The 72,089-nt window shown below is 41.0% G+C and overlaps 1 long non-coding RNA gene across 1 annotated transcript; it reads left to right on the top strand.

Annotated features, from left to right (window-relative positions):
• Positions 1–18,641: 18,641 nt before the first annotated feature.
• On the top strand, positions 18,642–60,611 carry LOC126081734 (uncharacterized). Its single transcript, XR_007518431.1, has 3 exons — positions 18,642–18,780; positions 19,155–19,260; positions 59,245–60,611. It is a non-coding gene; the product is annotated as an uncharacterized LOC126081734 (long non-coding RNA).
• Positions 60,612–72,089: the final 11,478 nt, after the last annotated feature.

Below are 72,089 nucleotides of genomic sequence, written 5' to 3'. Positions count from 1 at the left end.
GAATTCTACCGCTCGGCCACTCATCAGCTGCATGACCTGGGAAGAGTCCTTTCAGTTCTCTGATCCTGTTTCCCACTGTATAAAACAAAGATAATAATATGGTTGTATACAAGGTTGGTTTACCAGAAAGCTTTGTTTTTGACGTTAGTTAGATTCTGATTCATAGCAACCCCACATTTTTTAGAGTAGAACTGCTCCATAGGGTTTTCTTGGCTATAATCTTAATGGAAGCAGATTGCCAGGTCTTTCTTCTGAGATGCCTCTGGGTGGGTTAGATCCTCCAAGCTTTCTGCTAGCCATTGAGAGCTTAACCGTTTGTGCCATCCAAAGCCAGTGAAGCTTAAACTTCAGGGCTCCTTGCTTGCACAGGACCTATGCCTCATCTAGATTTTTGTAATGCCATAGTCTTTTCCTCAAAGAGAGAAGCCCAAATTGTGTAAGCTTCAGGCCCTGTAAAACCTGGTTATAATGTTTAAAAACTAGATGGCACCTGGATAAAAGAGATTCCCCACCAAACAAGATCTCGCGAAACCAGCCCTGTCTACAGCTTTTCTATTTCTTCCAGATGTCATCCTCTCTCACCTTCTGGCACACCTGTGGGCCATGCTGGCCTGCACCTCTGGACACCACAGGAAAGGTGACACCTACTGAATCACCAGCACCTCTTGGGCACCACGGGGCATGTTCTTAAAGGCCACATAGTTGTGGAATTCGAGAGCTAAAAAGGACCTCCAGGGGACCTTTACTTGACTCACTCCGCTTCCCAACAGATGTTCCCTCCTCTTTTTCCTTAAAATTCTCCCTAAATGGAGCACCCACAATCTCCTTTAAAAACCTGGTCTGGTATTACATCATCAGCATTCTTAGGAACATCCTCCCTAACTAAATCTAACTCTAATTTGTCTTCTTCTAATTCAGACTTGGACCTCTGGTGGCATAGTAGTTAAGCGTTCAGCTGCTAACCAAAGGTCTGCAGTGCAAATCCACCAGCTACTCCTTGGAAACCCTATGAAGTAGTTTTGCTCTGTCCTACAGGGTCACTATGAGTTGGCAATTAACTTGACAGCAATGAGTCTGGGTTTTTTTTTTTTTTTGATAATTCAGATGTGATCACGTCCTTAACTTCCTTCTGAGTTGTGTGTTATGCAGATTACAGCACACCTGCATACACATGCTCATGGCTGCATTACCATCTCCCTTTTAGGGAAGACTAACTGGTCGAAGGAGGTACGAGGCTTGCCCACATAGTATATGGTGGGGCCCAGACACTGGGAGGAAAGTTCTACTCTATTATCCCCATCATTTCAGAGGCCACACAATTTGTGAGAGAGCCAAAACTTGCCAGTAGCTTGCCTGACTCCTAGGGAGTGTTGTTTCTGCTATAGGATGGTGCTCTCTGCTCTTGTCAACTGCCGCTCACTGGCTCTGTCATTAGAAACTCCTTCCTTGATCTCCTGACTCAGAATTCTTCATTTCTGTCCTTGGTGATAACCCAAACTTCCAGCAGCGTGCTAAGGCAGGTACACTCTTCGCACACACACGCACACACACACTCATATGCCTATGCATTATTAGGAATCTCTGGGTGACGCAAATGGTTAAGTGCTCACCTGTTAACCAATTGGTTGGTGGTTCGAGCCCACCCAGAGATGCCTTGGAAGGAAGGCCTAGCAATCTGCTTCTGAACAATAAGCCATTGAAAACTCCATGTGGTACAGCTCTACCCTGACACCATAGGGTCACCTGAGTGGAAAAAACGAAATCATAATCTGCTCATTCTTCATCCACTCGTTCGAAAATTATTTACTGGATGCCTGTTGTGGGCACAGCACTAGGCCTATACAAAAAAAAAAAATGCTTTTAAAGAGCCTTAAATATTTTGTTTTCTAGACAAATGCAATTTCTAGTTGTTTAGTCCGACAGGCTTCCTATCACAGGTGCACTTAGTACAAAACTCAACTTTTAATTTCTTACTATGAGACGAGCACTAAACGCTTTGTGAATATTAATGCATTCTCACCTCAACTCTGTGAGGTGGATACTATAGTTATTCTCGCTGTATTAAAAAAAAAAAACCAAACTCATTGCCATCAAGTTGATTCCAACTCATAGCGACCCTATAGGACAGAGTAGAACTGCCCGATAGAGTTTCCATGGAGGCCCTGATGGATTTGAACTGCCAACTTTTTGGTTAGCAGCCTTAGCTCTTAACCACTTCACCACCAGAGTTTCCTTCTCACTGTATAGATGAGGGAAATAGAGGCACAGAAAAGTTACAAACCTTCCCAGGGTCACACAGGTGGCCAGCAGCAAAGCCAGTAGATCAGGCAGCTTGGCTCCAGGGGCTACGCTTCAGACAGTAGTTCAAACTGGAAGTTGGTACGATCTGGGCATGTTTTTGAGCTGTTCAGTTGAACAGATGCTTGAGTTGTGCTGCTTTTAGCGATCTGCCTTTCAAAGCAAAGATGTGTTCCTCAAAGGGATAATTGAATTCACCCAGTCTTAACTCTTGACTTCATAAACAGAGGATGGAGGAAAGGAACTGGTTTAAAGTTTTGGCTCTCCATCTTTGATTTTAACTCTTGAAGAATTTTACCAGGAAAAAAAAAAAAGAAAAGAAAAAGATGAAGAAGAAAATGAGCAATTACAGAGGGCAATAGCAATGGTTGGGTGGGATCCTTACGAATAAATATTTCTCACAATGCAATCTCCTAGGTCTAGAATTTCACCATGTTCGCACATGGACTCAAGGGGCTACTTTACAACCCCAAGCACTTCCATGACAGTAATCCATACACTTAGACACACCAATAAACATTTAAGTAGATAGGCATAGATACAAACAGTTATAGCTCCCTAGATTTCTTTACAGCTCGGAAAGAAGTGGGGGTTTGTAAAATATTTAGCTAATGTTTAAAATTGGAAAAAGAGTAGAAAAATCAGGTGGTTTTTTGTGGGAAGGAGGGTCTTCAGGTTCCTGACTGGGAACACTATTGTTCATATTAATTAGAAAGATGACAAATGTCTCTCTCCTTCTGTGTCATGGAAGCAGCACTCCAGGAAATTGCATGTGCAAAGATTTAGTTTGCTTGTAGACAACATGGCTTCAACTCAGATGCGTGTTAGGGGCTGAATTTTGTCCCCCAAAATATATGTCTTCAATCCTAACCTCTATGCCTGTGGTTATGATTCCATTTGGAAATGGGTTGTCTTCGTTATGTTAATGAGGCAGGATTAGTGTAGAGTGTATCTTGAGTCAATCCCTTTTGAGAGATAAAAGAGATTAAATAAGCAAGCAGAGCAAAGGCAGGGTAAAATAGATGTCAAGACACAGTGAGATCTCCAAGGAGCCAGGATGCAGAAGCTGAAGAGACAAGGACCTTCCCCCATAGCCAACAGAGAAAGAAAGCCTTTCTTTAGAGCCTGTGCTCTGAATTTAGACTTACAGCTTCCTGAACTGTGAGAAAATAAATTTCTGTTTGTTAAAGCCATCCACGTGTGGTGTTTCTGTCATAGCAGCACTAGATAACTAAGATAATGCCAAAGACAAAGAGTTCTTCATGGATTATTATTATTTTTTTTAATGTGATACCTTTATAAAAGAAACTGCATAAAGAGCCAGATGTTTTTGCAAGATCAAATGTTTGTCAGCACCTCTAATGCAGCAATAATAATTAATTTCCCCAGGCAATAAAACTGTATAATTAGGATGGGTTGGGTGTTGGTCAAAAAATTTCAAACATGGATGAGCGAATGGAAAAGCTTTCTTTTCTTTTCTTTTTTTCCCAGGCTTTTCCTTTATTTTTGGAGTTTGTGTGAAATGCTGAGAGGAAGTGAGCCCATCTGTTTCTGATCCTTTCAGGCTTGATGTATCAGAGTGTTTTGTAGCAGTTATTTGATGTCTAGTACGCCTCTAAAGTGTTTTCCATAAGCTTTAAGTCTTTCCCTTTACTGACAGGAAGTTTGTTTTCATGGTGCTTTTTTTTTTTTTAGGGTCAGTTTGACACTCAAAATTGAACAAGAGTGATTGGTCAGTTGCTAAGTCCCGTCATGTTTCAGTCAGTTTAGTTTTCTTGACTTACCTATTAGGAGAAAATTCAAGGAGAAACAAAAATGGATGGAGTTATAGATTACTGTTATACGTTGCTTTCCACTTTCCTCTCTTCTTAATCTTCCCTTTTCATCCCACCCCCCGCCCACACCCACCCCCACTCCCCACCTCCTCTGAATTATTAGTTGTCCCACTGGGGAGGTAGATAACGCTGGATTTCACAATGGAAGGAAGGAGGTGGTAGGCTCATCCCCGTGTAAGGATCTGGAGGAAGGAGGATGAGGGGCCACCATGATGACACAAATGTGTACTATCCTCATGACACATTTGCCTCAACTTGCTTTGTGCATATGTGGATGTATATGTGTGTGTACATAGTTGGCGGGGAGGGAGAGGATCTGCTGGGAAGGCAACAAGTTTCTCAGAGGGTCATGTTATACCTGCAAGAAGCACTTCAAGGTGCAAAGCCCTTTTCCTAGGGCCCTTCGACTGCAACACATCTGCTTTGCTGAGAAGGCACCAAGCCACCTCTCCATTTGGCTGAAAGCCCCATGCTCCGGAATTGCTCCCTTTGCCATCCCTGAAACCAGGAAAAAAGACAGCCGGAAAATGAGAAATACAGTTCTGTCACTCCTGCTTCCTGAGCCCTTGGGTACTTACTGAGGAAATCCTATTCTACTTAGTTCTAAAACTTCTTATTAAAAAGAGAAAGCCTAGGCTTGCTGTTAATTTTCTACAAACCTTTTGGACATTTCCAAAGGTAATTTTTGATGAAGCTGAACAGTGTATGCAACTGCACTTGGGGACTCTGAGGGATTTGATTCCAGGAGAAAAATGATGCTGCTTGGTAGCTCAGGTGGTCATCTCATCACCACAGTCCTTGAATTAATTGTGCTCAGGAAGGGTAAGGGTCTGGGCTGGCTTCCCACTAGGTAAACGATGAATGGCCGGTTTTGTTTTTAAGTCTAATCAGCCTTCTCCAGTGTAGGGAAGGAATTAAGGAAGACATTGCCTTCTTTAGCCTGAGTCAAACCTTCATTTTGCTTGACTATCATGCCTTTAATTTCTCTCCTGTCTTAAGCTCAATTATATGATCATCACTGAGGATGAATGCAATTTGAATTACTATAGTAATATGTAGTGTACAGTAGTATGTAGTATACAGTATATGTGTAGTATAAAAGAGCACTTTGTAGTATGATGCATTTCCCACTTGTACAAGTATGTTACCTGTAAATGCGTAGAGAAAGAATTCAAAAACTACAGACCAAAGGGGAGGAGGAGGTTGGTCTGTGGGAACTTTAGCCTTTTTTCTTTATTAACTCCTTCTTTAGAGCAAGGAGAAAGTATTTATGGATCACATGGTTGAAAAACAAGCAATCAATCTGAAGACAAAGAAGAAAAAGAAAGGAAAGAAAAAAATGAATATGGAATAAAAAAAGTGAATATCTGCAATGCCTCTTGTAGGCGTTTATTCTACAAAGATACACACAGCTGCTGACAAAGTACATGTGAACTGCACTGCCCTTTGTAATACCGAAAAATTAAACATAACTTAAACGGCTCGAGATACAGATTCCAGCTATGATCATGGAAAGCAGACCTGTCATCTCACCCGAATAATGCTATAGAAGAGTACTGGACCGTGGGAAGATTTCCATCACCTACCAAGTGTTAAAAAAAAAAAAAAGTTTACAAAATAGCATGTGCAGTATATTCAATATCTTTAATTTTTTGAAATGCAAATATAGACATAGAAAATAAGATTTTAAGGATATATATCAAAATCAGCACTGATTTCCTTTGGTTGAGGATGGATTTTGCTTTCTTGTTTTCTTCTCTGTATGCTTAAAATTTTTTACATATTGGTATTGAAAAAATATACAGTATATATAATTTTGAAAATGCGCTAGCCCGTACATGGCAATTTTCGATGATTGATGGCTCTTTTTGTATCAGAACAAGCTGATCATGGATGTACTGGGTAATCTGCCAACTTCACACTGAACCACCAGGGTCATTGACATAATATTCATTTGCCTCTACTATCCCTTCAAATATTTTAATACATAATATTGAAATTTTGCTTATGTTGCAGAAGGCAAACTAAAAAGGAAGGGAATAGACTATAGTGACAAAATATATTTTACTTTTCTGGGAGTGAATTTTTCTCAAAAGCATGCACTAGAAGTTAAAGTACTATTTCAAATTCATGGCTCAATATTCTAAAAGGAAATACAGTTTTGCCGGACAGGTAATGTGCAAACAACAGTGTAATTGAAAAGCAGATGATCAGGGACTCTGGAGCTTGTGAGCTCAGGGGACAAACATTTTGTAGATTTCTTTTTCTATACAAAATTTATCAAGTTGAAATAAATGAGATTGCCTAGTTTTTTGTGGGTTGAATCTTATTTTAAAACCTCATTTGAATCCCTGCAGCTATAGGATGTGAGGGAGAAAAATTGAGGCAATTTTCAACATAATTCAAGCTTATGAGAAGGAGGAAAAAAAAAAAACCCTTCATTTTATATTTGGAGATTGACTGTATGCTTCTTCTTCTCTTCAGATGTATTTTTGCATGCATGGAAACCTAATATTCTGGCACTATCTCCTTTTTTTTCCCCCCTTTTTATTTTACATACGGCATTTTTATACTGAAAAAAAGTTAAAGAATTTTATAACTGCTTCATCACCTTTTAGAAACAGCCACAGAATATAAAAAAATGAAATTAGTTAACAATAAGAAAGCCGTTCATTTGTTCAAGAGTCTGTTTTCATTACTAATTATGGCACGGTGGGCAAAAAAACACTTCTTGTTTCCACGGAAAGAAAATACACATACATACATGTGTATGTGTGTGTGTGCGCGCATGTGCGTGTGTCTAGCCCCATCTACCCCCAACGGTGAATTCATGCCGTTCAAAACATTTTTTAAATACTCATGATGAAAGAAACGTGAAACAAACAAAACATCCTCCCCCATGTTCTTAATTTCTTTTCTTGTGAATGGTGTTTATCCACAAAGGCAAATGTAGTCTTTTAAAATGTATATGGCAACAAGCACTTTCCAGCTGTGAGCATGTAATTGGTAATTGGTCAATCAGTTCTTATTCAGAGAGATTTTAAAATGTCACTGTACATTCTTATTCAATTCTTGGATACTCACATCCATAAAAGAGTGGCCTAAACTGTTGTTCTTTAAAAACATATAAATTTCCATGTCTTTTTCTTATAAAAGCACCCTAAGCACCCTGGAAAAATTTATGAAATTATGCATTTCACATAATCCATGAGTTTAAATAAAATAACACAGAACACAGATTGAGACTCAAAGTCAGAAATTTAATTTATATATTTGAAACTTGGTACATTCCTATAGTTTGAAACCTTGTTTGAGCCCTCAAGGCTGGGTATTACCATAAGGTAAAGAGAGAGCCAAGATGTGAAAACTGATTTCTTTCCACAACCTCTGCTGCCACAATGAAATAATTTGGCTTAGGAATGTACAGGATATGTGATATGCTATAAAAGAGTGTATTGCATATGAGTTTATGATTTAATGATAAACAGGGCTCTTCGTTTTGTTACTGGAACCATAATATCAAGATGGGGAAGAAGTAAACAGCATTTGAGACTATAAAATTAAATGGTGAGATATGTACTTTTGCTTAATTTTGAGACCACAAACATAGCTAATCATGGATTTTGGTAAATACTTGCTTGATGATATTTCTTAATTACATGTCCTTTGTGGCTTGTTGGTATTTTCAGGTGCTATTAATAAAAATCAGTATTTCTAAAAGTGCAAATAGATTGAAAGCAGATGCTGTTAGTAAAACATAATTGGGCTAAAGAAAAAAAAAATTGCAATTTGAAAACAGACCAATGTCTTTAATGTGTTGGTTTGCTGTGATTGTGCATTCTTGGAGGATTTGAAACAGGAACGATCAACAAATGCATCTTAAGAGGAATAGGAAGTATAGGGAAGGTTTTTTTTTTTTTTTTTTTAATTCAGAGCAAATTTTCTATTAGCAGCATTGGAATTGCTGGCACATGTTACAGAAGATAAGCTAAATATTAAAAAAAAAAAACTCTTAAGTCAGCCTTTGCTAGATTAGAGTATTGCAATCAACTTTTAACAAATGACTTAAAAATAGGCAAAAAGGTAAATTGCTTTTGGATGTATTGTCTTGCTTTTAACCTGAAGGTCACCACTAATTGCTTTCAAATGATACCGTGTTTTTAAAAAAAATGCAAAGTAGTGATATTGTGGGAATTACATTTTATTTCTACTTTTTTGAAGTATTAAATGGTTATTTTGTGAATATGTATTTCTTTATAATAAAATAAAGTTTTAAAAAAGTATGAAAGCAATAAAACTATGAATCCTTACAAAGTCAAATTATAGTTCAAGCCGAAAATAAGGGCAATTTGAATATGAGCTTTGAAAAGTGAAGTCTGAATACAGAGTTCAATCTGAATGTTGTAACAAAGGTAAACGAAACACCCCAGCTACACATATACAGAAGAAGATAGGAAAGAAATACAGGAAACTGTTAATGGATTTAATTCTTGACTATGAGACTACATATACTTTTTTTTCCCCCTTATGCCTTTCAGTACTTCTCAGGTTTTTTATTTTTGTTTTTCCAGGAACCTGTATTAGTTCGTAACCAGAAAAGCCTTATCATAATAGAAAAATGAAAACAAGGTGAAAGTTTGGATTAAATCATTTTCATTAGATTTCTTAAATTAGTGTGTTATTGATCATCCCAAAGTTTATTATAACCGTGTAAAAGCAGTTAACACCAACTCCTAAAATTAACATAAAATATAGTTTCCTGCCATTAAATTGTAAAATTAATTATTTATAATTACAATCAGTTGTATGAAAGTGCTCATGTTTTATTAATTCACCTTACATAGAAGTCAATTTCAATGACCAATTTTGGCAAATTATTGACTGACCTAAAGCTTCTTGGCTTGAAGGTGAATTTAGATTTTTATAATTGCTTGGAATATCATAGGTATTAATGTATATTTTTTAACAATTACTTCTCAGCAATAGAAAAATATTTCTGGATATAATTTCATGAAGAAGGCATAAAATAATGCTTCAAGCCACTTAATTTTAAGACCAAAAATTAAATGTAAGAGTTGAGTTCAATGTAATTGACACACTGATACAACTCCAGGAAGGCAATAATTAAGCAGATCTTCCTACCTTTATTATATGTCAGAAAGTGTTTCAGAGAAAAAAGTTAGACCATATTGACCTAATAAGAAAGCTTTTCGTTTCCCTTTGGTCTTAAATTTTCCTCCATTATTTCCCATCGAGAGCATGCAAAGTTTTGTACTAATGCAGAAGTTACTTGGAAACCTCTTCATTTCTGCGCAGGGTTAGGAATCAGAGCATCAGAAACGCGACATTCATCTGCCAGGGAGGAGAGAAAGAAATTCTTTGGGGGGTGGAGTGGTGCGGGGGGGGGGGAGGGTGGGGAGAAGGCTGCATATTCGTTTTTGCTGTGAATTTCTATTTAAATACGGCCCCGCAAATCTGCCAGGAGAATCCAGGCCTTTCTTCCATCTTTATTTCATCAAAGCCCCTGTTGACTATTCAGATTCGAAGGTGTAATCTACGTTAAGGCTTCATACCATTAGGGAACAAACACCCCCAAATTTTAATTGGGAGTAGAGAAGCTATCGTAATTAATTTTTCTGAAAGCTGTAAAAATGTTACACAATATCAACGCACAGACGGTATGTTAAAACTCAGGTTCCTGTGGACTATGTTCGCTCTTTCATTTTCCAACCATTTGCCACCTGACATCTTATTTCACCAGTCCTGAGAAGGTAAGACTATGTTCAGTTGGATATAAAATAGAAGGGAAATTTTTCTTAAGAAAAAAAAAAACATAAATCACAAGAATAATCCTTTTATTTAAAAAATGTCAGCTGAATATTCTTGGGGTATATTACCAATGGTAACCATTTTAACACTTGCGTCATTCGCAAGCAATTCACGAACGCTTAGCCGGAAATTTTTTTCCCACTCTTCGCTTTTTACACATTTCAACTTCCCGTAGCTTTGCTCATGGAAAATTGGGGAGACAGGAAAATCAAAAGACAAAAAGAATTCTAATGAGAGAACAATTTATTCCGAAACAGCATTTTCCTCCCCAAAGGACCAGCCTTACGCAGATTAAAGGTGAATTAAATTTTTTTATGCATTGTAATCTCTACTTATTTTATGGCACAACCCTGGATGACTTGTAAAACTAAAGATAAATTAAAAATATATAATTCCTTTTAAAGAGTGAATTTAAACGAATCTTTTCTCAAAAGTGCTTCCTTCGCAAAGCTGGGCTACGTTGGTCGAGACCCACCCCCGACCCGCCCACACCCCCTGGGGAGAGAGGAGGACACCCGTTCTCAAGTTACAACGTGTACTCTGGAAGCCCGCCCACTATTTATGCAAAATATGAAACCCCGTCTCCGCCTTTGTTAACCCAGCCAATGACTAAACGGCGTCCCACTCGGCGGGAGGTGGAACCTGGAGGAGGAAGTGCAGACGTAAACCCAGCCCACGCGTCAAGGCTCTCTCCGCCTCTTCCTCGTTCACCCCGCCCCCATTCGGCCCCTCCCCCTCAGCTTGGTTCTCCACGCCCCGGGAAGGGGCGGAGAACCGGGCGGAGCGAGGAACGCTCGCGTTCTGTTATTTACATGCAATCAGGCTATTGGCTTAGGCTGGCTGTGAGCGAACGGAGGAGGGAGGGAGGAGTTTCTCAAAGCGAGCTTCTCGGATTGGCTTAGCGTAAGATGACGTAAAGGAAGGCAGTCTAAGCAAATGAGAGCGCAACGCAAACGCACCTCCTTCCACTTGCTCCACCTCTGTGCGAGCAACCCAATGAAAGACGAGTTCTGCGGCACAATCTTGAATATTTAAATACCAACTCTGTACTTAAATATTCATGAAGAGGCGGTGAGGTGTAGAGTGTCTCCCGGAAATGCTTCTGATTGGCTGGTTTTCTCAAACAAGTGTTAGCTTCAGGAAATCGGCGAGCACCCCGAGATAATTAAATAATTATTTTTCCTGCATTATTTTCGTTCCCCCAAAGCGCCACACTATATACACCTATTTTTTCTCCATAACTGATTGCATGTGTGGTCCGAGTGGCTTAGCTTTGTCACTCTTTCGCTGTCAATATATTTTCGTTTTTGTGACTCAAGTCCTATTTTCGTCAATTTATAAAATGCAAAGATCTTGGACAGATGGAAACAATTAGAACCTCCGCTCTGTTGATGTGTATAATCTTATTAGTTTAATGGGTCACAGGGCGCAGGACCTATTTCCTATGGATCAAAGTGAAAACAAACACGGTTAATATCCCATTTTGTTTTAGAACCACATCGGATCGGGTTCCCTCTGTCGGCCGTGGTAATGACAATATTAAGAGAGCTTGGGTTTCCTTGAAGTTTAGAGGAAAAACGAAGTCATTGAAATATTCTGGCTTAAAAATGCATTAATATTAACACCAGGCTGCGAGGACCCCGAGCTCTCTTGAATTTATCACAAGAGCATGGCTATTAAAAGATTTCAGTATTGCTTGTTTTGATCTATTACCTTAAAGCACGCGAAAATCGTGTCTAGCTCACTGCTAAGTATACCAGCGTCTCAGATTTCGTTCATTCGGGCTCAGTACAAAACTTCCGAGTTCTTGATGTGAAATGCAACTTACGGCTTCTTAAATTTTTTTTTTTTCCGTATCTGTGGGTGGTGATCCCAGACTTTTTTTCAGAATTTGCTTATGAAAAAAGTTAAAGACCCTTACAACCACCACCCAAATTTTAGCATCCCATTCCAGGAAGTTCTTGACACTCCCCTCCCCTTCTCCCCCCCCCCGTCCCCGCAGTGCCAGTCCGCAGACCCCCAAGTATTCATGGGCCCCAGTTAAGAACCTACTCCTTTAGGAAATGTTATTTCATATTTTTGGCTGTTTGGTTTTTTCCGAAGCAAAAATATAATCTTCTAAGCACCTACAGTGTTGGACCCAGACCTCTTTCTTCGTGGCAAAGACTCCCTTTGGAAACCTGCCGCGGTAACTTCTAACCCCAATAAATTAAATACAGCCACAGTGTGGTCCATTACCCGGGAGTGTGAAGTGACGGCGCCTGTCAAAGGTGGCCGGCCCAATACAGACCCTTAAATATTCCTACAGATAATAAATATCTGTGCAAGGAACGGATGTAAATAATAGGTTCCTATTCATTTTTTTTTATTCATTTAGAAAGCCCTGAACTACAGCAATGAATAAACGTATTGCAGACTTGATGAATGCCCCCAAGTCCTTCCACAAAAGTAGGGGGCAACACTTGAAAATATTTTTCTCCCTGTACCTGGAGCCCTGGTGCAAGGCTTGGGGCGCTGCGGCCACCAGCGCCCCTAGGCTGGCACCTCCGCGGGGCCTCTAGGAATGTAAATAACACGAGTTTAGACAGGCTGGCCCCGGAAAGGGCGAGCTGTGGTTATTAGCAAATCATTTTCATTCTGAAACTGCAGAGAATAGTTGCTTTTACTTGGCGGTACGGGCTGGGACTGATAAGAGAGAAAACTCTGCGCTTGTCACCCTCTCCTTGGGTCAATGTGTCCTCAGCTCGGCTTTCGCAGCTTCTGGGCAGAGTCCACACAGGCACCCGGAGGCGAAGCCGGCATCGCCCCACAGGACTGAGGGCACCCCCTTCTCCGCCCTCGATGATCAGCTCAGAAATCAGAGTTGAAACTCGAAGAGCAAGTTGCAGGGAGGTCCGATATCTGGGACAGATGTGGGTACTCTACCCATGACGGTGGCGGTCCCTCAAATAAACCGTCATTTCCCCTTTTCAATTTGCCCTTGAATTGCATTATTATGGTGCTTGGCCTTCAAATACGCCTCGACGCAGCACATAGTCTTCTTTTTTTCTACTTAATTTCTCTCTCATCTCCCTTGTACCCCTATTTTTATCAATAAAAAAAAATGGTGTAACTATATTTCAGGAAAAAGATTATCCCTCACCCCCAGAAATGGGGACAACTATCAAATCCCCAATCCATTATTCACTAGAAATTAACCCGTGAATCATAAAATATTTAAACCTTTAAACATTTATCCATTGCTGATACATTCTAGAGTTATTTTATGTTTTTAAAAGTGGAAATAAAACCCTGGTGTATGTTTATGTTTTTCTACGGGGGAAAAATTCACATTTGTGAAATCTAAGTAATTGTTCATATAAAGTAACGAATTATATCATGCTTGATTTTTCATTTTCAGACATACTTCTTTGTATTTAACATCTGGGGACATTTACAGCATCCCCAAAACAAAACAAAATTCTCAGGGGTAGTGGAGGGAACTGACGTCCAACTACAGATGCTCTTTTTCTTTTCTTGTTCAACGGTGTCCTTCAGTTTTTTACCTTAGCTTGGTGAGCCCAAGCTGTGACACCCAGGTAAACCAGCTCAGAGGCTGGTGTGGTTGTTTTTGCGGTAATCGCATCCCACGCGCGATCTAACACACAGCTCTGGGCTGTCGGAGGCGCAAGCTTTCATTCCTAGGGGAAAGAAATTGAGTCAATCCCGGCCTGGAAGAATCCGGAAAACCCGAGCGTTCCCTGACCGGCAAGGATCATTACCTCTTAGTTTTTTTGACAATTTTTCTGCTTTACTTAAATATTTTTACTGTTTAATCATTGTTACAACTGGGAACTTAGGTCCTCATGCTAAGGATACACCGAGCCTCAGCGTTTGAATCCCCTCCCTGGCCTCCTCCGCGATGGCTTTCACTTAGGGAGGCCCAGCCTCTGGATTCAGGTGACATTTTCTGCATCAGTCAACTGCAAGACACTTGGTCCACACCAGAGGCTTTCCGTGTGGAAAAACCAGTGGAATGGCCTCGCCTTGCTTCACCACTACATCGGGACAGCCCGCAGACAAACCCCCTCGGGGCTGGGATTAGATCCTTCGTGGTCTCCTGCTGCCCCCTCCTCCCTCCTGGCGCGCCTGTCTCAGCCGCGCCACCTCCGCGGCGATCCAGCGCGGAAAGGTAGCCAAGGGCCTAGCCGAGATCAGAGGCCACGGGGCCCGCCCGGGTTTCAGGGGGGGCTCTGCTACCGGAAGTCATTTGACAAATCTCAGGCAAGCTCCGCAGAGTTTTGCGTATCTCTAAACACCCGGTAACTTTCCTCAAACAGCGCGCCAGACCACACTTGGGGGGTGGGGTTTCTTTTAGGGCCAGCGAGATGGAAGCCGATCCGCGCGGGCCCCCTCCCAGGTCGTGTCTGCCCCCTCCCAGCATCTTTCCCAGACCCTCCCTTCCCCTGTCTGCCGACTCCCACGCATCCATTCGCTCTCCCGCCCAGGAACCTTCCTGCCCCGGAGGCCACAGACTTGGCGGCCCACGGCGACCTCGGGCTGGAGACTAACCCTGAGCCCCGGAGGCGGGCGGCGGGGAGAGAACTCCCGGGAACCAGGGAGGGCCGGTGAGGGCTAGGCGGGTGATTTATGAGGCTGATCAACTATTTAGGAAGTAGAAATTAACCTGAGGGGGTTTAGGCCCGAGCTTTGAAGTTCACGGTTTTGTTTTCCTTCAGCTCAGTCTTGGATCAAATAGTTCTTGGTTCCTTCTGCCTACCTCCTCCTCCTCCTACTTCGGTCTCTCATCACCCCACCCCTATCCCCGCGAGCCCTCTCTGCATTGATTTTCTTAATTTCACAACAAACTATCTCCAGACGAGCTACTGAGGTTCCTGACTCTGACCTAGCGAACAGAGACGTCATGCCCTCCACATTCCTGTCTTTTGGAACCGCATTCTATGTTTGATAGTGCTACTTAGGTTTGTTGCACTTTTGTACCCGTTTTTTCCTTTGGCTCTTTTCCAGTCCCTGGCCAATGCGCCCACTTATTCCGCCCCTGGGCATTTGCCTCTTGCCTCCCTTCCCCCCTCTGGCGGAGCAGAAGCGCAAATGGGGTCAGCGTGGTCAGCTCAGCTGCAGGTGAGCGCGAACTTTTCGAAGTCTCCAGGTACTGAGGGTTTGTGGATTTTCGTCTGGGTTGGCCCCAAAATTCAGTTCTAAACCTGAAAGTCCTCCCTCGTCGCCCCGCACTCTGATTTGCCCTCTTTATTTCATGCCCCTAGACGCCCCTCTCCCCCATTAACTAGAAGTGTCCAAGGGGAATCTGTCTCCTGTGGTTCTTTCCCGCAGGCGCCTACTGAAAAGGCAATTTCCTTGGGGGTGTGGTTGCGAAAGAGAAAAACAGAAACCAGGATTGTCTGGGGACTGAAACCATCCAAGTTTTATTGCATCCGTTACAAAGTCAACTAACTCTTAATGAGCATCCAAGCAGAAAAAGGCGGAGGTTTATTCGGTGTTAAGGTGGACAGAATAGGGTGGGGGGAGCTTGCTTATTTCTTTTTCTTGCACCCAAAGGTGCATACACTCCCCCTCCCAGGCTCTTCCCAACGCCAAGAGTACAGACACTGAAGTCAGAAGGCATCAGGTTTCAGCTCCCTGAGTGATGGAAGATCACTCGGCCACGAGGACCTTCGAAGTTGGCCCTGTCTACAGCTTGCAATGAAAAGGATAATCTGTCTTGTAATAAAAAACAGGACCCACACAAACAAACCCAGCATCCAGCCGCCTTCCCCGCGCCTCGCTCTCCCTAATAAGTGCCAATGACAAATATTGCCATCCAGTTCCACCGAAAAAAGAGGAAGCAGTAGATCTTCCCTTTAATAACTTCCCAAAGTGTTACAAATAATAAAAGAGACGCATAAATCATCGCGGGGGCGGCTGAAGCCGGACCAAGGAAGGATTTACTCCTTTCAAGTGCTGGCTCCCAACCGCGCTCTTATTGGCTACTTCCTTGAGGCCCGGCCCCCGAATCCGCCCTCTTATTGGTCCGTCAGACGGAGTGACGAAAGGAAAGGGCGTGGGGTTGGTGGGGGCGGAGGCCACTAGAGCGCATGCACACTATGGCGCGAGTGTGTGATTGACAGCAAGGAGATGTGTACGCGCGTGCGTCAGAATGCGCGCGCGTGCGTGCGTGAGTGTGTGTGTGTGTGAGTGTGAGTGAAGGGGGGGCGGTGACGGTGGTGGTGGCTTCGGCGGTGAGTGCTCGAATTTAGGCTGCTCATATCCGCTCCGTGGGATGTTAGCTCTCTTTGCAGACATTTTTCGCTGAACTCGGAAGGGCTGGGTAGTTACAGACAGCTCTCAAATCCGCAGAAGCTAAACGGCAAGGGATTTATTGAGCAAGGTCTCCAGCAACAGGCTAACTAAAAAAAAAAAGGCTAACTAGGGAGGGAGTAAAGAGAAGCAGAAGTTCTGCAACCATGCCTGCTTTACTGTTTCCGAAGAAGATACTTAAGACACTCAGGAATAGTTTTAATTTTACAGCTGTGTTGATTTGTGTATTCCTGGTAAAGCGCACACTAAAATAAACCACGATTTGTGTCACAGCCATAACTTCATATGCACCACACATCTTCCCCCACCCCCACGCCTCCTCTCGGCACCAACTTAGCCCCATTCGGTTCCCATGTAATCACAGGTACACTCCATCTCTTAGCCTCGTACAAAGCAGGTATGAACTTTCAACGGTACCCCGAAACACTGGAATAATACCCAAGTGGAAGAAGGGGGGGATAAGGAAGAAGTTAAAAAAAAAAAAGAGTAAAGAAAAAAAAAAGGAAGCGCGAATCAAAGAAAAGAGAATGAAAGAAAAGAGAGAAAAAGAAAACTAGAACGATGCGGCAGCCAGTAAAATAGTAAATAAAATGCCGAAGGAGAAACTCATTCGCTATTGAATTTAAAGTTTGAAAATAATTTCCCCACCCGCTTAATGCCGTAAAGGCAACTCCAGTTTATTACAATGCTTGTTGTCATCGCTTAGAACAAAATTCTTCAGAGGCGAGGGCTGGCTTAGTGGAGAGGAGAAAAGTCGTTCGGTTGCCCTGGTGCATCCAAATCCTCGTTTCGGACAAGTTTCTAAGGCGCGTTGAAGCCTAGCAGGAGAAACTGGAGAGTATTTTCCTGTTATTAGGCGTTTATGTCTTTGATTGGTATTTGCACATATTTTAGGAAAATAATATACGTTACATTTAAAATTACAATAGCCCTAGAAGAATTTTGTAGCTACAAATCAAAGCTTCGATTTTACGAATTCTGAAATTTAAAACTGGCAAATACCTCTTCGCAGGCCCTGAGATTTTCTTCTTTTTTTTCCTGGATGGGGATGCACAAACTCTATTACAGACTGCTCCTTACAATACTTTCCAGACTGAGTGCGAGATAAGTAAATAAAGAAGGGCAGAGTGATGGAAACACAGGCTGTGAAATGCAAAAGAATGTTCTTTTTAATTTCCTCATTGGTGTATTTTTTCTTTTGAAGCGACGCTTTTAACGTGCCTTACCCCAGTATTAACATGCAGTGTTTTTACACTCTCACAGTTAATTTTATGTAGAAGCCTCGGTGTTCACCTTTAGTTTTAAAATTATAATTTATGACATAAAATTATTAACATTCATCTTTGTTTTATTATGCCTTTAACCACTTATCAATATTTTGAACAAACATTAAATAAAATTAATAAGCAAAACATTGATATTTGCTTACTTTTGTTTAATTGAATGTCTATTTTATTAGGTAAATGTGCACTTTAATATATTTTAAAATAATGATCAAAATCATAGTTCTATTTCGCTTTGCTAGAGCAAAGTGATTTTTCATTCTTCTCCGTCCGATTCTTTCACTTCCAGCCGCCACAGCCAACTGACAGGCTCCCGGCGATGGGCAGACCAGTATGCAAATTTTGGATGATTGACACCTACGGTAGAAACCAATCACGCTAGGGTAGATTGCTGATTGGTTGACAACAATTTGACGTAAAATTGACGTTTTTAAAACCTAACATCCAATCAAATCAATTCATGCAAATAAAGGAAGGAGTCACTTTGCCAGGGGCTGGAAAGACTTGAGCACGCCCCCACCTGTTCAGTGCTGGCTATTGCACGGACGCCGGCACAGCCCGTTTCCGAATAAACGCTGCAAAAGTCTACTGCTCGCTGTGGCCTTTCTCAAACTTGCTTGTCACTGATCTGTAAATTATCCTAAAAAAAAAAAAAAAAAAGGGGTTGTGCTGTGCACTTATATGATGGTTAGTCTCGGGATGAAATTTTATATAGAAAAATCTCTTGTAACCGTGGACTTCGAACTCAAGAACTTCCCTCTCCATTTCTTGCCAACACAAGGAATAGTCTTTAAATTAATCCTTGGTGAAGAAGGCTGTTTCCTCACTTGGTTTCAAAAGGACGAGATTTACAGAGACTTTCCCTGGAGAAACCCACTCTACACAGAGGTCAGTTTGGTTTCTTCAGCAGTTCCACATGGCACCGCCAGATGGCATAAGGCTCCCTTTCCCTTTCCCCGGACCCCGCAAGTAATATAGGAAAAATTGAAAACCAAACACTTATATTTTATGACTAAATTAAGTGAGAACATAGTGCACTGCCATGAAGCTGCATATTACGAAAATAAGCTTTGTTGGTTGTTGCTTTAAAGTGAAACTTCCTCTTGAGATTTTGGCCAGGAAAGTTTGAGAGTAAAATACTCATCCGTCGAAAGTGTTTGCAAAACAGTTCCTTAAAGCAAAGTGTGCATCTAAAGCCCTGCACCAAACGAAAGTCGAAGGTAAGGGTAAGAGGCAGCTGCATTTCCGTGCATACTGGTCGCGGGGACCCCGGGCTTCTTTAGAATCAAAATGAGATCTAGGGTGAAGCTAAAACTTGCCAGTAAGCTTTCTTTTCCCAGGCCGAGCCTGGCGGGGAGGACTGGAGCATCGCTTCTTTCGGCAGCGTGTCTTTTTTTTAAAGGGTTCACTTGGGGTCTCAATTACAGATAGGCAAAACTTTCTTCCCATTCACAAGTCACTGTAGTCGGAGGCAGAGGCTTTGTTTTGCCAGCCACGGCGGGGTCTGGGGTGGGACCCTGGATGGTATTGATCTCCACTACTCATCTGCTTTCCTTTTTATGACTATGTCTATTTTTCTTTTTGGGCTTATCAGAAAAAGATGCGCTCATGTTGCCCACCTCGAAGTCCAGGCTAAGAGCTAATGGTATTCGCAGAGGACAGAAGGGAAGAAAGAGGAAAATATCCAAATGAAATGACAAGTAAGTCATTTACAGACTGACCCCCTTCTTTCTAGGAGAAATTTCACGATTTTTCCCCACTCATTTATAGAAGCAGAATAATTGCACACTGTCGATCATGCTACCCTGTAATTATGCATTTTAAAGTTGCGTCCAGCAGTTAAAAATACACCTTAAGTAGGCATATTTGTGACTTTTAAAAATCTTTCAGAAAATTGCCATTAAGCCCTCATCTTACAAAAAGGTGGATTCACTGGGTTTGTTGCTTTGTCTATTGACTTTGGTTAGCCAGAAACAAATGATTAGGGTGCCGAGGAAGACTCATCTCTCCCTGTGACATCCTAGCTGTGGGTTAATTTTCTCACGCACCCCACTTATCCCCATTGTTTTCTGAGCAAGAATCTGAACATCTCACCAAGCCCCATTTCTAGCGATCAACTTTACTAGCTGTAGGAAAACCTATCATCAACTTTACTAGCTGTAGGAGAACCCAGTTACATAAAATAAGAAAATAGGACAAATTTGTTTTTTAGCTTAGAACAGCCACATCGAATTTGTTAGCTCAAGTCGAAACCATAGGTTTCCTATTTTATTTCACGATCTGCCCTTATTTTCCCTCCCAAAGCGAAATTTGCTCAGAGAACACCGCACAGAAGCTGAAAGTAAAGCAAGATTTTAGGGAACGCCTATGCCTCTTAGGTGGTAAGAAGGGTGATGAGGAGAGGCAGGGAAACCAGAACGTAAACTCTGTTCTTTTTTTAAAAAAAACCTTGAGTTTCTAAGCACAGCCTCCCTCTCTTAGTGTTCGTTCTGCGCTGTGCAAAGAGGGAGCAAAACGTGTTTAAACGGACTGGGGCCCAGGGGCTCTGCAGGTTTCGCTAGCAGCTCTGCTTCCTAATCTCTGCGTGTCAATTTCTTTTGCTTCCTCCCCACAAAGGCAGGCCCTAAGGTGCAAACTTGGCCTCCAGCCCAGTGGAATGGCTGCGCCGGGGCCCGGTGGACAAGGCTTGGGCACTGGGCAGAGGGCGCGCGGGACAGGCCCAGGAGCCCCAGGGTCAGGGAGGGCGGTCCCTGAATCTCCTGGAAGCTTAATGCCCGGCGAAAATATGGGTCGAAGGTGGCAAACGCCCTGGCCGCCGCTCGGGGCCCGCAAGGGAGTTGAGGCCTGACCCCTCGCCCCGCATCCGCCGTTTCCCGCCCTCACCCCTTCCTCCTCCCCCCTTTCAGGGCCTCTTCCGGGCTGAGCTTGGGGAGTCGGTTTCCCCCGCTAAAGTGATTTCGCAAGAGTCCGGCTGGCGAGGCTGTAAATCAGCCCCCACCCCCGCCCGCGCCCGGGCCGCCCTCCGCAGCCGGGGCGGGGGCGGGAGCGCGGGGGCCGCAGGGGGCGCGGGGCCCGGGCCGCGGCCGCCCGAGGCTCCCGGCCGCAGCTGGATCGGCCGCCTCCGGCGAGGCGGCGGAGGTTAAGCGCCGTGAATCAATCAATCAAGCCCGCCGCCGCCCTCCCCCGAAACCCGGAGCGCCGCCCGCGGGGCCTGCTTTGTGTTTCGCCCGCCCGCCTGCTCAGGGCCTGGGAAGCCCGGCCCGGCCACTCCGAGGGCCCGGGGCGCGCGGCGCTTTCCCACGAGGGCCGAGGTGGCCTGCAGGCCGTCCCACCGGGTAAAGGGGTCGTTGAGGCCCACCGCACCAATCTTCTGTGCCGCCTGGCCCCTCATTTGGTCACCTCTTTGCGTCCTCCAACACAGAAAGCCAACTCCTCAAATTTCCCCTGTGGCTTGGAACCCCGAACCCTCCGCCTAATCCAGGCCCACCCCCAAACCCAAACCAGCTGCTGTTGAGTAGATTCCGACTCATAGCGACTACCCTGTAGGACAGAAAAGAACTGCCCCATAGGGTTTCCAGGGAGAGGTTGGTGGATTCGAACTGCCGACCTCTTGGTTAGCAGCCGAGCTCTTAACCACAAATTTTCCTATGGTTCTCATCCCAGAAAGAGCACTGTGAGCGTGAGTGGGGAGATTATTCAAAACCAGCAGGACCACGGGCAAGTCACGTCATCTCTCTGTGTCTCAGTTTCTCATCTGTAAAACGAGTGGGCTGTTTTAGGATCTCTGCATTGTTATCTAGATCTGATGTTCTATTGTTTGGGTTGCAGAAGCCTGGACCGTTTTTGTCAGGAGCATTTGTGGACCTTCCCTTTTCCTCCACGTTTATTCTCGTTCCCCCAGTTCTCTCCCTTCCCCACGCCTTAGTCTGCACCCGTGCGACTCGGAGACCAACTCCATCCAGCCCCAAAAGACGACGCCTGAATCTTTGAGGAGCTGATCCGCGGATATGTTTGTTTTGTATGCACCACCAGGGGGCGATAGAGCACAAGGATAGAGCAGCAAGGCGCCACAAGGCCTTTTCAAAACTTTGTCAAACTTGGACGTTGATTCCTTTTTCTGGTTTGTGTGACTTGTAAAAAGACGCAGAGTTATTTCTTTTAAGAGGCCCACTTGATCATCTCCGCTAAGTCTGATGGATGCAGCCCGACGTTCATGGGGGAATAAATTACCAAAGCACTAAGAACAGGTTAGCACACCCCCAAGACACAGTAGTAGGGCAAAATGGAGTGACCGTGGAGCCATTCTTGTTCTAATTGTATTGGGGAATTTAAATGCTAACTTTAAACTTTGGTTCTGAGCTCATGCACACTTAGTGGGCTCACAGGCTGAGGGAGAAAGCAGTGGAGACAAGGACCAACAGTGAGGATACACACTAGTGTGATATCCTTTCCTAGTCTTCACAAATATCCGTGTCGTTTTAGGATCCTGAAAGGGAGGTGGCTGGTGGGGTAGGCAAACGTAGAGGAAAGCAGACAAGAGAGATATTTTCATGACAGAGGAAGGAAGTGGAAAACGTTGAGGTTAGGAAACCTCCCTTCTCAACAGGGCAGCGACCGTGAGTCTTGAATCCTGGGAAGTTTGTCTGCATATTAGAGAGAAGAGCCATATCCCAGCCCATCTCTGACTGCAAGGTCGGGTTGCTCGGTCATTTGTTTCCTGCGAATGTTTTACAGTATGGATTAGCGGGGGCTCCAGAGGAAACTGGGGCTTGTTCACCGCAAACAGCCAGAGGGTCTTCAAGAGAAAACGTGTTAGGCTGAAATACCATCTTTCCCCACATGTGCAAGCCTCTCGGATTGTGTTTGCTTTCAAAATCCATAAATGTTTTTATTAAAGTATATCTTTCTTGTGGCCCCTACACACATCAAGTACCGGCGGCGTATGTAAACGCTTCCATTTTGGTCCTCCTTTAGGAAAACTTTGTAACTCTGCAGTAAATATTTGCTCTGGGGCGAACCTTGGCAAGCAATAGCTAAACTCAGAAATCTGGGTTCACTGTATGCGTTTGTGTGCACACGTGTATGTTTCAGCAGTATATGGAGATTGGAAAAGTTGAGCGAGGGCTTGATATTTTTCTTTCTTTGCCGCACACGGGAGGTAAAATGACTGCAGTTATTTGGATGACATTTTAAAATCAACAAATTCGCTTTCAAATTTGATTCTTCCTTGTGTGTTGCCAACTCCCCCAAATAAAAACAAACAAAAAAACCCCAAGCCCACTGCCGTCGAGCCGATCTTAAATATTCTTACAATGTCATCCTTTATAACACGTTTTAGCGTAGTGATTTTTGTGGGCATATTTTAAAGTAATTGTTAAACACAGTTTTTGGTTCCTAACTTCTGCTTTAATAATAAAAAAACCAAACTGTTGCTGGCGAGTTGATTCTGACTCATAGCGGCCCTGTAGGACAAACTAGAACTGCCCCATAGGGTTTCCTAGGCTGTAATCTTTATGGCAGCGGACTGCCACATCTTTCTCGCGGAGGGCTGGTGGGTTTGCACTGCAGACTTTTGGGCTAGCAGCCGAGCGCTTAGCCACTGCGCCACCGGGGCTTTAATAATAAGAATATAGAAATAAAACGAATTATGACCTTTACTATTCTTTAAAAAAAAAAATTTTTTTTTTTTACGTTTATAATTTCATTTCCTTTGGTGCTTTCATTTGTAATCCTGTCAAAATTTCAGAGAGAAAAATGAAGACAACTCAGTAATATGGCACACACAGTTAGGATTTTGGCTTCTCATCCCTGGAGAGAAACTTGAATGAAAGCTACTCCTCGGTGATGAAAGAAAGACTTTATTTTTACGAAGCGGTTGAATCTGCTGAGGTTGATTAAGGAAAACTCTGCCGAAGATTATTTTAAAATATGAAAACTGCTAGCATAGTGCTGTGCGTTCTTTCAGAAACACTTGGGAGTTGAAAACCCAATTCTGCCTCATATGCTTTGGCGGAACCGGCCACTTTCCTTGTCCCACTGCCCCCTGCGCGCCGTGGAAGCAGCCCAGTTGCTGCAGCATCGGAGGTCTTTCCTGATTTGGGAGACATCGTCTCCATTATTCTTTTCCTTTCTTTCACACAACAATAGAAACTAAAGGCTATCAGCGTGGAAAAGGCAAAGTTAAACTTTTTCCTTGTTCTGTCCTACATGGGACCAGGATCATGGAGTCACCGTCTCCCAGTGAGCCCTTTACGACAATTTAAAGTAACTCCTTCGTTCTGTGTGGCTGGGGGGCTGTGCACTGGCTGGCTGTGCCGATTGTTTTTATTGTTTAATTTTTATTTTCATCACCCCCCTGCACTGCAAAAATAGTATGCCCTCAGCCCTTCATGTTGATTATCAGGGTTTTATTTATTCTAATGGACTGCCGTAGAGAGAGAATGTAGCTCTGAGCAGGGGAACACGGAAAGCTTAGGTACAATGTGCTGTAGGGCGGGCCGGGCTGGCTGTTAAAGTTGGAGTAACCTTTCGACATAGGCACACATCTCCACTTCCCCATGAAAACATCGTCCTAGAAAAACATCGTGTGGCCCTGAGTCACTCTCTGGAGGCTCTGCTTCTCAGAGTTTGGTTTGGCAGTTCAGGCAGATATAATCCTTCCTTTCATATTTTTCCTGCCCTTTGGAAGAGCAATACTTTTCAGTCTCCTCACACCAGGCACACTTGAAGAGATGGCCTAGAACTACATCTAGGGAAACATGTTGGCATGACCTTTTGGGAACTGAGAATATTTGAGGCTGTTCCAAATGGGGACTGCAACCCTTTGACTGAAGTGCTACACCTATGTGTGAGCCAGCCCATGGGAGCAGAAGCTGTCCATTGCAGACGTTGGGAAGTTAGAGAATTATTAGCCAGGTCAGTCTGAGAAAGGCAAGAATATGTTTAGGGGCAGCTTGTAAGGGCTATTCCCTCAGATCGCCTTCTAGCCTCAGTTCATCCCTGCTTGGAAATAACTGAAATTATCTGACCACTGCAAGTGTAATACCAATTGAAGCAGGAGCAGAATATATTTTATGGGGGTCCATACATCTGGTGATCTCCTTCCGCAGATTACAGCCAAGAAAATCCTATGGAGCAGTTCTATTCTGACACACGTGGGGTCTCCATGAGTTGGAATCAACTTGAAGGCTATGGATTTTTTTTTTTTAAATGGAGTCCCTGGGAGGTGCAAACGATTAATGCGCTGGGCTACTAATCAAATGGTTGGAGGTTCGAGTCCACCCAGAGGTGTCTTGGAAGAAAGGCCTGGCGATTTACTTGTGAAAACTCAGCCCTTGAAAACCCTATGGAGCACAACTCTACTCTGACGTGCATAGGGTTGCTGTGAGCTGGAATCCACTAGACAGCAACTGGTTCATAGAGTAAGCAGCCTATGCATATTTGGGCCCTGTATCTTTCTGAATAATAGATGAATTATTAAATCACAATTGATGAATAATTGAATGACAATTTTGCAGAATTTTTTCTGGATCACAGCAGTCCAATAGACTATAATGTGAAGAGCTATATATGCAATTTAAAATTCCATAGAGGCCATTTTTTTTAAAAAAAGAAACAGGTGAAATTAATTTTAAATTTATTTTTAAATTTAATCCAGTATCTCCAAAATATATATTATCATTTCAATATGTAATCAATATAAAAAGTTATTGATGGGATATTTTACATCTTTTTTTTTTTTTTTCTTACATCGGCAGTATCTAGTGTGTATGTCCCACTACAGCACATCTCACTTTGGTCCAGGTGCATTTCAAGTGCTCAGTAGCCACGTGTGGCCAGTGGTTACTGCATTGGACCTCACGGTTCTGGGTAACACCTCACGCATATATAAAGTCAACACAGACCCTCCTCCCCCCATTCCTATTAAGGTCAATAGAGATTCTCTCTCTCTCTCTTTTTTTTTTTTTTAATGATAATTGTGTTTTAGGTGAAAGTTTACACAACAGTTTAGGTCCCCATTCAACAATGTCTACACAAGTTATTCAGTGACGTTGGTTACATTCTCCACAATGAGTTAACATTCCCATTATTTCTGCGTTGTTCTATTTCCATTAATTTAGTTTCCCTGCCCGCTTATGTTCTTATCTTTGCTTTAAAGTCATTGTTGACCATTTGGTCTCATAAGAGGTGATTTTTTTTTTCCTTTTTCATAATAGGTGATTTTTTTTAAAGAAGCACAGTACTTATGGGTGATATCCATCATTTTTTGAGCAAGTTTGTTATTTTGCTACAAGGTGACCTCAGGGATTAGTTAGGTCAATAGAACTTGTAAGTACCAGAGGAAAGACTGAGGAAAATAGGTTCTAAAGTGGATGTATATTTAACAGTGCCATTCTAGTTCTGCAAAGGAGGGCCCTAGGCCCTCAGCGATTAGTTAAGAGAAATCTGGTGTTTGGAAGAAGCAGGTGATACCTTTTAATGATCTTATTCTGTTTAAAAATATTTGTTTTTAATTATAAAAGGAATCCCTACTTATTGTAGAACACTTAGATAATGTAAAATATGAAAAGTAATAAAAATTACCTATAATCCCAGCATCAATGGAAAACCATCGTTATTTTGGGGACATTTCTCTCCTTACATGTGTATTGTTTTCATAGTTGAGATTATATTTCAAATGCATTGCTATATCTTGCATTTATTCATTTGACATTATACCATAAGCATCTCTACATGTTGTTAAAGACTGTTCATAAGAATATTATTTAGTGCTAGGATGATATTCCATCACACGGATGAGCCAGGGTTAGGGATAGGGCAGGAGTAGCTCACTCACTGGTGAACAGGACAAGTTGCCCTACAGTGTGGCCATTGTCACCCCTCATACAGAGGGTTTTTCTTAAATGACTATAGTCACCCTAGGCAACTAGACAGAGCCCCCCTTCTCTACCTATGCTTACTTGTTAGAGACTAGATAGAAATATCTTAGAAAGAAAGGCGTTTCCCCCGCACAATGTCCAACCAATCAACTCAGATGTTTGGTTACCACTTTGGCCCATTTGGATTGTGACTTAAGGGTAAACTTTTCCAAAGAGATTGTATGTTGAGAACAAGAACATTTTTAAAGATACTCATGTTACATTTTATTTCTCTCTTATTAAATGCTTGCCCCCAAAGATATCACTCAATGCCCCTCAGTGTTGAAAACGTTTAACATGCTCGGCTGCTAAGCAAAAGGTTGGTAGTTTGAGTTCACCCAGAGGTACCTGGGAAGAAAATCAGCCATTGAAAACCCTCTGGTACACAATTCTACTCTGCACACATGGGGCCACCATGGGTTGAAATCAGCTCCAACTGGTTTAGTTTTTATTTCTGGTTAAGAGATCACAGGACCCATTAGGTACAGGTACTGGGCTACTCTTGGTTAATTCATAGTTGGATTTATTTTTGCTTCCCTTTTTGGCCCTCTTTCCCACCATCTGTCATTTCCACAGGCTTTAGTGACATAAATCTTGTGGAATGTTGGCTATGCGCATAGCATGAAGGATTCAAACTCTCTCATTTCAGGCTGGTTGGCCAATGTAAGCAACAGAGGGTGGTGGAGATTGGGGACAGATACGACAGGGAGAGCCAGGGATAGAGGGACTCTGGAAAGAACAAATGATGTATGAAATGACAGCTTTAAGGTTGCTGCAATTAGGGAAGTTTAGCCAAGAGTGATTGCAATTGGCTGATGGTAACAATAAAAAACAGGTAACAATAAAGTCCATTGGATGTTGTCCTCCAAGTTTTTTTTTTTTTCTTTTCCTGTCTATATGGAAAGGCCTAAGGGCTGTCTCCAACCTTAGTTTGCTTCTCTTTAAGCAACCCTGAGTCAATATGGTGCCTGGATGTTGTAGATTTCTTATTATCTGGGAACTGGGAGATGTAGCTGTGAAGAAAAACCTGAGGACCGAGTATTTCTGGAGCTGGCCCTCTTCATACTAAGCTTGGCTTCCCAAACTTCCAAGCACAGTTGGGCCTGAGGGAGGGCTGAGGGGAGGGGGTTTTCTGACAGCTTTCTTTTTGGCCTTGTACTGTGTGTCACAAAAAGGCCACTTTTTTTCCTGACTTGTTGAAGAATTTGAAGGCACCTAAATGCCAGGGGGATTTTATGAAGCTGGCAAATATTAATACAAATTTACTTAAAACCAGGGGCTCTTCTCTCTCTCAATCCGGCAGCGTTTACACTTTTTTTCTCTTGAGTTCACTCTGGCCCAAGCAATTTAGGGCAGGGAGTTTGAAGGGTATTTTTTTTCTGAAGTGGGCAGTCTGTAAAATAGTAGACCTTTTAACATCTCCCTGACAGACACTCTCAGGGCTAATATAATTGATGTATTCATAGGAGCTTAAGCAAAATAGCTTTCCAAAAGGGAGAAAAACTTGTCTTTTCACCTAAGGACCCACCGATTTGTGGTTTGGATGCTTACACGAGATATTAAACAGACTCGGTGGAAAAGGTTTGTTCGCCTCAAGTTTGACTTTCCCTCATCTTGTAATTTTTGGCCTTGAGTCAAATTTTTGTCCCTTCCCCTGCACTCTTTGGGTGCAGGCCAGCACCATGGGCTTGCTCTCTCCATGGTGTTGACAGAGTGTTTTTCAGCTGTACCAAAGGCCACAGATTTTCTGTCAGACTTCAAGATACACAGCTTGATAAACATGTCTGCCTCTGGCGATTGGCAGCATTCTTTCTGGAAAAGAAAAACAAAAATCGCGTTACATAAATAAGGAAAGTGGTATGAATAGCATAGAATAACAGGACCTTGAAAGTGTGCCTGAGCCCCGAGCTTTTCTGCAGTACGTAGTGCTCTCTAGCTCCATTTATTTGTGAATTCTCTCTTCACCTCCGCCACTATCTGATTGCTTTCAGCAGCCATCTGCGTCTCGTTCTGTAACAAATAAACAAATCAACAACTGCTTTGTTTGGAAACTTGGAAGGTGGTAGATAACTCAGGGATGGGGTTTTTAAAAAGTATCTTGGTTTCATGTAGTTATTTTGTTTTTCAGGCGGGATGAAAAGGCTGATAATGTTAACTCCTTTCTTTCACTGTAGTTCAGAGAAAATCCGAGATGCTACAGCTCTCTGATATTTTGAGTTTTCTTTACATTCACTTTTCTCCCTTGGCCAGGTGTCAGATACTAAAACTGGGTCATACAGTGCACATGCATGACCCAGAACTCAGCTCTGTGCTAGCCGGAAACTCTTTTTTAGGGGGCCTCAGCCCATCTCATTACTGACTCCCAGAATCAGAGGATAATGTCTCCTGACAACTTTCTCTAATCTGAGGGGGTTCTTAGTTTACTACGTGGCCTTCCTTTTGAAGGACTTCCTTTTGAAGGAAGTTGGAAAGGATGGAGGAGAAATGTACCCCCAATAGTCAGCGCCCTTTTTCCAAAGCTGCTTTGCAATTGAGCAGATGTTCTGGAAGCCTGAGAGTAATGCTGGCTTCTTCAGGTTGACCCTCTCCCTAGAAGATTGATGAGCTGCTGACGGTCTCTTCAGCAACCTGTGTGGACTGTGTCATTTAAGGGCGAGCCGGGGAGCCTGTCCGGGGCAGCCTCTGGCCCGATGGGTGGAGGCTTACCTGGGTGCTGCTGCTGAAAGACAGATGCAGGCTGTCGGGATTCAGCGACAGAACTCAGGATTCCTCAGCGACACTTAATATTAACCACCCCTCCTCCCAGATCCTTCTGAAAAGCCCAGTGCCAGACTCCTGAGGTCACTGGGCACCTATGATTAAACATCAGCCGGCAGATCAGTCCAGTGACAGGGAGGGTCATCAGTAATGGATCTGAGAGGGGTTTCAAGGCTCAGGGTAGTATTTTATTCATTATCCCTGTTGGTTGAAGAGCAGTGAACCTGTCTATTGGTTGGTAGCACTTTATATGACATCTCCCCAGGGCCAGTGCAGAAGCTCACCACTACTGGAATGAAGTCTTTGTTTGATGAGTGTGTGGGGTGTGTCAACACATGATATTTGTATCTTATCAGGTAACAGAGATGAAACAGATCATCAGTCTTAAGCAACTTTAGAGAGTCCATCAGCCATAAGAATCATATCATCCGAGACATGATAATTCTATTATCATTATCTTAGGGATATATATATGTGTGTCTGTGTATATATATATATGTATACGCACATATGTATTATGTTAATAGTATATATAACAAATATATACATCCCTGGATAATGCAAAAGGTTAATATACTCGGCTGCTAACTGAAAGGTTGATGGTTTAAGACCACCCTGAGGTGCCTTGGAAGAAAGGCCTGGCGATCTACTGAAAAATCAGCCACTGAGAACCCTAAGGAGCACAGCTTACTCTGATACACACGAGGTCGCTGTGAGTCAGAATTAACTTAACAGCAACTGGTTTATTTTTTATTTATGTGTGTGTGTGTTTTGATGTTTCAAATTAGCTCTGCATTTAGGACCTCCACTGTTACATCCTTAAGAGCCCCCTGTGCACCCGTTCTGTTTGCAGAGTGCAAACCTGGGGTGCGTGCGAGGTGGCACGTGCGTGGGCCTCAACAAGGTCTGGGAACCCCTACAACCCTAAGCAGATTTTGTGTGAACGGCTAAGTTACTTCACCTCTCCAGGCTTTTTCACTCATCTTTAAAATGAGGAAAATAATACCTGCCTCACTGGGTTAATGTGGCGATTAAATGGGAAAATGCATGTAAAGCGCTTAGCCAATGCCTGACCAAAAGGGCTCTATAAATATTAACCAGTTAAGCAGCTGCCATTGAGTTGATTTTGACTCATGGCGGCCCTGTGTGTGTCAGAGCAGAACTGTGCTCCACAAGGTTTTCAGTGGCTGTGATCTTTCAGACGCCGATCATCAGGCCTGTCTTCAAAGGCACCTCTGGGTGGATTCAAACCACCAACCTTTTGGCTAGTAACCCAGTGCCTAACCATTTGCACCTCCCAGGAACTCCATCTATAAATATTATATGCTGCTGTGATAATTGGAGCCCTGGTGGCACAGTGGTTAAGAGCTCAGCTGCTAACCAAAAGGTCAGCAGTTCAAATCCACCAGCTGCTCTTTGGAAACCCAGTTCCACTCTATCCTATAGGGTCTCTATGAGTCAGAATCGACTCAAGGCCAACGAGTTTGGTTTGGGCTTACTATGATAATTATTGTTGTTATTATTATGTACTGATGTGAATTTTAATTGGATATAGAAGCCATACAGAGCCCCAGTGGCACAGTGGTTAAAAGCTCAGCTGGTAACCAAAAGGTGGGTAGTTCGAATCCACCAGCTGCTCCTTGAAAACCTTATGGGGCAGTTCTACTCTGCCCTATAGAGTTGCTGTGAGTCAGAATCAACTTGATGGTAGTGGGTTTAAATTTTTTTTTTTTTTAATAGGAGCCATAGATTTTATCAGATTTTCAGAGAGAACTTTGGACCAAACAGGTTAAGAACCACTGTCTTTGATAGAGCAGTGGGAGAATGAACCTTTTACAAAGTGAAACTTGCTTTGTCAGACCTAGAAGGCAGAGACATGTGATTTGCAAGGTTGACCAATTTGGGGAAATTCTCATGGTCCCTAGGAAACAGGAAGACTTTGCCAAGGTTTTATGTCACTGCTGTTTCTCTCTCAACACTATTAGTAAAAAAAATAAATTTTCTCACTCTCTCTGCCTTTTTGCTGAATAAAGTTTGTAGGGCATGGTCATCTTTCTTATACATAAATAAAATCTGTTTTTCTACGTCTTGCATTCTTTTATAATAATAAAAGATATTATATCTTTTTATCATTTAGTTTCATTTCATAATTATAAAAGTTTCAACTGTAAACTGCTGCCTTCTTGTGACATACGTCAATGTTGCTATTTCCATTTTACAGGTTTGTACACTGAGCCAGAGGGGGTAAGCATTTTGTATATGAACTGAGTCAGGAAGAGTTACTCTCAATTCAGGTTATGCCAAACCCATATGCCAAGTACAACATCACAAAGGGGACGTCTACAGTCTAGTGGCTCCAGGAATCTATTTGCCACAAACTTTGTGGGGGAGGAAGGATCTCCCTCCTGTTATAAATCTTCAGATCCTGTCGATATGTCTGAGGGGTTGAAACTACACTCCAGATAATCTCTGTGATTTTTTCACATAGAAATGAAGACTGACAGCCGTGAAGTTACAGAATACCAAACTGCATGTAGTAAAGATAGACAGTCAAAGTCCTTCATTTAAAAATTAACTTAACTGCTTGAGGAAAGAAACAGCTATAAAGTTAAATGGCCTAATTTCATGTCTGGAAATGGCTGTCCTTTCTTATAGTATTTAAACTTTACCTTAGAACATAACTACCTCTCCACAAAGCCAATTTCAAAATGGGAAACATTCCCCTGGCTGGACGTTCTTTCCCTGCTCAGGGCCCCTATGGAATAGCACTATCAGTGATCCGGGGAGAATGTGTCAAAGCTCAGAAGCAAACTTCCTCAATGGAAGCCTCACTGGAAACTGGCCTCATCCATCATTATCTGTTCTCATCCCGGGGCAGCACTCCAGGTTTCCATCCTATGGAATCTGGCAGGAATTCTCCTCTGAGAAGGATGCTTTAGGCACAAGAAACTAATCCAGCTTGCAGAGGGGCCCCTCCTGGAGCGGCCAAGGAGGGGATGAGAGGGATCCCTGTTTAGCCAGCTCAGTTTGGCTTCCCACCTATCTCCTAGCTGACTATGGAGCTCAGTGTTGTTCTGATTGTAGAACACTATAGTGTACAAGCAAATTGGTCACACAAGATCATTTTGCAAATTGTATTCTGTTTCCTTATCTGCAATAACACTGTTTCTTCTGGAATTTAGTTCATGAAGCCTTTGTGGCACCTGCTACTCTTTTTTTTTTTTTTTTTACTTTAGTTTGAATTTTTTTAAATTGTGCTTCAGATGAAGGTTTACAGAGCAAATTAATTTCTCATTAAACTATTAATACACATATTGTTTTGTGACATTGCTTGCTAACTCCATGATATGTCAATACTCTCCCGTTCTTAACCTTGGTTTCCCATTATCAGCTTTCCTGTCCACTCCTGGCTTCTCGTCCTTGCCTCTGGGTTGGTGTGCCGGTTTAGTCTGGTTTTGTTTTATGGGCCTGTCTAATCTTTGGCCGAAGGGTGGTACCTGCTACTCTTAATGAGCCCCATAGAAAAGTCTGATTTTGATTTTGTCTGAATTTTTCTTATTACCAGGAAACCAAACCCACTGCTGTGGAGTCAATTCCAACTCATGATGACCCAAACCAGGGGCAGATTACCCAGTAAGCAAGGCAAGCATGGGCTTACTAGTGCTCGCTTACTAATCTGTAGTGAACAATTTCACATGGATTTTACTGCAGAATTGTTCTGTAATCCATCCCTGCCAGGAATTGTAAATTTGAAAAGAGGCTTTAATTCTGTAGGAAGGTGCTGTGGGATTGAGAGAGACAGATGCCAGCCATACCTAGAAGCAGAGCCTTTGATGTGGTAGAAAAATGTGAAATTGTTCATGGCAGGTAATCTGGTAAGCAAGGTAAGCACTGTGCTTGCCTTGCTAATGGGATAATCTGCTCTTGACCTGACCCTATGTGTTAAGGGGTCTGTAGGGTTTTTTTTGACTGTCTTCTTGATGGCAGAAGATCACCAGGCCTTTCTTCTGAGGTGCCACTGGGTGGGTTTGAACCACCAACCTTAGGTTAATAGCCAAGTGCAAACTGCTTGCGCCATCCAGGGGCCTTCATTACCAGGAAGTGAAGGTCTTTTGTGTTCTTCTACATTCTAACTGAAGGAGAAGTCCCATGCAGTAACACTGTGATGTATAATGCTGAATATTTGTGCTTATGGTTGTTCCCCGAGAGTCTCAGACACGGAAGCAGAGGCTACTTTGTTCATTCAGGACACATTCGTCGAGCTCCTACTTCACTTGAGGCACTGCTCTGGGCGCTGTGGAGACTGTAAAGGTAAATGGGCCTTGGGTCCCGCCCTCAAGCAGTGTGGATGAGGTAGGGAGATGAGGCATGTGCGTATCGCGGCATGCCCTGTCGTTGTTAAGTGCCTTCAAGCCTATTCCAACTCATAGCGACCCCATGTGACAGGGCAGAACTGCCTTATAGGTTTTCTAGAATGTAATGTCTCCGGAATCAGATTGCCAGGTCTTTCTCCCACAGAGTCACTGGGTGGGCTCAAACCACAAACCTTTTGGTTAGCAACCGAGCACTTAACCGTTTGCACCACCTGGGCTTCTTAAAAGTGGTGTATTGAAGAAAAATTCCTATGAAAAGTCAAAGTCGAAAGAGATTCTGTCTAGCTTTTAGAGGGGCCAGGCTTCTTGGAGGTGGTGGCATTTAATGAGGTGAATAGCAAAACCAAACCCATTGCCATTGAGTGGATTCCAACTCACGGCAATCCCATGTGCGACAGAATAGAACTGCTCCATAGGGTTTCCTCGGCTGCCTCAGGGTGGGCCTGAACCGCCTACCTTTAGGTTCGTAGTCCAGCATGAACCGTTCGCGCCACTCACGGACTTAAACAAGGTAACTAGTCTGGACAAATACAGACAAGGTCATATAAAGTCGGAATGGGATTTGGCCTTCAAGCTCCTTGTAAGGAATGGCACGTGGCACTTGTATTCTTAAAAAAAATTAGTGTCAGAGAATGATCGGAATGGACTCTACCTTCACCTTCCAACTCTAGATTCTTTTGTGCAAGGATTTAAAGCAAGACGTGGAGAAGACAAAACACAAGGCAGAAGAGCAAGTTAGCATGAGCATTATGGATTGGAAAGGATGTCTCTTCTACGTTGGAGTAATTCATCAGGTCATTGTGCCAGAGAAGTATAATCTCTGGAGTAGAAAAACAAGCTCGATATTTCAAAGCCTCCATTTCCAAATGGTTGTCACATGGTCATTACCAGCTTGTAGGAGGAATCACAGTGGAATAAGGCAATCACCCTTTCCCGGAAAGCTAGAAGGGTGCATTTCCTGGTGCTGTAAATAGAACCTCTGTGAGTCTCTGGCCACCCCCTCTCCTCAGCAAACAGCCAGTAACAGCCCCTGCCTTTCGGGCAGGAATAATTAATGGGGTAAGCGTAGGTTCGTGGCTTGTGAGCCGCCAGGGTAAAACTGTTTGTCCATTTCAGTTTTCACCTAAACCACTGGGACACGTACTTCCTGAGTTGATGGTGATCCTGCAATGCTAACAAAAGACCCCCATTGATCGTTGCCCTCTAGTAATTGCTGCCAGGGTGAGGCTGTCCCTCACAACTTGCTGACATCTCTTGACAATTTAAATATGGCCCATGTTTAAAGGCTCAAAACTGTCCTGACACAGGGTAGGAATGCAAAGTAAATGTAAACTCCTCCAGCAAACTGAAGCACCTCCAGTGAGGACATTGTGATTGTAATTGTGCCTCAGGAGTGGTTTCAGGGGAGCCTCCAGGCACTGCTGTACCGCCCGTACTGCCCAGTGGTTGGTAAGCTAAACCTCAGGAATCCCCGTGGCATTTGTAAATAAGAAATCAAAACTCAGGGATGTACACCCCCTTGAATATTAAAACAAAGGTGAGTTAGGAACCTCCGGATGGAAAGGTCTAAGACGAGGGTGGGGTTGGAAGTCGACAGCCTGCATCTGGAAAACTGCTATGCGATGTGATTGGAACTCCAGGCTTTAAATCAGGGTTCATGATGACCGTATGCACAATGGAACCAAGTGCTGCCTGGTCCTGTGCCATTCCCATGATCGGTTGTGGATTGGACTTTTGTGACCCATAGGATTTTCACTGGCTGATTTTCGAAAGTAGATCTCTAGGCTTTTCTTCCTAGACCTAGTCTGGAAGCTTTGCTGAAACCTGTTCAGCATCATGTTGGTGGTGTTGTGTGCCGTCAAGTGAGTTTGAACCGACAACCTTTCTGTTAGCAGCCAAATGCTTAACCGTCGCACCACCACGGCTCCTTGCTCAGCTTCATGGGAACACTCAAGCCTGCACTGACAGAAGGGTGGTGGCTGTGCTTGAGGTGCACTGCCTGGGAATCGAACCCAGGTCTCCTGCATGGAAGGTGAGAACTCTACCACTGAACCAGCACTGTGATGTGCCCCATCTGTTTACATATTGCCTATGGCTGTGTTCACGGTACAACAGCCGAGCTGAATAATTATAATAGACTGTATGGTGTGCACAGCCAACAATGTTTACTATCTGGCTCTTTACAGAAAAAGTTTGTTGACTCCTGCTCTAGATTAATGTGTGAGACCCAATGATAATTTTCACACTGAGCTTTTAGTAGAAGATTTTGTAACTTTAGAGGGAGGTTCGGCCTTGGGCAATGGGGCTGTGAATCAGCCTTATCATGAAAACGTGAAAACTCTTTTGGATTATTCTGATTCTATTACCTTAAGGTACTTGGGCTCATAGCTAACAGTTCCTGCCTCCTGTGGCTTTGGGGATCAGGGGAAAACTGGTGGAATTTTATTTCCTTTGGAGCCCTCCCAGTCTAAACTGCTAATTTCTTAAACAGGGTTGTAAAAGTTGAATGCAAGCTTTTTGAATGGCCTTTGGTTCAGATGGTTATTGTTACTTGCCATCGGCTCTGACTCGTGGTGACCCCACATACAACAGAAGGAAACATTGCCCGGTCCTGAACCTTCATGATCGTTGGTATGCTTGTGTCCATTATTGTGGCCACTGTGTATTTTGAGTACCTTCCAACCTAGGGGGCTCATCTTCCAGCACTATATAGGACAATATTTTGTTGTGATCCACAGGGTTTTCATTGATTAGTTTTCAGAAGTAGATCCACCCGGCTTTTCTTCTAGTCTTAGTCTGGAAGCTAATTTTCAGAAGTAGATTGCCAGGCTTTTCTTCCTAGTCTATCTTAGTCTGGAAGCTCTGCTGAAACTTATCCACCATGAGTGACTCTGCTGGTATTTGAAATACTGGTGGCATAGCTTCCAGCATCATAGCAACATGCAAGCCACCACAGTAATGACAAATTGACAGACACAACTATAAAAATTTCATTGCCATGGGTAGTTTTAATAAAAGTTAGGCATACTTATTCTGGCATTCCATAGTTAAAGTCAAGTTTTATGGAACGCCTAAAGAAAGAATTCTTCTTTATGCTAGGAGATAATCTTTTAAATGCCAGATTGCTATAATTGTTAAAATTTTAATGAATGTATCTTTAAGGAAGAGTCCTCCTCCCACCCCCTCTTCCTTATCCTTTACTCATAGATTTCTATTTTGTAAGATGGATTATAAGCCCCTACTCTTATTTATTTTGATGCTCAAATTGCCCTAGATTTGGGCAGTGGGAGCCCCTTCAAGCTGACTCCTGTGCTCTTTGCTCTTTTGACATATCTCCGTCATGTTTATGAACACTTCCTTACTTTCTGGCACAATAAAATGTTTCAGACTTATCTTTACCTTCCGTGCCCTAAACCCGGAATCAGCCATTTCTCCAAAGACCCTTGGTTCCTTTTAGTTGCAAATGATATTTAGAAACCAAGATGAGCATTCTAGGTGTGCTCATAACTAACTGGGGTGTAATTGATTTTAGAGTTTTAAAATTTTGGAAATTTACGTTTTATTAAAGATGTGAGTTTGTGTTGATACTCTCAAGTCCAGCTCCATCTCCTCAGGTTCTTCCTTGCTTTCCCCATTCATATTTGTATTTCTTTTCTTTGCAGTTAGAGCCCTGACTCCCAACAATATCAGAACATTTACTCATTTGATCAATTCTATAGTGTACGTAAAGAGTCCCTGAGTGGAGCGAACAGTTAAGCACTCAGCTAATAACTGAAAGGTTGTTTGAATCCACCCAGAAGCACCTCTGAAGAAAGGTCACAGCCTTGAAAACCCTATAGAGCAGCACACACCCTACTGTGCAACACACACAGTCACCATGAGTCGAAATTTACTCAAAGGCAACTGGTTTGTTTGTTTCTGGTATCATGCACGTGAGATATGTTCTGAATTGCTACATTCATACCACATATAAAAGACAAACTTACTGAGAAGTCAGGATTTCTTTGCAGTCCTTTTCCCCCCTAGACTAAGAGTTTATGGGAAAAAATTTCAGTCCATGTATCACTTACATTAGTTCTTTTTCCCCTGTCTTATGTCTGTATGGCTATGTTATGTGTTTGCACTATACTAGAGTTCATTTGTTCCTTTTTTTGTATTGTTTTAGTTTTTTTCCATCTTTGTGAAATTGTCACTTTTATTTTTATAAAGTATCCTTACTTGTTTGTTTTAATGCCTTTTTGGGGTGGTCTAAATTTTACATTGATATGAGAATCACAATCCTTCTGAATTTATCGTTTCCATTTTTCTGGCATGTCTTTGCAAATCCTTTTATTTTTAACCTGTTTGAATCACTGTGTTCTTTAGTATACAGCATAGATTGTCGCGTTTTGCTTTATGAACCAATGTAAAAATCTTTTTAATAGGCAATTTACTTTCATTCCCACTTACTAATATGACTGACGTTACTGGCATGTTTAGTCTCAACTCTGTCATATTCTTATTTTTTTAAAAATAAATCCTGTGTGTGTTATATTTACTGTGTTTCTTTCTCTACTTGGTGTGTTTTCTGTATTAATTTTTTAAAAATTCTTTTGGTGTTTAGGAAGGAATATATGTTTTGTTCTAGTAGTTACCTTTGTAACATCTTATAAAGCCCTTACTTTCTTTTTTTCCAATTTAACCTTTTTTTCTCTGGTCTATCCGTTTTAAATAGTGTCATGGTTGAACTGTGTCCCCCCAAAATATCTGTAAACCTGGCTAGGTCATGATTCCCAGTATTGTATGATTGTCTACCATTTTGTCATCTTGGTGTGATTTCCCTGTGTGTTGTAAATCCTATCACTATGATGTGATGAGATGGATTAGTGGCAGCTAATACTGATGAGATCTACAAGATTAGTGTCTTAAGCCAATCTCTTTTGAGTTATAAGAGAGAGAAGTGAGCAGGGAGACATGGGGACCTCATATCACCAAGAAAGCAGCACTGGGAGCAGAGTGCGTCCTTTGGACCTGAGGTTCCTGCGCTGAGATGCTCCCAGACCAACTGAAGATTGATGACAAGGACCTTCCTCCAGAGCCAACAGAGAAAGAAAGACTTGCCTTGGAACCAGCACCCTGAATCTGGACTTCTAGCCTACTGGACTGTGAGAGAATAAGCTTCCCTTTGTTAAAGTCATTCACTTGTGGTATTTCTGTTATAGCAGCACTAGATGACTAAGATGGATGGTATTCTTTAACTTCCATCAATTACTTATATGACAGTTTTTTTTTTTTTCTTCTATTTTCCTGTAAGTTTTAGCGCTTGGCTGCTAACCAAAAGGCCGGCAGTTCGAACCCACCAGCTGCTGCATGGAAGAAAGATTTGGCAATCTGCTTCTGTAAATACTATAGCCTGGGAAACCCTATGAAACAGTTCTACTCTGACAGTCATGGGCTCACTATGAGTCATAATCAACTCAATGGCAATGTTTTTTTTCTTTTTTAATTATGATTATGAATTAAAAAATACATAGCAAAAAAACAACATTGAGTAGAGGCAGGTTAACTCTATGGCTAAGGAAGTTTAAACTTCAGACCCTACCACTTCCCCCTTCCAAGGCCCTGGGAGAGGACCTAGGAATTTCGTATTCATAATTTTATATTTTTTTTCAAAGAATGCCCCAAAATTGTATAAGCTTAAGGCCCTGCAAAACTTCGATCCACCCCTAGAAATAAGGTATCATTTTTGAAACTTTTCACTAGCAAACTTGGTTAGTGATAACATCCAATGCTAACTAAAGCAGGCAACCACCAACTTAATCAGACATGCATTGCTGAGGGCACGTGGTTCAGCACAACATTGTGGAAAGCAAGTTTGAAATAAGTATTAACCAAACCAAACCTGATTCTGACTCATAGTGACCCTATAGGACAGAGTAGAACTGCTCCATAGAGTTTCCAAGAAGCAGCTGGTGAATTCGAACTGTTCACCTTTTGGTTAGCAGCCGTAAAAATGCTCGTTCTCATTTGCCCCTGTAATCCTCTTTTGGGAATCTACTATAACTAAATAACTCAATATATTTTTTAAAATGATGTACACAAAGAAGTTCATTGAAGTATAATTTATAATACAGTAGGCTCATGAATTTCTGGGGGAATCCTGCCAGACACTTCTGCAGATTCTAAGTTTGAACATATGAGTATAGTGTGTAATAGTGTTAGATTCTTTGCAGAAATGGCTACAATAATTGTTTCTACTCCTGTATGCATGTCCCTTGGCAAAGTGATATTGCCGCTCTTCCCATCAAGAGGTAGAGTCTATTTTTCTATCCCTTGATCTGGGCTTAGCCATATGATTTCCTCTGGCTTTAAGGACATTAAGGAGCCCTGGTGATGCAATAGTTAAGCACTTGACTGGTAATCGAAAGGTTGGCAGTTCGAACCCACTCGATAGCACCTTGAAAGAAAGGCCTGGTGATCTGTTTCCGTGAGGTTTACAGCCAGGAAAGCCCTATGGGACAGTTCTACTCTGTCATATGGGCTTACTCTCTGTTGGAATCTACTCAGTGACACACAACAATATCAGACGTTAGCAAATTGATGCAAGTACCTTGAGAAATGCGTGCATGTGAGGCTTGACCTCTCTTTCTGCATTTGGAACCATGCGGCCACCATGTAAATAAGACAAATCTAGTCTGCAAAAGAGGTCACTTGCTAAAAAAACCCAAAGAACACTGGCCAACAGTCTGCTGGCCACCAGGTATGTGCTCGAGCCCTTCCTCCACCATCCAGTCCAGCCGTGTCAGCCGAGGCCAGGATTGTCCCAACCATTCTAGCCAACCCAGCAAGTCATGAGCTAAATTACAAATGCGCGTTGTTTTAAGCTTCTGTTTTTGAGATGGTTTGTTATGCAGCAAAAACTAACTAACACAATAATTTTCCCCATAAAAGGCATATATATGGAGCAAATAGAAAATAGATAAACTATGTTAATATCCTGAAATTGGGTGATCAAATCATGGACTAGCTGGCTGGCTTCTAGGCCCTAATCTAGTAATTCAAATTCCCCTAAATGCTTCAGGAAAATCACTAATTACTGAATTCTATGGATCTTTTGAATTGCTTGAGAATTGTTGAAGTTTTGACTCATAAATCTGCAAATGCCCATGATTTTAGTTTAATTTAAAATTGGAAGTTAGTCGAATGTTCTACATTACATGCTTTCCTTCAATTATACTACTTAAAATTATGGTTGTGAAGACAGTATAGTAACATAGGAAATGTTTTAATGCAATATTAAATGAAAAGAACAAATTACAAAACTGAACCTACATTATATAGTATTGAGAATCCAGACATAAATCCATCCACATATGATATTTGACAAAGGCCTCAAAACAGTTAAATGGGGAAAAGACAGTCTTTTCAACAAATGGTGCTGGCATAACTGGATATCCATCTGCAAAAAAATGAACCAAGACCCATACCTCACTTCATGCACAAAAACGAGCTCAAAATAGATCAAAGACCTAAATATAAAATTAAAACGATAAATATCATGGAAGAAAAAACGGACAACATTAGGAGCCCTAATACATGGCATAAACAGTATACAAAACATTACTAACAATGCAGAAAAAAGAAAAAAAAAACACTAGATAACTGGGAGCTCCTAAAAATCAAACACCTATGCTGATCCAAAGACTTCATCAAAAGAGTAAAAAGACTACCTACAGACTGGGAAAAAGTTTTTAGCTATGACATTTCCAACCAGTACCTGACCTCTAAATCTACGTGATACTGCAAAAATTCAACTGCAAAAAGACAAATAACCCAATTAAAAAATGGGCAAAAGATATGAACAGACACTTCACTAAAGAAGACATTCAGATAGCTAACAGATACATGAGGAAATGCTCATGATCATTAGCCATTAGAGAAATGCAAATCAAAACTACAATGAGATTTCATCTCACTCCAACAAGGCTGGCATTAATCCAAAAAACATGAAACAATAAATGTTGGAGAGGCTATAGAGAGATAAAAAAAAAAAAAATACTGCTGGTGGGAATCTAAAATGGTACAGCCACTTTGGAAATCAATTTGGCACTTCCTTAAAAAGCTTGAAATAGAACTACCATACAATCCAGCAATCCCACTCCTTGGAATATACCCTAGAGAAATAAGAGCCTTTACACGAACAGATATATGGACACCCATGTTCATTGCAGCACTGTTTACAATAGCAAAAAGATGGAAGCAACCAAGGTGCCCATCAATGGATAAATGGATAAATAAATTATGGTATATTCACACAATGGAATACTAAGCATCGATAAAGAACAGTGATGAATCTGTGAAACGTTTCATAACATGGAGGAATCCAGAAGGCGTTATGCTGAGTGAAATTAGTCAGTCGCAAAAGGACAAATATTGTATAAGACCACTATTATAAGAACTCAAGAAATAGTTTAAACAGAGAAGAAAATATTCTTTGATGGTTACAAGAGGGGAGAGGGAGGAAGGGCGGGAGGGGGTATTCACTAATAATTAGATAGTAGATAAGAACTACTTTAGGTGACAGGAAAGACAACATACAATACAGGTGAGGTCAGCACAACTAGACTAAACCAAAAGCAAAGAAGTTTCCAGAATAAACTGAATACTTTGAAGACCAGCGTAGCAGAGGCGGGGTTTGGGGACCATGGCTTCAGGGGACATCTAAGTCAATTGGCATAATAAAACCTATTAAGAAAACATACTGCATCCCACCTTAGAGAGAGGCGTCTGGGGCCTTTAATGCTAGCAAGCGGCCATCTAAGATGCATCAATTGGTCTCAACCCACTTGGATCAAAGGAAAATGAGGAACACCAAGGACACAAGGTAATTACAAGCCCAAGAGACAGAAAGGGCCACGTGAACCAGAGGCTACATCAGCCTGAGACCAGAAGAGCTAGATGGTACCCAGCTACAGCCAATGACTGCCCTGACAGGGAACACAACAGAGGACACCTGAGGGAGCAGAACAGTGGGATGCAGATCCCAAATTCTCGTAAAAAGACCAGGCTTAATGGTCTGACTGAGACTACAAGGACCCCAGTGGTCATGGCCCCCAGACCTTCTGTTGGCCCAGGATGGGAACCATTCCCAAAGCCAACTCTTCAGACAGGGATTAGACTGGACAATGGGTTGGAGAGGGATGCTGGTGAGGAGTGAGCTTCTTGGATCAGGTGGACACTTGAGACTATGTTGGCATCTCCTCCCTGGAGGGGAGATGAGAGGGTAGAGGGGGTTAGAAGCTGGTAAAATGGACACGATAAGAGAGAGTGGAGGGAGGAAGCGGGCTGTCTCATTAGGGGGAGAGCAATTGGGAGTATGTAGCAAGGTGCATATAAGTTTCTGTGTGAGAGACTGACTTGATTTGTAAACTTTAAAGCACAATAAAAATTAAAAACAAAAAACTGAGCCCACATTATAATTACAAACACATATTAAAAACAAATAGTTACACTGGGGGGAAAGAGTATAAAGAATTATACCAAAATACATTTGTAGCCAACTCAGGGTATCATGTTATGGTGAATTTTCCCTTTCCTCTACTTTCTGTAAAATAATTATATTAGTCTTATAATTAAAAAAAATGAATAATTATAAAATATTGAAACCTTGTTAGTGGTAGAACTTATCTGTTTGCTTTGTAACTTTTAACCTTGCTGGCATACAAACTAGAGCCCCGATGGTGCAGTGGTTAAAGCCTTTGGCTGCTAACCAAAAGGTCAGCAGCTTGAATCCACTAGCTGCTCCTTGTAAACTCTATGGAGCAATTCTACTTAGTTTTACAGGGTAGATATGTGTCGGAGTCAACTCGACGGCAATGGGTTCTTTTTAGTTTCACAGATGAACTATCTAGTTTAAAATGATAATCTCCCAGAAGATGAAAATGATGATAACTTTCTGATTTATTTGGTCATACTAATATTGCACTGGAGTTTTGTGTAAATCTGTTTAAACCCAATTTAAGCCACCTTGAGATACCAGGAGTCCCCAGGTGGCACAAATGGTTCAGTGCTTGGCTACTAACCTAAAGGTTGAAGGTTTGAATCCACAAAATGCCTGGAAAGGAAGACCTATGATCTATTTCTGAAAGATCACGAACACTAAAAACCCTACGGAGCACAATTCTACTCTGATACACATGGGGTCGCTATGAGCTGGAATTGACTCATTGGCAACTGGTTTGCTTTTGTTGTTGTTGTTTTGGATGAGACCAGGACCAGCCTAATCTCACTAAATTATAAATTGCTGAAGCTTCTTGGTTGAAGTGCAATTTGATTCAGATCACAGCTAAGTGTAGAGGCTAAAATCATGCTGCAATCATTTTAGGTCATAATTGCCCTGAAAAGTGCTTCCAAACCCAGTTACCCAGCTTGAAATGAGCAGATCTTAGTTATTCTCCAGAGGAAATGTAAGCCTGAAAAAAAAAAGCCTGAAGCTTCTGCTAACTAGTATTTGTTTACACCCATAGACTAAGTGACTAAGTGCTTTTCTGTGGCTCCCCCTTGGACGATCTCTTTATAAACAGCAACTCCTCTAACTTTCGACCTCTGTAAGTCCTACTTTGAGCCAGTCTTCCCTCATCTCATATCCAATCATTGCACAATATGTTCAAATGAGTGAAAATGTGGATTTCATCTTCAAGAAATGTTCTGGTGAAACTTAAACAAAAAGGACTCTGGCCAGTATGTACCTCAGCCTACCTCGAACTATCTCCATGGATTTCCTCCGTCACTGCAGGCAGCGTAACACAAATGTTTGGAGAACTGTGTCTGTCTCAGTTAATAAACATGGTTCCACCACACCAATTCAATCACATTATGAAATCTAATATGTCGAATGGCGAAACCATAACAGAGAAAGTTTATGTAATTAGAATATTAAACAACTGCCACTCAGTCTTAATACTTTCAATCCCACAACGGCAAATGGCCCTATTAATATATAAAGGAGCCAGATCCAGTTCACTTCTCTGCTTTGTCTGCCAAAGGCACCCATCATCTCCCACCACCACACTGTAGTGGTGCTAAGAGCTGAACTTGATTCCAGGAAAAGGTCTGCCCTGAGAACAAGGGAGAGAAACTAAGCCTATCAAACGTCAAGCCAGAGCTTTAACTATTTGTCTGCTGCCAGGTACCGGCTCCCACTTGCCGGGTACTGAACCTCCAACAAGCTGAGCGTTAAAACTTCGAGAATGCAGAGCTGGGTTGGAGCCTTCCAAAAAAGTCTTGAAAGACCACATACTTGGGATAAAAAGAAAATGAATGCAACTTGAATTGTACCATGTGGCACATTTCCAATCTTCTGCAACACTTTTCTGGTCTTTTCAGTCTTCATGAGCAGCACTTCTCCAAGACCCTGTATAGCATCTCTTATCTTACAGGTGAGAAGACTAAAAAATGATAAATTGCCCAAGTTGAACCCCCAAGTTCAGCACAAGAATGAAGATGCCCTTGTGTCCATCCTTTTAGCCCAATGACCTACGTCTCAATTCCAAGGTTCTGAGACACTCACTCTATGCTATAAAGAAGGAATACGTGTTCCTAATGTGAATTTTATTTTCCTGCTTTCCATATAGCCAAAGCCTGTAGAATGAAGGCGGCCTGTTAGGCACATATTACATTCTCAGTCAGTAATTATTTTTATCATCATTAAAAGCAATTTATTAGTTGTATACATGAGACCAAGATAGGCACTATAGTTGGTTAAACAATCCAGTCCTAACTTCTGTTGGAATCTGAGAAAGACAAGAATCATACAGAAAAGGACATAAAACAACCAAGGAATCTTATTTGTTTTGAAGGAATACATAGCAAATGATAGCTGTAATTCCTTAGCAACACATCATTCAAGGGGAAAGAAAAAAAAAAGGGTTGAGAGGGCAGGGAGATTTCTAAAGAGATCTCCAATAGTCCATCAGGATCAGGCGGCTTGAGAATTTAAGGAGTATTTTCCAAATTGTATTTTACAGGTCTTTAGGGCTGAAGAAGTGTTGATTGATAACGGGGTGTTGGTCTTATTGACATGGGAAGGGTTTACCATCTGGTTCTCCCTCAGTGGAACGTGAGTTTCAGAACTCTGTACTCCACTCACCTAGCCTTTCACAGGAATGTCTTTTCTAAGGTCAGTGCTAACACCTCGAGATGGATCAGAGCGTTATTTCCCCAAGTGTGCTCCAGAAAACTTGAATCATTAAAGATGTACCTCAAGAGAAGTGTCCTGTGATCAATTAATTGGGGAAATTTTGATAAAAATAAATCTCCCACTTGAATATTTGCTATGCCTTTTAACATTGTAAAGAGCCCTGGTGGCGCAGTGGTTAAGAGCTCAGCTGCTAACCAAAAGATCTGTAGTTTGAATCTACCAGCTGCTCCTCGGAGATCCTGTGGGCAGTTCTACTCTGTCCCACAGGGTCACTATGAGTTGGAATCGACTCAAAGGCAACAGGTAAGGGAATTATCCTCTCTTCACCTTTGCGATGTTTCCGTGTGAGAGAAGCATTCTTCCTGGGCCTATTAGGAGATTTAGTCATTTGACTTGCCTTAACCAGTGGAATGTGAGTAGATATTCATACACCACATCTAAGCAGTTTTTTATTTTTTATTGTGCTTTAGGTCAATGTTTACAGAGCAAATTAGTTTCTCATTAAACAATTAATACACATATTGTTTTGTGACATTGGTTGCCAACCCCGCAACATGGCAACACTCTTCCCTTCTCAACCTTGGGTTCCCCATTTCCATTTGTCCAGCTTTCCTGTCCTTTCCTACTTACTTGTCCTAGCCCCTGGACTGGTGTGCCCAATTAGTCTCGTATACATGGTTACATGGTTGAACTATGTGTGGTATTGTTTGTTTTATAGGCCTGTCTAATCTTTCACTTAGGGTGAATCTTCAGTACGAAGTTAAAAGGGCATCCAGGGGGCCATTCTCTCGGGGTTTCTCCAGTCTCTGTCAGACCAGTAAGTCTGGTCTTTTTTTGGTGAGTTTGAATTTTATTCTGCAGCTCTGTCCAGAACCCTCTATTGTAATCCTTGTTAGAGGATTTGGTGGTGGTAGCCAGGCACCATCTAGTTGTGCTGGACTCAGTCCGGTGGAGGCCATGGTAGTTGTGGTCCATTAGTCCTTTAGAGTAATCCTTTAGAGTCCTTTCCCTTGTGTCTTTGATTTTTTTCATTCTCCCTTGCTCCAGATGGGGTGGGACCAGTAGACATATCTTAGATGGCTGCTTAAAAGCTTTTTAAGACCCCAGACACTGCTTACCAAGGTAGAATGTAGAACATTTTCCTGATAAACTGTGTTATGCCAGTTGAGCTAGATGTCCCCCAAGACCATGGTCCCCAGCCCTCAGCCCAATAACTCAGTCCCTCAGGGAGTTCGGATGTGTCTATGAATCTTCTATAATCTTCCCTTGTACAAGTTGTGCTGACTTCCCAAGTATTGTGTAATGTTTTACCCTTCACCAAAGTTACCATTTATCTATTATCTAGTTGGTGTTTTTCCCTCCCTGCCCCTTTCCTCCCTCATGATCATCAAAGATTGTTTCTTTCCGTGTGTAAACTTTTTCATTAGTTTTTATAATAGTGGTCTCATACAGTATTTGTCCTTTTGTGATTGACTTATTTCACTCGGCATAATGCCATCCAGATTTATCCACATTATGTTTCTCAGGTTCATCATCGTTCTTTATTGTTGCATACTATAAGCAGAAGTTTTAAATGTTTAAGTCAACCTTCTTGTTCCTATCCTCTGCCATGAAAAGAGTGTGCCCTAAGTAGATGCTGCTCCTTCAGTCTAGGTCCTGGAGTAAAAAGAAATACAGAGCCCAGCAGAGCCAAGTCAAGCCAGAGCCAAGCTATAGACCTGAAAGCAATAAATAAATAAATGTCAGCTTTAGTTCTGAAGGATAATGACAGCTACCTAAATCTGAATCCTTCCTCACATTCCCAAAGAGATAAATAAATAAATAGAATTGACTGGACTGGATGCAATCTGGCAGTTCCTCAAAAAGTTAAACATAGAACTACCATATGACCCAGCAATTCCCCTCCTAGGTATATACCTAAAAGAATTGAAAGCAGGGACTCAAACAAATATTTGTACATCAATGTTCATTGCAACATATTCACAATAGTCAAAAGGTGGAAACAACCCAGGTGTTCATCAATAGGTGACTAGATAACAGAATGTGGTATATACATAGAGTGGAACATTATTCAAGCATAAAAGGAAATGGAATTCTGATACATACTATGACATGGATGAAACTTAAAAACATTATAATAGAGTGAAATAAGCCAGCCACAAAAGGACAAATACCACATGATTCCATTTTTATGAAGTATCTAGAAAAGGCAAATACATAGAGACAGAAAGTAGATTAGTGGTTACCGGGGCTGGGGTAGGGGAATAGGGAGTTATTGATTAATGGGTATAGAGTTTCTGTTTTGGGTGATAAAGTTTTGGAAATAGATAGTGGTCATGCTTGCACATCAGGGTGAGTGTAATTAATATAACTGAATAGTATACTTAAAAATAGTTAAAATGGCAAATTTTATATAATATATAGTTTTATTTCAAGAAAATTTTTTTTAATCAAATAAAATCACACAAAACTAGTAGAGAGAGAATACCACTAACTTTGAGTGGTCGGTAATAGAAAAATAAAGACCAAATTTCTTCGGCATTCCACTATTGCTGCAATTCTTTTACCACAGAAGGCAAGGCTTAAGACACTGCGACAAAAGAGATTGGATGACTAAAGGGCATATACAAAGCACGGACAAAAAGAGAAAGTCCCAGAAAGAGCAAGTCCAACACTAACTGCCAAAATATTAAATGCTGACTAGGGACTTAGTAGTTCTGGGAAGTTGCTATTGAAAGTGAGCAGGACCAAGGTCACAGTCTTAAGGAATCACTGTTTCTGGGATAAATCAGAAGAATAGAAAAGGAGTGGTGTCCCTTGGAGACACGGCAATGAAGGAAAAGAAGGATGTAAGATAGTGAACATAAGGAACCTGTAGAAACAAAAACAAGAAAGACTTATCAGTCACACCTCATCTACTGTACCACCAGCACCAACATCATCAACCATTAAAGATACTTAACTTTATTATTGTGACAGAAAACGGTGCCTTTGATATAGGAAACTTGTGCACAAAATGCTTAGAAACAGGGAAAAAAAATCTAACCAACTCCATATAACACTACTGTAAGAAGAAAAGAAAAATGTAAAAGATAATATTTCAGCTAATAAAAACACCCCCTCCCAAATTCAACCATGAAGTTACCTGTAACACAATATTACAAATGGAATTGAATATTTTGAAACAAACCTATATATAATACACATATACTCAAAACTGAGAATAAAAATTAGCCAAAAACAGGAAGAAATACGAGTTGATTTTACTCAGAAATGAAGAAGAAAAAAATACAATACCATCTCACAAACTACAAGATGCCCAAGAGAGAATAGGTTCAATTAAAAACTTAATAATAAATATTGAAGAAGGGTAGAAAAAACAACCAAGGGAATGAAAATGAAATAAAGAAAATGGTTAAAATGGGAGACAGGCAAAGAAGGTTCGAAGTGAGAATAATTGGGGTACCACAAAACAGAAAAACAAAATAAAGAAATAGATCTAATGTTTAAAACTATAATCTATGACAATTTACCAGAAATCAGAGAAAACAACAAGAAAAATACCTACAAATAGGAAGGGTTTACCACGCACCCAGGAAAATCAATCCAGAATGTTCACCTCTTAATAAAACTTCTAGTAAAACTATTAGATTTTAAAGACAAAGACTTTAAAGACAAAGAAAACATCCTCAGGACCTCCAGATGAAAACATCGAATTATTTACAATCGAATTAGAAAATTAGACTGGCATCGGACTTGTAAGAGAAACGAACAAAGCAAGGCAATAGCGAAACAACATTTTCGAGAAACTCAAGGAGAGACAGCGTAAGCCAAGGATTTTATATCCAGACACATTGACCTTCAGGGAGTTTGATGGAGTTGTCTTGGTAGTAGGCTATGTGACCGGCAGAAGTAACAAAGGAGGTGGAGGCAAAGACAAGAGAGATTTAGAAGAAACTCTTTCATGAAATGACACGTTTAAAGATAAATTAATTACATCTAGAAAAGGTAAATCTAACTTTCCCCCTTGTAAATAAAACAAATAATTCCCATAGCTATGGAGATCAGAATTCAAAATCACCATGAACCCTCTGGCTCCTGGAAGATAGTCAATGAGATTCCCAGAGCTCAAAGAGGCCTGCCTGCCTTAGCCACCAAATTCAAAGTTACCACGGACACCGATACATAACATGTAGAAAAATATTAGCATTTCCTATTCAAACAAATAGGATATAGCCTGGGGAGCATACGGTTATCTAATTTTCCTTTGAAAAGATAACATTTAAGAAAGAGCAGAGTTAAAACAGGAAAAACACTTTGCACAACGTGACCCACTGCTCCAAACTGGGGGATTCCTTGTTGCCTGCTGAGAACAAGCAGACCATTGTCTCAAAAAGGAGAAGACAAACATCCTCTGATTTTTTAAGCCTGTTCTGAACCAAATTCTTGGTTACAGTTGAAAGATCTAGTTTCTCTCTCCTCTTTTCTCCCTTCTTAATTTTTTTAACCTCCTCTTTTTTTATGGAGCTATCTAAGTGGATGTTGAAAAAGTCTGAACGTTAAGAAAGAGTAACGTTTCCTATGTAAACAAACACAACCAGCTTAGAGAAAGGAAAGCAGTCTTGTCAACCCGAAAGGACCCAGCACATGGTAATTTTCCTAATTGAAGTATCCCAGGGATTCCAGGGTGCGTGAACAATCCATAAAACGGGGACTGGACCACACAAAAGCACACCATGGCTCCAGGCGGGCAGGTTTGAAAATAAGCAGGCCTTGAGGAGTAGGAAGCAGGGGACTTGCATCAAATGATCTTTAACAATACCCCTCTAAAATTAAAGTCCCTTCTAAGCTTTCCTCAGGTAAAAAAATGTTGTCTAGATGGGCTGGAGGCTGTGAAACCTGGATGACGTGGAGAGGAAGACTCAAGGGCCGTGAGGTCAGGGCCGAAATGACTTGAACTTGAGACTTTTCGTTTTCTTTCTCCAGGTCTTTTACAGGCATCATTAGATTATAGCCACAAGCCTGGGATTCCAACTAAATTGATGTTCATGGAGAGCTTACTATGCCAGGCACAGAGCTAGGATTTTGCACATAGTATCTCCTTTGGATTCTTCAATGATAACATCTCATTATTCCCTAGAGAAGTCATGGTTGGGAAGACAGGATGGTGAGAGAGTTCCTAAACCTACTCTAGAGACAACTTTCTTTGAAAGTTCTTGACCACAGCCAAGGGTTCTTCCTTGCCCACCTATTGGTAAAAATCCTGACTGTTAGCATTCTCTAAATAAACTAGAATTGAAGCAATCAGATAATTTTAAAAAACAACAACAGATATGTTAACTTTCAAAAATATAGGTCTTTCCCAGGTATTTGTAGTTTCCATTACGGACTTCCCTGGGTGCCAGAGTCCAGACGGTATTTTGGCATCTCCAAAGATTGGCGGAACATAGAGAAGAAAAGAGAAAGCCTGCTATCTTTCCATAGGGGTGGCCATTTAACCCCTCAGAGATGGAAGTCAAGATTTCCTTCGATATAAGTGGCAACTTTTGACTGGCTGCAATGAGATCCTGAGTTTGTTTAATTTGGAGTAAAGTTTTATGAGTTAATCTCTAGTGAGGGAAAGCAGCAATAAACACAGAACATACTGGTCATTATTCTAAGTATTTCTGCATTCTTTCTCATGCATGAAATAAGACAAAAAGTTCAAAAAATGGGGAAATATGGTGCTCAAACGTCTGCGTGTATGTGTGTGTGTGTGTAATTTTGTTTTGACCAAACCATCTGGTGTACAACATACCCTAGGAGTGTGAAGGCAAACATTTACCAGGAGATTCACATGGTTTCTGTTATGTATAAACATATTTGTAGAAAACTCTTATGTTTCTAGAAAGTGGAGATAAACATAGATCTTTCAATGCATTTATTAACACAGCCCAATCCTTTGCAGGCCAAACTGTTATTTATTTTAGTGGCCTTATAAACTCAGGTGGGCCAAAATGCCAGGGAGACACATGCAATCTGGAAATGATCAGTGTCATGTCTGAGAAAAACTTTACCATTCTCCCGAAGTTTAATAATATGGGTGAAAAATTCAGGGATATTGCGATGCGATTGTGTGCTGAAAAGTGGATTAAATCTCGATTAAATCACAACATAAATAATCCCCTAACTAAGAATGTTAAAGGTGAACTTGAAATGGTCTTAAAAACAAAGGAGGTAATTTACCTGATTTATTAGGGGAGAGAAAAAGTAGCTTGGTGTGTGTTCTGTGGATTCCATGTTTAATGGAACAGACTTTTAGGGAAACTGCTGGGTATTTGAACAAACTAAACCAAAAGCCCTTAGTATGGTGGCTGGATTTTTAAAAGGACAGAGGGAGGGAAAAAGCCAACCAACTACTCAACCAACAAACCAACCAACCAAATAAACAAACAGAATTACGCTGAGTGCCTGGGCACTGGAAGCATGTCTGTTGTTTCCGAAGGAGGTCCTGGCTATCCGAAGGATACTCCCTAAAAAAACCCAAAACAAACCTGTTGCCATCCAGTCCATTCTGGCTCATAGTGACCCCATAGGACAGAGTAGAACTGCCCCATAGGGTATCCAAAGAGTGCCTGGTGAATTTGAACTGCTAACCTTTTGGTTAGCCGCCATAGCTCTTAACCAGTACACCACCAGGCTTTCCCCACTCCCTAAGGGAATACTTAAACTTCAAAAAGGAAAAGGGAGATTTATTAGAAGGCACACATGAGGCTTTAGGGGAATGTTCCTGGTAACTGGGGCTCATGCTGTTCTCATTCCTGTGCCTTTGTATTGTCGAAAACTCTCCTGTAAGATCCAAATATGGCCTTGGTTCTTTTCACGTTAGCTGCGGCTTGAACATTTTGCACCACCGTCTCTCTGAAAAGTTCCGGATGTGGGGTACTTCTCTCAATACTTCATAAAGAATGAGCATATTTGGTGTCAGTATGGAATGGAGCTGGGAGTGGAGCTAGGTAGTGCTAGTAGGCATCCTGTGTCAGTGGACTTTCTGTTTCTTCATTAGTAAAACAGGGGGGCTACTCTTTAAGTCCCCTTCCAGCCCTAAAATCCTATGATTCCCAGTGTGCCGGAAAACTCAGATTCTGAGCAAACAAACCTCAGAGTGACAGGGTGAAATAGCTTGCCATAGGTCATGCAACAATTTTTAATTCTAAAAAGAACTTGAGACTATCTCTCTTTGGACAACTGGACTCTGACATTGCTAAGATGGTGGGCTTTGGAAGGGCAATGTCTCTACCTGTCATGCTCACCACTGTATGTCCAGCACCTGGCACAGAGCGAGTGGTCAAAAAGTATTTAGTGAATCAGAAATGGAGGAATAAATAGAAACAAGGGATTCTTAGGAGCAACTCAGTTTTGAGATTTCTCATTTGTATGGCATGGAACTCCACCCCATCGGTAAGCATAAATTTCACGCAGGTGAGGGTAGACCCCCCAGGATGCTAGAAGAGGAACTGATGGCTTTCTTTCTGTTCTTAATATCGATGCTGAATCTGGGTTGCCATTTCACAGACCCACATGCCAAGAGTGATAGTTCTGGAGGCAATGAAAGGAAAATTGCTGATAGCTTTGACTCTGGACATTGAGGAATAAATGAGCAAACCTTGAATTATCTAGGGTTGCACAATAGAGCTACACAGACTGATCAGGCAGATGAAGAAAGTAGGTTGCTTGAAGACTCTTTATAAAACACTAGTCACAAGTCTTTGAATGTCCTTATTCAGTTTAAAACAGAAACTTGAGAGCACTGGTTTTTTAAATGTTTTGACTACAAATCACAGTTCATCGTGACCCAGTACACATGCACACCAATTGAAAATAGTTTCATATGATACTTACCCTTACTCTGTGCAGTGCTCTCTGATATTTTATGTTCTGTTCTATTTTGTTTTTATTTTTTTTAAAATGTTGGATACGACACACTAAATTGATTTCGTGACTAACCCACAATTTGAAAACAACAGTCCAGGATATATTCTAAGGTGGACTGATTATGGTACATACAGAATACACATTTCATCTTTTATTACAGCATGGACTATTGATTATTGTTGGTCAAATCTCCCTAAACTAACTTAGATTAGCATGCGATAAGATGTGGCATGGTGAGAGGCTGGGGCACCCATGTTGACGAGAATGTTTCTTGGTCCCATTCATAACCTCATGGGTCACGCTCCGAAAAGTCTTCCTGTCTCCTCCAGTGTTCTCGGGGTTGCTAGGAATTACTAACAGGATCTGGTATGCAGAAAAGAACTGGTTGTGGTGGAAATGATGGGTCACAGAGTCCTGGCTCTTTTCTTTAGTTGACAGACTAGTTGGGAAAAGCACGGACAACTGTAGGAGCAGTGAAACTGCTGATCAATTTGTCAGGCACCAGGACCCATAAAAACCACTTTTTGGAATACTCTGGTCTGACATTAGAAACCGAAAGGTTGGAGGTTTTAGTCCACCCAGAGGTGCCTCAGAAGAAAGGCCCAGTGATCTACCTCCAATAAATCAGCCATTGAAAACCCTGTGGAACACAGTTCTACCCTGACACACATGGAGTCACCACGAGTTGGAGTTGACTGGACAGCAGCTAGTATGATCGTTTGTAAAGTCTACAACACACAGAACTTGCCAGGCCTGAAGAAGACCTTAAGCTGTCCTGTAAGACTTTCAGGTGAAAATTCTTACTTACAGAGCAAAGGTGTTTCTAACCAAATTTTATCACACCTAGTTCTTTAAACTTTTTAAGGCTTCTTAGGCTCACCACAATCATGAGACAAACTTCTAAGCTGCAGTTTGAGTCACTCTTAGGGTTGATGTTATTTTATTTTATTTTTTTTAAATCTCATTTCATGCTTTTGGATGAAAACATAAGTGTACAAATTCCGAGATAGGAGTCAGTGGGTATACTCTTGTCCTCCAAGGTCCTTACAACATTTAATAGAAGATTTGATTTACTGTTCACCTTTGGCTTGACCTGATTTCTAGAATTTTCTGGGTTATTGAAACTGTGCAGTTTTTCATTTTCTTGGCCTCTTCTGTGACATTCCACACTGACATGGCTGGATTTGTTTTCACAAATGGCTGAAATGTTCTTGGCATTATCCTTGGGTGTTTGCTAATCCAATGTTCTACATGATGGGCTCAGAGAAGTGAAGCTGTAACACAAAGCCAAGGCAGAGAGGAGACAGTGCCACTCAGAGGAAACTCTTGGGCTTCCCAATTGGGGCCAGGGAATCAGAGCCAAATGACAGCGGTGCTGTGCAGGATCAGATAGTCTTTCTCAACCTCACACCCAGGCAAAGTGGTGGACAGCATTTCCAGATGGGGCTACACATTATATTGAAGACCCGAGGGAGTGGGATGGGTGCTAGCTTTCTCAAGCTGCAGGCCCTGAGAATAAGTCCTATGAATCGTTCCCATGAAAGCAGCGTAGGGTAGAAGTTTTGCAATCAGAAGGATTTGTGTTTGGAATACCCACTGCTGTTGAGCTGATTACAACTCATAGCAACCCGATACAACAGGGTAGAATTGTCCCGTAGGGTTTCCAAGGCCGTAATCTTTACAGAAGCAGATTGCCAGGTATTTTCTCCTGCAGAGTGGCTGGTGGGCTAGCAGCCGGGTGCTTAAACGCTGCGCCAGCAGGACTTCTTATTTGTAATACACTACATCCACTCCTCACTTATCAACATGGTTAGGTTCCAAAGAATAAGTCATTATGCAAAAATAGGCATTATGTGAAAATGGAGGATGACCACATCAGATCACAAAATGGAGGATGACTACATTATTACATAACTGCCAAATTACATCATTACGTAACTGCCAAACCACTGAGAATCATGGCCCAGACAAGCTGACACATAACAGTCATCATAGCCAGCATTACTCTCGCCTCGCACCTCGGCATTCTTTACTGTTATACATGAGTCATTAACACGCAAAATAGTTGAAGAATAGTTTTTTTTACTATTGTCATAAATGCGAAATGTTGGAATACAAGACAGTTAAATTTATTTAACAGATACTTATTGACCACTCAGTAGGTGCCAGGCACATTTCTAGGCATTAAGGATATATTGCAGACAAAGTAGACAGTGTTTCTATCCTCATGGAGTTTCCTTTTGGGAGGGAGGAATGAATATATCAAACATCCATGGAATATGATATCGGGGGGATAGAGATAGAAAAGACAGAAGTAAAATAGAGCAGGTAAGGGAGGCAGAGTGAGGTGCTATTATTGACGCAGTGGTCAGGGAAGGTTTTTTTGAGGAGACAACATTTGAACAGAGATCTGAATGAAATAAGGGAGCAAGCTGGTAGATTTCTGGGGATGCATATTCCAAGCTGGAGTCCTTGGGTGGTGGAGATGGCTAATGCCCTTGGCTGTTAACCGAAAGGTTGGAGGTCCAAACCCACCCAGAGGTGCCTCAGAAAAATGTCTGGTGATTTACTTCTGAAAAACCAGCCATCGAAAACCCTGTGGAGCACAGTTCTAATCTGGCACACATGGAGTTGCCATGAGTCAGAATGGAATCCACAGCAGCTGGTTTTTTTTTTTTTAATGTTACAGGCTGAGGCAGCAGCTTGTGCAAAGGCTCTGAGGAAGGCACTTGTTTGGCATGTTGGAGGGGCAGCAAGAGGGACAGTGTAGCTGGCATGAAGTGACTAAGAGAAAGAGGGTGGAAATGAGGTTACAGGGTGTCCAAGGGCCTGATCATGTGGGACCTTGCAGGGAGTGTGAGGTCTGATGTGAGGCCCACTCTGTGCTTCAGTTTCCCTATCTCTTGCAGCTGTGAGATTATAAGACGTAAAGAACATAAAATGTCTGGCCTGTAGGAGGCACTTACTAAATGCTAATTATCTTCCCCTTCTTCCAAGAGATGGCAACAGACACTTTTTTGACACTCACATTCTCATATGCCAGAATGTTAACTTCTGTAAGGACGCAGTTTGCTGATGGCTATGATTTTATACAAATGGAGCAGGTTGTAGTATCAACAGTAGAGAAAAACCACTCAAGATATAAAGGAACAAAGCCTCAGAAAAGCATCCAGTTTCTAATTATCAACATAATTTCTGAGTCTAGTTTACAGAGAGCATAGTTGTAATGAGAACATGGGGACATTCCAGTCATAAGAGCCCTGGAAAAGCAGAGTATTTTGTAATAATTACAATCTCACATTCTAGTAGCAGATCCAGAGAGAGAGAGTAATTTTGAAAATCAAGAAGACCTTGGAGACCCTTCAACTAAACAGTTTCTTTTTCTTTTTTTTTTTAAGTGTTGGAGAAAAGAGAAAACAAGTAAAGTGAGATTCATTTTAATTCTGGATACATTTGTCAGATATTTTCATTTTCTTAGATCTCCATTTCTCAGTGTTTCAGATTAAACAACTTCTAATAAGCCATTGCTTACCAGGCTGGTGACCAACACCAGCATCAACTTAACAAAAGGCCTTCTACTTCTGAGCTGAGAATAAAAGTTTTCTTTAGAGCTAAATATCCCCTGTGCCACTTCCGCTCCCTCCCCTTCTCCTTTCTCTCCATGGCCTTGAGAAGCCTCTCCTCCTCCATCAGTTAATCCCCTTCGAGTCATCACAAGGTACAGGTGGGGAGCCAGGGTGGTCCTCTTCTCTCCAAAGCAGACTTTTATGAGAGATGGGTGGAATTCTGCCTCTGAAGGGCTCTCATAGTATGAGCTGTATGGGACTTAGCATTGCCTCAAATCAGTCTTAGAACAAATACAACAAGAATGCTCTTTAAAAGTGAGGATGGTGGGACTTTGGCTCACTTGCTTTAGACACATATCAGGAAAGACCAATTGCTGGAGAAGGACATCATGTTTGGTAAAGAAGAGGGTCAGCGAAAGCAAGAGAAATCCTCAATGAGATGGATTGACAAAATAGCTCAAACATACCAATGATCATGAAGATGGTGCAGGACCTGACAATGTTCTGTTCTGTTATGCATGAGGTCACCATGAGTTGGACTCAACTCGACAGCAACTAACAACAACAAAGCATTGGCTATGGCTCATGGATCAGCAGAAACATTGGTTCAAAATAAAATTAAGCATCTGTACCTAATTCTGTCTGTAAAAGGCACCATGCTACCAGGGGCAGATTAAAACCTTTTCATGGTTCTTGGGACAGAATACACCTGCAAATATTTTCTGGTTCCCAGGTTTCTCAGGAGGCTACTTGTCCTACTAAAAGTATATGCTGTCCTCTATTGGAGAGTTCTGTAACGGTAAAAAATGAAAGAAATGTTCTTTGGCAAAAATTCACTAAAGTAGAATGCTTAGGTTTGAGGCAGTGCATCCAGGAAGTGTGACTGGGTAAAACTTTTGTCTCTTTTGGCTTTTGTACAGCTAGATAATCCTCGTAAGCATATTTATGGCTTCTTGTAAGACAGTTAGGGAGCCCTGATGGGTTTGGGTTTCTTTTGTGTGTGTGTCATGTTTGGAAAACCAGTGTAACAAAATGGAAGGCACCATGCTCCAAAGATCCTGGGGATAGATGGAGTCCACTAAACATGCTGCCAGACTTTGGCCAATGTTTTACAGGAAAATGTACACCCACATGATATTTCTCAAAATCCATATTGTCAACCAAAAATCTGAACACACTCAATTAGTAAGCATGCATCCCACTATTGAAAACACATGTTGTCATCAAAAAAATTCAAAAGATGAAAAAATTGGAGTGTAAAATGGTTTTAACCAGTAAGCAAGGTATGCACAGGCTTACAGTAAGCAAGGTAAGCACGGGCTTAATTGTATTTACTTACTAACCTGTAGTGCACAATTTCACAGGGGCTTCGCCACATCTTTAATAAGTAAGTAAGCACAAGTAAACCCATGTGTACCTTGCTTATTGGGGTAAATATGTCACTGCATGCTACATCTGCCCTGACTGTCCAGGAGAGAGCTACAGATAATTTCCTCCAAACAAAAGAGCAACCCTTCTTAGCAACAATATTTAAGTAACTTTTATTATGGAAAAATGTAAACATAGACAAAAGTAGAGAAAAAGGTATAATGAACCCCTTGGTACTCATCACCCAGCTTCAAAAATTACCAACTCATGGCCAAACTTGCTTCATTGATAACTCCTTGGTTTCCCCTACTCTCTGGCGTATTTTGAGCCAAATCCCAGACATTGTATTATTTTATCTGCAAATGTTAAAAAAGACCATTTAGGATATTGACCATGGTGAATGGTAAGAGACAGGGAAAGCAAAACAAAATAAAACCCAAGGTATTGAGTGTGCCTCTGCTTATGAGGGCCTTCTTTAAAAGATCCGGGGGAAGAAATGGCCAGGCTATCTTCAATCTCCTGACCACAAGGCAGCTATTAGGTGTTCATTTAATTGTAAGTCTCAAACTCTTTTACAGCATCAGTCAAGATGTAAATTTTCTGTTTTCAGGGAGTCACTGGCTGGTACAAATGGTTCTCAGCTGTTATCCGAAAGTTTGGAAGTTCGAGTCTACCCGCAGGTGCCTCAGAAGAAGGGTCTGGAGACCTGCTTCCTAAAGAGCAGCCACTGAAAACCTTGTGGAGCGCAGTACTACTCTACTCTGACATACATGGCTTGCTATCAGTTGGAACTGACCGTATGGCAACTGTTTTTTTTTTTTTCTGGTATTGTTTTCTAGTAATATTACAACCATGACAAGCATATTGAAAGAGGAATTAGCTAGAATCTGTGAACCTGGGTGCAGTATCAAAGGGGATTCTGGCATTCCTATCAGATTAGAGAGTGTTATTGACTCTTGGAATGGTAGAATCAGTTATCCAGATGTACCAGGGATTTTCATCTTTCTGAGAGGAAAATGGCAGGACAGGCAGAGTAAAACAATAACAATGCCCCAATTTGCCTACTGAAAAGGAGCCTGGGCTAGTTTTCAGCAGTCTTTAAGCTACTTACCATTGTCATTCTGCTTGAGAGAGTGTAGACACCAATTCCTTTCTTCCCTAAGCACACTAAGTGCACAGGAACAAGCCACTTGGCTTATTTTTGAAAGGTTGCCAATTCCTGATGAAGATACAACCTAAATTAAGTGAGCGACTTTTTTTTTTTGTTTGTCAGGAGCTTGAAATTCCAGAATGTTTTATCCTGCATTTCTACAATTTTTTTTTCCTTCTTGAAGATTCTTAAAAATTCTTTTATTTTACACATTCTGCTCAAACAGTTCTGTTCTTATCGGCTACCACTATTCCAACAGATCGGGTTTAACTTCCTTTTTTCTTTTTTTGTTCCAGTAATTTCCATTCGGCAATCAGTGCCACCAGAAAAGATACAGTTTTAACATTAAAGCAATTTTTCTTCCACCAAGTAAGCCATTAAAGAATGGGAAAGAGAACAAATGTGCTTTTCAGGAGGCAATTTCTTTTCCCATTGTATCAGCTCATTGCAGACGGTATGGGTACAATTCACTTTTGGCGGAATCAATAAATAGGAGACAATACAGTATAAACCACTTTTTATAATGGGATTCTCACCAATAAATTCCACTTATAACCTTAAATCAAATTGATGCTGATGCAGAAATGATGTAAAACTGGTGGTACCTGTGCCTGACCTTGTGGGGCCCCTCCCAGATCTTGACTCAATAAACTTTTTCTTCCCTAACGATCTGGCAGTTATTTCTATCGAGAGAATACAATGGGGGTGCTGAGAAGTGGGGAAGTGAAGCGCTGATTGAGAGACCACCAGCGCCCTAGAGAAGATTAACTTGTATGAGGTACCTGAAAAGTTGGAAGAATCTAAATGCATTTCTGAATACACATATTCATTTTGAGCTGATTTCTGTTCCTCTTGTGCCCTGTAAAATTTCAAGGAATGTAGTTGAAGCCTGGAGATTTCCACAAAGAGATTAAGAGAGGCTATAAACTGAAGAAATAGTGGGTTTGTATAACTGTTGGGCATGAAATATTTTCAGTACCAAGATGTCCTGGTTTTCAGTATAGAAATTGACGAAGCACCTTGTAAACATTCAGGAAACATTTCTATTAATGCGTTTAGTAATAGGCCATGTGAGTCTAAGTCTAAAAAGGGCCCGCATCTGCTGTCTTACTTGGAATAAAGTAAGAGCCTATTTTTATAGTTATTTCATAGACTTGTCAGTGAGGTGGCTACATTTTCTATAGATCTTTAGGTCTGATTTGTGTTTTGTTTAGGAGTCAACCCACTTTGGACTCAATGAACACTTTTCTTTAATGTTCTTTGGACTTAGTTATATTAACCAAATGCTTATAATTTCTCTACTTTTAAAAGAAGTTGGGTCCTCTTACCAGTACCAGTTACCACCGAGTCAACTCCCACTCATGGAGACCCCATGTGTGTTAGGGTAGAATTGTGCCTCATGGGGTTTTCAATGGCCGATTTTTCAGAACTAGGTCTCCAAGTCTATCTTCTGAGTTGCCCCTGGGTGGACTTGAACCTCTAAGCTTATTTAAACATAGTGGTGTTTAAACACAGTTAAAGTACCTCAGTTGTAGAAGTTTTTTTTTTTTTTTTAACAGCATTCCAGTGCCGTCGAGTCGATTCCAATTCATAGCGACCCTATAGCGTTACCAAGGTATAACTGACATTCAATACATTGGACACATTTAAATTACACATATATATGCACTTGTGAACTTATCATTATAATCATGATAATGAACACATCTGTAGCTCCCCAAAGTTTCCTCAACTTCTTTGTAATACCTTCCTCCTCCCTGATTTCCCCTTCCAAGGCAACAACTGACCTACCTTCTACCAATGTAGATTGGTTTGCATTTCCCACAGTTTTATATAAATGTAATTATATAATACATACCTTTTTTTTTTTGGTCTAGTTTCTTTGAATCAGCTTAATTATTTTGCGATTCCTCCATGCTCTTGCATGGACCAGTAGTTCATTCCCCTTTGTTGGTGAGTGCTATCCCATTGTATGGATAGACTACTATTTATTTATCCATTCACCTATTGATGGGCATTTCAGTTGTTTTTAGTATTGGACTTTTACATGTGAAGCTGCTATGAACATTTGTGTATGAATCTTTGTGTGAATGTATGCTTTTTTACTCTTGGGTAAATATCTAGGACTTGACTGGCTGGATCATACAGCAAGTCTATGTTTAACTTTTTAAGAAATTTCCAAAATGTTCTCCAAAGTGGTTGTACAATTTTACAACTGTGTATGATACTGTCAGTTGTTCCACCTCCTCATCCGTCCTTCTCATTGTGACCATTCTAACAGGTGCATAGTGGGATCTCATCACGAGTGCTTTGGGCTTCCCTAACACCTAATGGTATTGAGCATCTTTTCATGTCCTTATTTACCAAATGTATATTTTTCGATGCAGTGTCTGCTCAACTCATTTCTTTATTGGGATATATATATTTTTTATTATTTAGTTTGGAAAGTCCTTTACATATTCTGGATACAAATCCTATATGTTGTGCAAATATTTTCTCCACATTTATGGCCTGTATTCTCATTCTCCAAACAGTGTCTCTCAAAGGGCAGAAGTCTTTAATTTTGATGAAATCCTGTATATCAATTCTTTTCTTTTGCAGATCATGCTTTTGGTATAATGTCTAAGCCCCAATGTCACAATGATTTTCACTTATGTTTTCTTATAGACTAATTTTATGGCTCAGAATATGGTCTATTTTGGTAAATGTTTTGTACACACTTGAAAAAAATGTGGATGCTGTTATTGCGTAGAGTGTTCTGTAATGTATATTTCTACATTGAGTCAAATTGTTTGACATTGTTGGCCAGACTTCTATATCCTTTATGTTTGTCTGTCTACTTGTTTGATCAGTTATTAAGAGAAGACTATAGATACCTCTAATTATAATTGTGGACTTGGCTATTTCTTTTTGGAGCTCTATAGATTTTTACTTTATTTACTCTGAAGCTCTGTTATGAGTTTTATAAATGTTTATGTTTATTTTGTCCTCTTAATAAATTGACTCCTTTATCACAAAATGAACTTCCTAATAATACTCTTTTCTCTGAAATCTGCTTTGTCTGACATTAATATAGTCACTCCAGCTTTTTTTTTTTTTGACTAGAGTTAGATTGATTTATGTTTTTCCATTCTTTTGCTTGTAGCTTATTCGTGACTCTATATAAAGTGAATTTCTTATAAGCAGCATATAGTTGAATCTGGCTTTTTAATCCAATCTATAATCATTACCTTTAAATGGAGGTGTTTAGACCATTTGCCTTTCATGTAATTATTGACAAGGTCGGGCTTAATTTGATTACTTGTAATTTGTTTTCTTATTACTTCATGTGCTCTTTGTTCTGCTTTTCCTCTTTCTCTGACTTCTTTTGAATTAACTAGTGTTGCCAGATTTAGCAAATAAAAATATATGATCCCCTGTTAAATTTGAATTTCAGATAAACCATGAATAATTTTTTTTTTTGCCATAAGTAATACTATTACATGGGATGTACTTTTATGAAAAAATTGTTTACCTGAAACAATGATTTGTCTGAAACTCAAATTCAAATTTATCTAGGCATCCTGTATTTTATCTGGTAACCCTAGGATTAATTATGTTTCTTTTAAAATTCCATTTGTCTCCTTTGTTGACTTACCAGCTATAACTGTTTTGTTATTTAGTGCTTGCTTTAGGGCTTATAGTATGCACCTTCAACTCATCACAATCTACCTTCAAGTGATGTTATACCACTTTACATATAAGAATCTTAAAATATCACATTTCTACTTCTCAACTCCTGACTTTTTTTTTTTATTGTGCTTTAAGTGAAAGTTCACCCCTCAATTTAGTTTCTCATAGAAAAATTTACACACACATTGTTATGTGACCCTAGTTGCTATCCCTATAATGTGTCAGCACACTCTTCCTTTCCACCCCAGATATCCCATGCCCATTCAACCAGCTCCTATCCCTTCCTGCCTTCTCATCTCGCCTCTGGACAGAAGCTAGACATTTAGTCTCATGTATCTACTTGAAATAAGAAGCACTCTCTTCACATTTTATGTCTTATACCAAACCCAAGACAAATCCGTTGCTGCCGAGTGGACTCTGAGTCATAGTGACCCTATAGGACAGAGTAGAACTGCCCGTCGAGTTTCCAAGGAGCAGCTGGTGGATTCAAACTGCAGGCCTTTTGGTTAGCAGCTGTAGCTCTTAACCACTACACCACCAAGCTTTCCTTATGTCTTATAAACACACTGCCGTCGAGTCGATGCCAACTCATAGCGACCCTATATAGGGCCGCTATGTCTTATAGCCCAGTCTAATTTTTGCCTGAAGAGTTGCTTCGAGAATGGTTTTAGTCCTGGGTGCCTCCTGACTTTTGTGTTGTGGCTTTCATTGATTTTAGTTTTATATATGTAGTAACCCCCCAAATGCATTGTTTAAACAGTCAGTTATTTTTAAAGAGACTTAAATAGTAAGAAAAATATATATTTACCATGTAGTTACCATTTCTGGGGCTCTCCCTTCCATTGTATAGATTCATATTTCCAGCTTGTATCATTTTTCCTTCTGCTGTGGATGAATTCTTTCAATTTTCCTATGTCTAAAACATCCCTTTTTGACTTTTGTTTTTGAAAGATATTTTCTCTTGGTATAGAATTTTAGCTTGACAGATTTATATTTCATACTTTTAAAGATGTTTCTTCACTGTCTTTTCATCTCAGTTTTTTCTTTTTTATAAATTGGGCTTTAGGTGAAAGTTCACAGCTCAAGTTAATTTCTCATGCAAATATTTATACATATATTTTTATGTGACATTAGCTGCTATCTCCACAACAGGACAGCACACTCTCCCTTTTCACCTCGGATTTCTTGTGTCCATTCAACCAGTTCTAGCCCCTTTCTGCCTCTGCATAGGAGCTGCCCGTTTGGTCTCACATATTTGCTTGAACTAAGAAGCACACTCTTTGCAAGTATTATTTTATATTTTATAGTCGAGTCTAATCTTTGTCCGAAGAGTGGGCTTCGGGAATGGTTTTAGTTCTGGGTTAACAGAGCGTCCAGGGGCCATGGCTTCAGGGGTTCCTCCAGTCTCAATAAGACCATTTAGTCTGGTCTTTTAACATGAATTTGAGTTCTGCTCCACACTTTTCTCCTGATCTGTCAGGGACTCTCTGTTGTGTTGCCTGTCAGGGCCATCACTGATAGTAGCTGGGCACCGTTTAGTTCTTCTGGTCTCAGGCTGATAGACTGTCTAGTTTATGTTGCCCTTTTGTCTCTTGGGCTAATATTTTCCTTGTGTCTTTGGTGTTCTTCATTCTCCTTTGCTCCAAGTGGGTTGGGACCAACTGATGGATCTTAGATGGCTGCTTTCAAGCTTTTAAGACCTGAGACACCACTTGCCAAAGTGGGATGCAGAATATTTTCTTAATAAACTTTGTTATGCCTATTGACCTAGGTGTCGCCCAAAACTATGGTCCCCAGACCCCAGCCTCAGCTACTCTGTTCCTCAAAATGTTTGGTTGTGTTCACCTCATTATTTCTAATGAGGAATCTGATCATTATCTTTTAAGATTTTCTCTTTGTCAGTGATTTGAGCTATTTGATTATGATGTGCCTTTATTTGGTTTTCTTTATGTTTCTCATGCTTAGGGTTCGTTAAAGCTTTTGGGTCTGTGGGCTTATAATTTTCATTAAAATCAGAAAGTTTCAGTCATTATTTCTTCAAATATTTTTTTGTCCCTCTTTTTTCCCCAGGGGTTCTAATTACCCATATATTAGGCCACTTGAAGTTGCCCTATAGCTCCTGGATACTCTTTTCTTTTTTTGAGGGGGGTGGTTATTTTTTTTCCTTGTGTTTCATTTTGGATAGTTTCTATAGTTATGTCTTCAAGTTTGCTAATCTTTTCTTCCGTAACATCTAATCTGCTGGTAACCCCATCCAGTATATTTTTTACCTCAGACATTGCAGTGTCCATCTCTGGAAGTTTGATTTGACTCTTTTTTTAAATATGTTCCATGTGTTTACTTAACTTTCTCAGCATCTTATATACAGTTATAATAACTATTTTAATGTCCTTTTCCTTATATGCTAACGTCTGTGTAAATTCTGGGTCAGTTTTGTTTAGATGACTGTTCTCCTCATTATGGGTATTATTTCCCTGCTTCTTTGTATGGCTGGTAATCTTTGAATGAATATCAAGCATTGTGAATTTTACCTTGTTGAGTGATAGATATTTTTGTGTTTCTATGAATATTCTTAAGCTTTGCTCTGGGATATAGTTAAAGCATTTGGGAACAGCTTGATCCTTCTTGGTGTTACTTTTAAGATTTATTAGATGGGACCAGAGTAGTGTGTTCAGTCTAGGGCTAATTATTCTCCACTTCTGAGGCAAGATCCTTCTGAATACTTTACCCAATGTCTGTGAATTATGAGGTTTTCCAGTCTGACTGGTGGGGACAGGAACTATTCCCAGCTCTATGTGAGCTGAACATTGTTATCTCTAATCCTCTTGAAAGTTTCTTTCCTCGAACTCACACACATGTACTGATCATTACCCTCCTGAATACTTGAGGGGACTCTCTAAAACTCTGTCTGTATAGCTCTGTCCTCTCCAGCGCTCTGTCTTGCAAACTCTAGTTAGTGTCCCTGGACTTTCAGCTCAGAGCCCTTAATTGTATAATCCTGCTGAGCTCCTCCTAAGTTTCTTTTCCCTGTCCGATGGCCTGGAAACTCTCTCAAGGCAGGAAGTAGAGGGAATTTCAGGGCCCACTTTATTTGTTTCCTGTTAGTTAGGGATCATTCTCCTTTATGCCCTGATGTCCAGTGCCTTTAAAATAAATTTTCATATTTTTTTCTATTTTATTTGGTTGTTTCAGGCGGGAAGGTAAATTTGGTTCCGGTTACTTCATCTTGCCCAGAATTGAAAGTCTCTGGGGAAAATTTTTACATTAGAAAAAAAAAATTAGATATGTTTCCTAAACCAAAACCCAAACCAAACCCACTGCCGTTGAGTCGATTCCAACTCATAGAGACCCTATAGGATGGAGTAGAACTGCCCCATAGAGTTTCCAAGGAGCGCCTGGTGGATTCAAACTGCCGACCTTTTGGTTAGCAGCCATAGCACTTAACCATTATGCCACCAGGGTTTCCATATATTTCCTAAAGAGAGATTATTTGATAAAGGAATGTATATTAAATGTGAACTCCTGATTTCCTCCAGAAATAAAGATATCCTTTAGTGAGTTTATTTTTACAAGGATGCTCATTACAGCATTCTTTGTAGTATATATATATATATATACACACACACACACACACACACCCCAAATCTGGAAATTTATAAAGGTTTATCACAGCAGAATGATTGACTCAATGATTGGTCATCCTATGATATTATGCAGCTGTTAGAAAGTGTAGTTAGATGCAGTGGTTCTCAGCAGTACTACTCTGTCCCCTGGGGGGTGTTTGTTTTTTGTGACACCAATATCATACTGTTTTGATTACTATATCTTTATGATAATTCTTGAAATCAGACAGTATTGGTCTTTCAACTTTGTTCTTATTTTTCAGACTAACTTAGGCTATTCTAAGTCCTTTATATTTCCATATGAATTTATCATCAGCTTGTCACTTTCTATAAAAAATGTTTTCTGGAATTTTGATAAGGATTGAGTTGAATCAATTCGGGGAAAATTGACATCTTAACCACGTTAAATCCTCTGACCCATGAACAAAGTATATTTCTAAATTTTTTTTAATTAAAAAAAATCAGCAATGTTTTGTAGTTTTCAATGTATAGGTCTTACAAATCTTTTATCAGACTTGTCCCTATATATTTTATATTTTTGATGGTATCATGAATGGTATTGTTTTTTAAATTTTTGATTGTTCAGTACTAATATATAGAAATGCAATCTAAGTTTGAATGAATGTAGAGAAAAATGTGAAAGGTTATATACCAAATTGTTAAGAATAGTTGTCAAGGGTATTACAGGGAGAGGGTTCAGATGAGAAGGGAAAATTTTGGTCTTTTTTCTTCATATACTGCTGTGATTTTGGCTTGATGAAGTGAATAGGTATTCTTTTGTCACTTAAAAGAAAAACTCCTTAAAGTATAAACAATCATTTCTGTAGTTATCCCTATAATAATGTTCCTCTCAGATGTATTGAGGTGTAAGCTTCTTTGAGAGGGAAAGGAAGGGCTAAAATTATAAGAGACTGTTGGGACTGCTCTCAACCCCAGGTGTGCCAGTAGTCTTTTGTGGAGTGTGTGAGCCCAGTCCAAACTCTGTTCCCAGGGGAAAACCTTTGTTTTCCTGCTGTAGTGGAGTCTGAGGATTCCAAGGCAAATGAGACTCAACCCCTAATGACTAAATTTGTAGACACCTTGGAGATAGATTCACAAGTATGGCAGACACTGTTAATTGCCTATCAAACTACCATTTCTCCCTTTCTTTCTTGCCTTCAAATCTTAGATTTGTCTCTCTCTCTCTCTCTCTGTGTGTGTGTGTAAAAATGGCCAGGCCTAAGGTATAAGGTGGAAACCCTGGTGGTGTAGTGGTTAAGAGCTACAGCTGCTTCACCAAGAGGTCAGCAGTTTGAACCAACCGGGTTCTCCTTGGAAACGCTATGGGGAAGTTCTACTCTGTCCTATAGAGTCGCTATGAGTTGGAATCAACTCAATGGCAATTGGTTAATGGAAAGTATAAGATTATTTTTTAAGTGTAAGCCAATCATGGAATCTTATTGGATACTTGCCTTCCCAGCCTTTTCTGGGGCATGTTCATGTGGAACAGTTCTGGTTTATGAGACATAAGGGGATATCTATGGGGACAGATTTACTTCCCAGATAAAAAGACAGAGCCTCTTGGGGACAAAGCTTTCCGACGATCTCATTCCTAATTCATTGGAACAGTGGTGTGAGGGCTCTTGCAGACGTATGGTGATCATGAGGCAATCAGCATGAGGATGAAAAGCCCACGGGCTGAGGGTGGTTGAGTTGAAGGAAGGGAAAAACCTGAGTTTTAATGACAAAACTGAGCTGCTGAAACAGTCTTGGATAGGTCCACTTCTAGACTTCATTACTTGTCTTTTGGTTTAAAGGCACTGTTTGTTGGGTTCTCAGTTATTTGCAATGAACTTAATTGATTACAATAATGCAACATTCAAAGTGCAGTGTGAGAAGTGTAGGGTGGGGAGAATGAGGGATAACTTTACAGAGTTAGTAACGGTGAGTAGTAATTCAACAGACAGAGAGGAATGCTCTGATGGACATTGCAGTTAGAGGGAACAGGATATGTAACAATCCAGAGCCACAGCATAGTATGGTGTGTTTCAGAAACCAGTAGCCTAGTGGGGTTAAATGTAGTCAGTTCTCAACAGGGCTATACCCTGGGGGAATTTGGAAATGTTGCAATGATTGGGAGGTGATTCTAGCAGTAACGGATAGATACACAGATAGCTGTTGTTGACTCTACTCTGACTCACGGCGACCTTATGTACAACAGCATGAACATTGCTAGGTGCTGTGTCATCCTCATGGTTTCTGGCATGTTCCAGTTCATTGTTTTAGCTATTGTGCCAATCCACCTCACCAAGGATTTCCCTTGCTCTTGCTGGACCTCTACTTCACCAAACATCATGTCCTTCTCTAGTGATTGATCCCTCCTTATGATGGGTCTAAAGTGAGGAAGTAGGACAGTGCTCTGTTGTGATCCATAAGGTTTTCGTAGGCTAAGTTTCAGAAGTAGATCACCAGGCTTTTCCTCCTAGTCTTGCCTAGTCTGGAAGCTCTGCTGAAACCTGTCCACCATGGGTGACCCTGCTAGTATTTGAAATACTACTGGTATAGCTTCCAACGTCATAGCAACAAGTAAGCTACCACCGTATAACAAACTGATAAATGGGGGGTAGATTTAGTATATAAACACCCCCACCAAAAAAAAAAAAAAAAATGCTGTCAAGTAGATTGCGACTCGTAGCAACATTATGGAACAGAGTGGACTTGCCCCATAGGATTTCTAAGGTTTTAAATCTTTATGGAAGCAAGCTGCTACATCTTTCTTCTGAGATTTAGTGAATAGGATTCTAAATGTTCTACAGTGTGAGGGCTGTGAAACAAACACAGATACCGAGTTGGAAATCCATGTGAACACAAAGTTTGGGTTATCTTCCTTGTAACTATAATATCTCCTTTTGGAGCAAGAGGATTTGCTTTCTTCAAGTGCTGAGAAAGAGAAAGAATGATTTCATTTCTTAGGGGAAAGAGACTATAATCATGCTTAAAGGATGTGCTGTGGCCTCCTAACAGCCACTTTCTTGAATACCACTAGGATTGTCATCTTACACATTTCAACTTTTTATTCAGAAATCTGTCATTCTTGTAATTTTTAAAACTTATCTCAGGAACAAGGAATAAACTATCCCATGAAATGAAAGGTTAATTGTATGCTTTGAACAGATCCAACTCTCCATGCAATAGAGTGATTCTAATAGGAAAACCAGAAACCCTGGTGGTGTAGTAGTTAAGTGCTACAGCTGCTAACCAAGAGGCTGGCAGTTGGAATCCACCAGGCGCACTTTGGGAACTCTATGGGGCAGTTCTACTCTGTCCTATTGGGTTGCTATGAGTCGGAATCGACTCGACGGCAGTGGGTTTTTTTTTTTTAATAGGAAAACCCTGAACAAAATTCTGCAGCTAGTGTAGCTCCTTCCTTTAGGATTTTAAGGATTAAAGCATGGGTGTGTTGACAAGTGCAAAACTAGATTGAAAATATTTAAAAAAATTTTTTCTGGTTACAAAACAATATATGATAAAATCCCATAATCTGTAAACAGAAAGTTTCCTACAACCCTCCCCCTCTAGATAAACACTATTAATAGACTGATAAATTAAAATACCTTTTATTGATAAAGCAACATATTTACTTCTATACATGAATGAATGAGACCTATTTTTACATTTTTCGGTGATGCATTATATAATGAGAACTATTTCTGAAATGCACACTGGTGATTTGCCCAGGAGAAGGCAAAAAGGAGGACTTTTGCCTTTTTGTATTTTCCAGGTGTAAAGGGCAGAGATGATACTCAGCTAGTGTACACCAGTCCAAATGGCATTTGACCAGATTTGGAAAGCCTCTGTTCTGATTGGCTGGTACCTATTCCCCATGGTTAAATATTTTGAATATTACCCCTAGTCTTAGACTAGGTTCTCTAGAGAAGCAAAACCAGAGAAGCATGTCTATCTGTGTATATATACATGTATATGTATTATAGAAAGAGAGAGAGAGATTTAGCACAAGGAAATGGCTCACAAGGTTGTAGAGGCTGGTAAGTCCTGGGTCCCGGGTCTGTTGAGTCAGGTATCAGGCTGGAGGTTTCTCCTGACCCCTGTAGCTGCAGGGGCTGACAAACCCAAGATTGGCAGGTCAGTAGGTAGGCTGCTGGCTCAAGTCCCGAGAACTAGAGGTCAGATTATAATGAACTGGATGCAGGATCCAGAGCAAGAAAAAGTTATCAAGCTTTGCCAGAACATCCATATATATTGGATGCAGGCCACACCCCCAAGGAAACTCCCCTTACAGCTGATTGACTGATCACATTAGATCACATCATGGAGGTGATTACATTATATTACAAAAATGGAGGATAATTACGTCATTCCATAACTGCCAAACTACATCATTACATAACTGCCAAACCACTGCGAATCATGGCCCAGCCAAGTTGACACACATGCTTAACCATCACAGCCTACCCTTGTCAACGTGCCATCTGTATACATCTCCTTAAACCATATACAATCTCTAAATAAAGACAATTAAAAAGTCAAACTTCTGCCTAACATGGTACAACTAACGTGTACAACCAAAAACACACTAGCCCCATTTACATCTTATATTTTATAAGTGAAGAAAACTAAAATATTTCATGCATGCATACAAAGAAGGAATACTCATCACAATTACAGTCCTCGTTTCTGCAGCTGGTCACATGGTCATAACTGGTATTTACCTGGTAATATTGTTCTTCCTTGAAAATTCCAGTAGTTCATTTGGTTATCCTTAGGGTTTAATAGCTTGAAAGGAGATTTTTTTGTGGTTATTTGTAGTATACCTGCCCATATGCAATTACATAAAAGCAAATTCCAAGGTTCAATTTTTTTTTTAACTTTAGTGAAAAAACGCACAGCAGAATATACACCCATTCATCAGTTTCTACATGTACAATTCAATAACATTGGTTACAGTCTTCACATTGTGTCACCATTCTTGCTATTTCTACCCTTATTGTTTCACCACACTGACAGACTCAT

Source organism: Elephas maximus, chromosome 8, assembly GCF_024166365.1.
Source record: "Elephas maximus indicus isolate mEleMax1 chromosome 8, mEleMax1 primary haplotype, whole genome shotgun sequence".
Taxonomy (NCBI): Eukaryota; Metazoa; Chordata; class Mammalia; order Proboscidea; family Elephantidae; genus Elephas; species Elephas maximus.
This window is presented reverse-complemented; position numbering and strand designations above follow the sequence as displayed.